At 38.8% G+C, this 60,948-nt stretch overlaps 2 protein-coding genes across 4 annotated transcripts; one reads left to right on the top strand and one right to left on the bottom strand.

Moving 5' to 3' along the window:
- Nucleotides 1-497: 497 nt before the first annotated feature.
- pdm2 (POU domain protein 2) lies at nt 498-44,550 on the bottom strand. 3 transcript variants are annotated; one of them, XM_064681281.1, is made up of 4 exons: nt 43,746-44,550; nt 20,783-21,874; nt 8,662-8,718; nt 498-2,490 (listed from the first exon to the last, which is right to left on the bottom strand). In XM_064681281.1, exons 1-4 carry the CDS (start codon nt 44,350-44,352, stop codon nt 1,067-1,069), a joined length of 3,180 nt encoding a protein of 1,059 aa, XP_064537351.1. In that variant the 5' UTR covers nt 44,353-44,550; the 3' UTR covers nt 498-1,066. The 3 variants fall into 3 exon arrangements, with proteins under 3 accessions (XP_064537351.1, XP_064537352.1, XP_064537353.1); XM_064681282.1 differs by lacking the exon at nt 20,783-21,874; XM_064681283.1 differs by lacking the exons at nt 20,783-21,874; nt 43,746-44,550 and adding an exon at nt 13,152-13,437.
- Nepl7 (Neprilysin-like 7) lies at nt 28,971-31,022 on the top strand. The gene has a single exon (XM_064681231.1). The coding sequence runs from the start codon at nt 28,971-28,973 to the stop codon at nt 31,020-31,022; it is 2,052 nt and encodes a 683-aa protein (XP_064537301.1).
- Nucleotides 44,551-60,948: the final 16,398 nt, after the last annotated feature.

Raw genomic sequence — 60,948 nt, 5'->3', positions numbered from 1 at the left:
ACATACATACATACATACATACATACATACATACATACATACATACATACATACATACATACATACATACATACATACATACATACATACATACATACATACATACATACATACATACATACATACATACATACATACATACATACATACATACATACATACATACATACATACATACATACATACATACATACATACATACATACATACATACATACATACATACATACATACATACATACATACATACATACATACATACATACATACATACACACATACATACATTAGTGTAAACATAAATGTGCTGGGCGATTTAAATAATCATCTTCAATTTATTTATTATTTTAATTATGATTTCATTTTTTTTTAATTAAATGAAATTCAATGAATTAAGATTTTACTTAACTGTTTTTCGAATACCCCCAATAAAAACAACAACAATTTTCCAATCAATTGAGTTTTTAAATAATTTTTATTGAATTTTTTGTTTGTGTTTCTGTGTGTTAAGATCTAAGAGTTCAGATCAATTTACAATTGGACATTGTACAACAATATCATTATATTTATAGTAGTATATAGATAGTATTTTACATAGGTGTCTAAGTTTAATATTAAATATATTTATATTTATGTATATATATGTGTGTGTGATGTATAAATACTTGATAGATCGGCATGCTGAACACGTACATATACACATATACAGAGACAACAAACAGTTTGGGATAGAAGGGTAGAAATTCGTATAGCTAGGAACTAGGAGGAACTCTCTACATAGATCCAATATAATGCCTACATGGGCTGTATATATATATATGTATATATATGTTTCTGTACTCGTAAATTCGTTATGGAATGCTGCTGATACGACTTGACTATCACCTAGGGGGCTGGAACAGGGGCGGGGCCAGGGGCAGGGGATTGGGATTCTGGGTTAATACGATATGCAGTTTTGGAATGTTTGTGGAAGATTTGGAGTACTCGCTCGCGCTCTCTCTCTCTCTCGCTCCCTCGCTCTCTCTTTCTATATACAAGCTGACCAGAGTTGGCAGCCGGCAGCAGATCATTCACCGGAGCTAATGGAGCTGCCGCAGTGGGAGCCGCCGGCCTCGAGCAGCACATGACCACCGTTGGACATGTTGAGGGCTTGCGGTGGATAGCCAAAGGCGTGACTGCTCAACGGGGTGCCGGTGGGACTGTCCAGGTCGAGCGAGGGATTGATGCGCTTCTCCTTCTGCCGGCGATTGCAGAACCAGACGCGCACCACCTCCTTGTCCATGTGCAGGCGCTCCGACAGCTGGTTGATCTCCTCCGAGGTGGGCTTGCAGTTCAGCATGAAAGCCTGCTCCAAGGCGCCGCGTATGGTCGTTTCAATGGAGGTGCGCTTCTTGCGCCGCCTGCCCAATATGCTCTCCGGCGTGCTGGACAGATTGGTGGTCATCGTATTGATATTGAAGACACCGCCCGCCGATTTGGCCACACTCGAGTCCGCGTCCTCCAGCCACTTTTGCAGCAGCGGCTTCAGCTTGCACATGTTCTTGAAGCTGAGATTTAGGGCCTCGAAGCGCGAGATGGTCGTCTGGGAGAAGTCGTTGCCATAGAGCTTGCCCATGGCCAGGCCGACATCGCCCTGGGTGAAGCCCAGCTTGATGCGACGCTGCTTGAACGTCTTGGCGAACTGCTCCAGCTCCTCCAGATCGGTGGTCTCCTCCGGCGACTGCTCCAGCTTGGTTGCCATCACAGCGGCCACGGTGGCGCCGCTAGCCAACGGCTTGGGCGTGCTCGAGGCAGTCGTCGTCGTCGTCTGCAGATGCTGCTGCTGCTGCATGCTGGGCGTATTGGGCGTCAGGACGGCGCTGCTCAGGCCCAGACTCGCCGCCAGCGAATTGGGCGGCGTGCGCTGCGCCTGCTGCTGCTGCGGCTCCATGGAGCGGGCCACGGGACTCAGGGAGGGACTGCGCAGCGGCGACTTGCTCAGCGGCGTGGAATAGTGTCGCGTGGGCAGCGGCTCGCTGGGCGGCGGCAGCTGCTGTTCCCTCTGCTGCTTGAGCTGCTGCAGCGCCTGGAACTGGGCCAGCGCCTGCAGCGAGTTCTGCAGCAGAAACTGTGTCGCCAGATTGGGATTGGGAAAGGCATCGGGCGCCAGTTGACGCACCATCTCGATGTAGCTGTGCAGCTGCAGCTGCAGCGCCTGCTGCATATCCTCTGGCCCAAAGCCCAGCGGCGCTGCGGGCGGCGCCGCCGTCAGCGGCATGCCCAGCCCGGTGGGGGGCGTGGCTGCGGCGGACTGTGCCGCGAGCGCAGCTTCGGCTGTGTGCTCCAGGGCCAAGCGCTTGGCCGCTGGCGAAACGCTGCGCGCCAAGTTGAGCACCTCGTTCTCCATGTCTGCATCCAATTGGCGTGCGCTGCGTTTACTGCTCAAATTCTGCGCCACATCCTCCTCTAGCTCGTCCTCCTCCTCCTCTTCCTCGTAGCTTTTGCCGCAGTCTGTAAAAAGAGAGAGGAAATTTTGTCGTTATTTGTGAATCAACTTTATATGAATAATAATTAATCAGATAAGGGTGAATGATTGGCTGATTGACTAATGACTAAATGACTGGCTCTTTCGCTGATTACTGATTGATGCCGTGCTTAAATGATTGACTGATTGATAGAGTGAATGACTGACTGATAGATTATTGATTGTTCACTTATTGATTGCTCAGTCAATCAGCCATTTAACTATCGGCTGATTGACTGACTGCTGCACTAACTGATTGATTGACTAACTGACTGTTTCACTGATTGATTTACTTACTGATTGATTCACGGGTTGCATCACTGACTGACTGATTGACTAGTTGATTGATTGCTTGAGAGATTAATTGACTTGGTTGTGAGCTGATTGACTGACTGATTGGCTAATCTGTTGACTGATTGATTGACTACTTCTCCAGTTGATTGACTGACTGACTGGCTAACTGACTGATTCATTGACTGATTTACTAACTGGTTGACTGTGTGATTGAGTGAACGACTGAATGACAGCTTGACTGATCGATTGATTGGTGGACTGACTGATTGAAAGACTGATTATTTAATCTACTGACTGAATAGCTGACAAATTCCAACTCGGTTTCAGGCTGATTTATAAAGCACTACGTAAAACGACATTTGATAGCTTGAACCGAAGGAGTTACACTTTGACCGGGCAATGCCGGTTAATGCTCGCTAGCTTTTTATATAAATTCTATGTATATTCTGTATCAAAATATATATTTTTTCAATTTTCCAACTCAATGAAGTTGCAAGTAGCCAGGACATAGCAGGACAACACGCGTCGCATAATTCAATTCCCCAACTCAACAGCCCCCCCTCCCTCTTCACGACTGGCCAGCGCCCCCTTCCCCCTCGGGGCAAGTTTTCAATATTTCTGCTATTTTAAGGCAAATTTTATTCAATCTTCCAATTGAATGCGCCTTCTGCTTAGTCCTTGCCCCGTTGTTGTCCTGCGGTTAGCTGCTGCATTGCCGATAGACGCTCAAGCGGAAGGGTTTGCTTTGTGGCACGCCCAGCCGCCCGAACGCCCCCTCCCTTGGCCCATAGACTAGATCAAAATTCAATCATGCATAATAATTGAAAAATCGCCGGCACAGGACGCAGGACACAGGACACAGGCCATAAAAAGCTTTTCACAACTTTTTGTTTTGGTTTTTCTTTCAATATTTTTTTTTCCCCTTTCGAGATCTGCCCAGCTCAAATTTCATAATGTGTCATGAGCATTTATTGAGCATCTATTGCCTTTAGAATTGAGAATATCAAAGCATATTCAAGAACTTCCTGTAAGATAATCCCCACGAACTTCAGTCAAAGATCATCAAAGCGCAGCGAACAGTCTTTGAGTTAAAAAATATTTATTGTGCCTGGCTTACAATATGAAAATTCATTTAAGATTTAATATTTGATGAGGAGATGCATTTTCAATTGAGAAATGTTTTTCTTACACATCGTAAAGTATTTGATTTACAAAATATCGAAACACAATTTTTTAAAATTTTTGCATATTAATAAAATAGCTTTTTTGTTTATAAATAAACGAAGTTTTTTTTTTTTTATTTCGAAATATATATGAACCAAATCGTATCAAAATTGTAGATTAATTTTGAAGCGAATTAGTTCAAATATTTTTCCAAATAAGAATAAATTGTAAACAAATTTTCAAAAATCCGAAAAATATTTGAAAATTCAAAAAAAAACTTTTGTTGTTAAATATGCTTCAGGCTTAGAGTTGGCCATTTTTTGACCTACTAATTCGGTTCTCAATACGATTTATTTTCAAATATATAAAAAAAATCAAGTTGCTGGCTCGAATTTGAAAAGTTAAAAACAATTTGTTAAATTTTTTTGAGTAATACTTCAACCCCTTCAACCATAACTTCAACCTGTTTAAAACGATTTCGTTATTGGGTTCGGTTTGTTTCAAGCGGCTTTACAGCTAGTCAGTTCTGGTAAAGGGATTAGAACTTTGATTTTCGATGCGGGTGTTCGTTTCTGGGAGAAGGGGGTGGGGGGTCGAAGTTTTGAACTTTTAAATGCGCCCAGCTATGTGGGCAGCTGTTTTTATGACTTGTGTTGTTAGCGCAAAGAATCGGCTAATATAATTAGCAGAAAATGCAGTCAGCTTTAAAAAAAATCACATAACTACATAAGGGTTTAAACCCTACAAAAATGTGATGTACCCTCCGCCCCTGGCACTGCAACCCCCTGTTGTTGGCATTTTTAAACAATTCGTTACAATTGCGCACAATTTGCAATGCACGAGCCGAGGATTTCCATTTTATGATTATTTTTTAACGGGGTTAAACCCGACTGCAACTTTTGATTGGCGAAAAAGGGGTTTATGTTAAGAGGGAATAAAAAGAGAGAAAAGGGGGTTCTGCCGCGTTGCATTGTTGCACACGTGGAAAGTCAAGAAGCTGCAGGCTACAAACTATTGTGGCTCTAGCAGCGGGCAGAGCCCTGCAGCGACAGGCCACCAAGTTCCTAGTTCGAATCCCCAACTCGCAGATCGAACCGGGAACCAGGTGATGCTGCGTTTTGTCTTTGCCTCAGCAGATGTCCTGCCCCGGTCCCTGTTGTTGCTGCTGGTCGAATACAATGGCAAAATGTGTGAATGTTTCCACTGACAAATGAAGTGTTGCTGCCCCTTGTTGTTGCACTCTCCACGTTCGCTTGTCTCTCTCTTCTCTTTTTGTTGGTTGCATTTAGGGGTTGCTCGCTCGTGGGGTGTCGCCTTTTTTCCCTTTTTCCCTTCTTTCGGGAATGCAACGGCGCAAAGTGCGTTGCGATTTATGGGAAAGATAAAACGCAACGCAAATGTGAACATATATTTGTGTGCTGTGTGCTCAAACTATCCAATTAAACGCTACATTTTACAGGGTATCTAAATTAAAAAACTAGCATACGAAACAACTTGTGCATATGGGAAAAATTGAGAGTTTTATCTAATATTTAAAGCATATAGGGCAAAAGAAAATATCTCTTTAATTATGAGAATAGTTACGAGCAAACTTTAAATAAGCACACAAGGAAGTACTTGAATTAGTGCCTGACTAGCAAATACCCTAAAATACCCGCCCAGCTACCGAGTAATCAAACTTCTCTTCTTCTTTCCTTTATACCCTATACCAAAGACAATATAAACACTAAGATGAGCAACGCCCATACATTTGAATGCGATGCAAAATTTGTAGCCTGGCTTTTCATCTGGCTTTTCACAAGACACGCCAACCGACTGGCTCTTCGCTCTTCAAAAGCCAGACGACCAGTGTTTATATTGTCTTTGCCTATACCCTATGTCCGGACAATGCGTTCTTCATTAATTTCGCTGTTTACAGTCCGTTCTTTATGAAGTTTTCAGGGCTTGAATGTGACATAAAAAAGTGCGTGTATACCAAAGCCCAAGGATCTACCTTTAAAAATGAGTTATTTACCGTTTTGGGAGAGGTTCGTTGTAGTTATGCAACATATGATTTATTGCTTATCAGCATAGGTTATACAGAAAGTGCATACAAAGTTTGGTCTAAATGAGTTATATAGTTTTCGAGTTAAGCGTATATACATTTATCCAAGTTTAAAGAATGGGCTAAAGATTGCAAGCCGATCTACTTCTTTCTATATAAAATAGTATAAAAAAGTCTAGAATCCGAAAAGAAGAATCCATATACGCCTTGAATCAAGTACATATTGTAATTGCATTCCATTATTCCACGCTTCCCATACAATATATCTCTTTTATATTCCTAAATTCCTTCATCATATTCCCACTAGCAACCACTTCAACTCTTTTTAAATTAAACTTCCATGAAACCACAAATTTAAACCCAAGCGGAACGCCCCCGTAACGCCCCGCTTAAGAAACGCGCACCCAATCAATAAAAAAAAGAGCAAAAAAACACTAAACAGGAACCGCTGATTATAATATCATATCGTCGAGAGGCTTGCCGTACAAATTACCCTATCAAAGGCCGACAATTAGCTTCACGCAACCTAATCCTTTCGGGCCCAACCCCGGCGGAAGAGGCGTGCAATTTGAATAAGAGTCAGTCAACAAGTGGCACTTAAAAAGCCGCGTAACCCTGCCGCGAGGTTAGGGTTACGCTTGCCGAGGGGCTGTCTGTGTGAAGGGCCAAAACAATTTGCCGCACGCTTTACACCTCGTTGCTATTCAAATGATATGTTAAACAGGCGCAGGCAGCAACAGTTGATTGGCTACCCTAACCTCACACTTCAGCCCAACCGCCAATAAGCAGCAACCCTTTTTTTTATGAAGGGTTCACTTTTTGTTTGTTGTCGTTTGCTGTTGTGACATAATTTAAATAAACGCGCGACCCGTTAATTTGCGTAAACCAATGAGAATGCAAGTTTAATTGCCAGTCGCTGATGTGTGTGGCAACCCTGTTCAGTGTATATTTAAATGAGGGTTGCCATTCAAATTTAGTACTCATCGAGGGTCGGGCAAAACAAGCGCTATGCATGTTTTTGCATAGATTAGCTGCGCTTTGTTATGCTCGGAGAGCGGGAGGGAGGGAGTGTAGGGAAGAGGGTGAGCGAGGGGAAGGGGGGGAGGGGAGTAGTTAAAGGTCATCAGTTAGGGTCGCCTCTCTTACATAATTGCTGGCACAATCAAATTTAAATGCGCAGTTGTTGCCAAAAGACGATACGAAATTTACATTTTGACAAATTGTTATTTTTATTTTGTTTGTTAGGGTTTGCCCCGTGAGGGTGAGGGGTAGGAACAACTCAGGCGGGGGTTCGACGGGGTCAAAAGTGTGTGCATTGTGTGCGTATCTGTGTGTATATAACCTTTTGCATACGCTTTGGGGGTTGTTAGCATACTTGAATAGTTTCTGAACTTCCCGCAAATTTGCCAGGGTTGCAACTGCGCTTTGTTCTGAGATGTGGGTGTGCGACATTACGCAGCATGTGTGTGTGTGTGTGGAGGGGGGAAGGGTTCCGCTTCACAAAACCAAAATTTGCAACATTGTTGATTTTAAACTGGGAAATATATAAATGTTCTCTTTCCTCAGTTTCGAGTTGTTATAGCAAAGTTATATTTTGTGTTTTGCAAGAAATGTATAAAAATTAATCTGATTTAAGATACCCCCAGGTCTAATTGTAGTATTGTAATACTAAAAAAGTATTTTTCAAGACTAAATTTATTTTATATGCATGAAAGTTCAATTTTTCAACACTGGAGTTCTCTCTGGCCCATTTCTATAACATTTTTTAAGCATGTTTGTGGCTTTTTACCATTATCATTAATTTTTAAAAGTTTAATTAAGAAAATTAAACATATCAGGCTTTTTCAACCCTAAAACTCTTTTAAGTGCGTGCAAATTCCATTTTTCAACACAGAAATTTTCTTAACATATGAGGCGTTTTAACACTGAAATTACATAACTTTTTAAGCACAAGAAATTTTTTTAAACATTTCTGAAGATTTCTTTGCCCAGTACTCGATAAATGCGTATTTAACAACACTGAAAGTTGTTTAGTGCGCTTTTCAATTTCATTTTCCCAAAAATTGCGTAGAAAATTGATTGGATTTTTTTTAAAGCGTCCTGACGATAGTTTTTTAAGCATTTTTTAACACTGAAATTCCTTATTTAATTCGCCAAGTACTTTACTGTGCTGCATAGGTGCTTGCCAAGGATCCTAAATCATTTAAGGGTTTTAGAGTCGCACTTTAGTCACGTGCATGGCTCGTTGGCAGCAGCAGCTACCTAAGCCCGATCCCCGATTCCCGAGCGCCTAACCCAGAGACACTCAACTGAACTGGCACGCTCTGAGCTCGGGCTGAGCCTCAGGCTCATCCTCAGACTCGAGCTGCAACTGGCTTTGGGGTTGTCTTTGTCGCTGTTGTTGTTGCATATCCTTTTTGGAAAACTATAAAATTTGCCCATAACTCGCTCCCTTTCCAGCCCCGAGCCGACTGTACAGAGAGACACATCAATAAATTGGCAACGTAGCTCGTGTGAGTAATCAATTTTGCCACAAAGTAGCCACGTTCCACGCGACCAAAAGGCAAATCGAACCCTTAGACCTTATGGCTAAACATATTTTCATTTCTATTTTGGTGCATGTCTGCTGAATGTTGGCAAAGGATTACGAGCATACCTGATAGAGATCGCAGGGGAGATGGCGGTGTCGGTGAGTTTGACATGTGTCGCATAACTGCAAAGAAATGAAAGACAAAAAAAACCAAATGTAAATGATAAATGCTTGCGATTCTTGCGGCTGTTTGCCAAGAGGAATTCCACGAAATGTGAGAATTTAAAAAGAAATTACAACTAATTTGGGTATTTTCAAAGTAATTAAATAAAAATATGGAAAAAAAAAAATTGTCAAGCAGGTCTATCGAGAGAATATGCCAGTGCAGATCTATCGATAGAATATCTATCGATAAGGCATTAAGCTGCCATCGATAAAGCAAAAAATTGCCTATCGGTTAGCGATTGCTTAAACATTGCCTTTCGAATGCATATTATATGATAAAACATATACAAATGCCGATCGATAGCTCAATAAGTTGACTATCGATTAAGCATAGAGTTACGCTTTACCTATCGATAAATCATGAGCTGCTTAATGAAGGCCCTAGAATTCATTATCGATAGCTTAGCAACATTTTTATCGATTGAGCAAGATACCTAGGAGCTGGCTATCGATTAGGAATTTATTTCCCTGAAGCATCACGTTTAGTATTGAATTAAGAGATTTTGTCTATTGAATGACTATTGAGTAGCCCATCGATAGAGCATTAGCTTGCCTACCGATTAGCCACTGAGGTTCCCCTTGCTTGTCGATAGCTCATTAAAATCGAGATCAAAAGAGAATTACAAGTCGATTGATATAAAAAAAAACAGTTGCTTGTTAATCGAGAACTAGCTTGCCTATCGATGTAGCATTCAGCTGCCTATCGATAAGGCAACAAATTGGAACAACCTTGAGCTGCTTATTGGTAGATCATAAATTGCCTTTTGATCGGTCATAGAATTTATTATCAATAGAGTTATAGAGAGTTAAATTTCCTAGTGATAAACCATTAATCTGCCTATCGATAGAACATTCTGTAGTCTATCGATTCAACATGGAAATGCATATCGATATTTGTAACACTAATTTGTCGATCTTCAAGTTGCTTATTGACATATCATTGAGTCTTGCCTATCGTTTGCCTTTCTTGTCTATCGATTGCACCTTGTAATGCTTATCGATAGAGCATTGCGTTATCTATCGATTGCACCTTGCAGTGTTTATCGATTATTGAATTCTCCCCCAAACGTGCTGCACGTTCCTGCATCCTGTTTGCAGGCACGGCTTTCAATTTATGGCACACCACAGTTGTGTTTGGTGGTTGCAGTTGGAGTCTTCGTCTGGGTGTTGTCTGTTTTTGGCGAGTGTCTCTGACACACACACACACACCCATACACACACACACACACTCGGTCACACACATTTTGGTCATCGTTTGTCCATTTGGTCTGCTTGGCTGCCCTCCGTCCACTTGGCTCGTAAAATGTCCATTAGTATTTACGGTTCTTCGTTTCAGCGTAACATGCAAAAATTTCCTTGTCTAGTGATGTCCTTTGAGTGGTGTCCTTCGAGTGTGGCGAGCGCTGTAAACTTTTTAAGAGCTCCTCACGCTCGCTTTGCGCCTGCCAAACGCCAGTCGACAGCTCAGCGATGAAATCAGCATGAAGTCAAATTAAACTTGAATGCCTGAAGTCTTTAAATCGTAAAGTTTGCCCAGGAAATTGCATTTGTAATTCGTTTTCTGGCGTTAAAATATATCGATTGCTTTTGAGTTTAGGTTTTTGGTTATTTAAATAATGCACACCATGAGTTGGATTCGATTTTAGAGAGCATCTCTTTCTTGTTTTAAATCACGAAATGTACAAGAACTAAACTTACTTGATGAATTTTAGGTAAATATTATCGATATATCTTGCTCTTTTCAGAGTATCGATAAATATCGATTTGGAGACATGCTTTTTTGAGCATAACTCGAGAACTATAAGAGCTAGATGCACAGAATTTGGTAGGCGGGTTCTCGTATATCATATACAGCTTTAGAGTATTTCACATTTGACATATGTCTGCCCTTTGCTCATTTTTAAAGGTACGTCTACGCCCTTAAGGATATATACACTTATTTATGAAGTATTGAAGCCCTGAGAGTTTCATCAAGATCGGACCATAAAGACCCAAGTTACTTAAGGAGGCCTATCGTATAGTGTGTGCATTTGCATGAAAGGATGCTAAAATGCTTCTAACGGCAACTGCACACTAGTTTTTAGGGTATCTCCTAGTCGTATACTCCCAATTAGAGACCTCTTACCTTCTCCTGTTAGTTTTTCTTTGCTTATCTTTATTCAGAATAGCTTATTGGGGCATTATCATATCTAACCAGCTCGGGGAACTGTTTGTCCGACTATCTATGCAAAATCCTGTTACACACACACACTCGCACACACTCGCACACACACACACACACACACGCAGTTTACTTTGAATACACACATATGCGCGGAGCTGAGGCTCTGCTGACGCGTTGTCGCTTCGTGTCCACCCTGTGGCCGAGTTTTTTGTTGGGTTTTTTGTTTTGCAAAGTAGATATTAAATTTATAGCTCCCCCGGGGCGTAAACAATGTGTAGCATCCTTGACTAAGCGGGCTGGACAAACACACACACACACACACACACACACTCACGCAAACACACTCGGATTGGGTAAAAAAAAGCGACATATTTTTACGACAATATATGGCAGACGAAATGCCTTGGAATCCTTGTGCATAATGTCTCAGCCTGACATTATAAATATACAGATTACCCCATTGGACACCGCCGGACGCGCTCGTAATGGGTTTTGTGGTGGCGGGAGGCTGCTGGTTCGAATCCTCACAGAGTGTCCGGAGTCCTTTTTTTCCAGGGGCTGACATTAAAGCCTTGGCGCTGATCTGCATGTTACACACATTTTGTGTGTTTTGCTATTTTGCTTTCATGCAATTAAAAAGGACACGCATATCCTTGCACCTAAGGCTTAAATGTAATTACACAAAATTTGGCTTTTGTGGTGTTCTTTCACTCTCTTTTTATGACCAGGAAAATTAAGGGAAAATTGCACGCCTCACAGTGAAAAAAAGACGCAGCTTAGTTTTTTTCTTACCATTTTTTAAAGGACATATGCCTGATGTGCCTTGCCTTTTGTGTGTGTGTGTGTGTGTGTGTGTGTGTGTGTGAATGCAAATACCTGAGACGCACAGGTAAAAAAAAGGACAACGGCCACAGGACTCTGTGCGGGATGCAAATGCTAACAAAATAATGATCACACGCACAGTGGGGTGCGGCATCTGCAGCAGCAGCAGCAGGAGATGCAGCTCATGATGCCGAATCAAAACTATAGCAAATGCCATGAAATTGTAGATCTCGATATGGAAATGGAAATGGAAATGGAAATTCTATGGCTCACAATTCAATAGGTGCGGGCGTGCGTCTTTTGTAATCAGCTGTGGCGGCATTTGGTTGCCAGTTGAGTTTTTCCTTCACAGTTTTACCGAAAGTGAAAGCCACAGGTGGAGGTAGAAGGTTGTCTCAAAGTTGGTCAAAGACTTGACAACGAGTTATTATAGGCATAAACTGTTTCTTATATAATATATATAAGAGCCTAAACTAAGGTTTTAGCATGGACAAGTTTTTCTCTGAGTTTTCATGAGAATAAGTCAAGCTTTAAAAAGGCGTCGAAAACTTTGAGTACTTAAAAGCTCTTGGTTTCAGTTCTAAATTCGATATAAATTTATATAAATATATTAAAGCTTTATATTATAACCCAAAAGAAGTAAAATGCAAAAAGCTCATTAATGTGCTTTAACATTTTTCAATTCAGTAAATATCAAATCGTAAGAAAAATTATTAATTTTATAGTCTCCATTATGTTAATACATGAAACTAATCTAAGTTTTATGGGAACTGCAAAAGTTATAAAGCTTTTATTGCGCCTGAAAGCTTTTTTTTCTTTATTTCTTCTTTCATTTTTCTTCCTTTCTATTATTGTTCATATATTGTTAAGTAAACTTTCGAATGCCCAAAAGTTAAATCAGTTTTATCAATCTTCAGTAAATGTAAACCTTGAAGTATTAAAAATTACTAAAATATTTTTAAACAAAAACTTAAATCAAACCTTTAAGCTAAAAGCCTTAAATATTTTTGCATAAACAAAATTAAGCAAAATAGTTCAAAATTAATTCATTATTAATGTCATTTCTAATATAAAAAATATGAATAACTCAAAAAGGACTTAAGTAAATTTTCAAAAAAATCCATAACAATTCTAATTACAGCTTAGAAAGACACAAGATTAAGCTTGAAAGCTATTGAGGAGCTTTTAACTAAACCTAATTAACTAAAAAATCACAACAAAACATTTGAACACACAACAAGTATTCAATAAAGCGTAAAGCAGAGCTCAGTCAAGAGTCAAGCTAAGCTTCAAAGCTGCAGCTGGCAACGCCGCGATAAGCTAGCGTTAAGTTCGCTCACGTGGCAACCCTGGCAGCCCAATAATATCTATGCTAATTAATTGAAAATTGTGTGTTTTTGCCTACATGAGTTTTCATGATCCTTGCGCTGCTTGATGAGACGCACGCTTCGCTCTGCGGCCACATTATCCAATTCCAATTTGTTGCTGGCCTCTGCCGCGGCCTCTGCTTGCGTTGTTGTTGCTGCTGCGGCGGCGGCGGCGGCGGCTGCGGCTGCTGTTGCGTTTGTTGTTGTTTTGGAGGCATCCCACAAGCGGCGCTGCTGTTGCTGCTGTAGCACCATCATTTTTAGTTTTTCTTGTTTTTCCTTTTTTGTTTTTATGAATATATGATTTTCTGCATTTACAAAATTTCACACAATTTCACTTTGGCACTGGTTCGTTTTTTTTTTTTTTTATGTAAATGTGAGAGCTGTCAAATGTGCTACGTAATTTGCAAGTCACAGCGAGCGCGCGCAGTGTTGCCAGCTAGTTTTTCAATTTAAATAATTAATAACAATAATGACAACAATTGGCGGCTGCGACTGCCTTCGAATGTGAATGTGCCGAACCGACTTCGTTCGCTTGCCGAATGCAACTGAAACGACGAAACGAGCCAGCGACAAACGGTACAAAATGCTGCTGCCGCTGCAGTTACGTTCGCTGCCGGCTGAGATAGCACTGTGTACGTGTGTGTGTGTGTGTGTGTGAGTGCATGCTTTATGATTTGCAGCAGCAGTCGTAGTTGTTCTTGTTGCTTTACTGTTTTTTTTTTTCTCCTTTTGCCTAGTTTTCTTTGTTGCCTTTTACACTCACTCTCTGGCACACATTTGTTTACAGCTTTGCGCTCAAACTCAAACTCAAACTCGAAACTCGAGCGCATCAACCCTGCACCGTTAGAGCTGTTGAGTGAGTGTGGAACGTATTCGGCTGTCGTGTTGTTTGTGTTGCCTGCATTCTGATTAGACTTTTGTTGTCATTGTTTGCCGCCTGCTCTGCACCTTCTGCTTCCCCTGCACATTTTTGTGCATTAGCATAGAGTTTGAGTGAAATGGGTGTGGCCAGTGCTCACTCGCTCGCTCTCTCTCTCTCTCTCTCTCTCTCTCTCTCTCTCTTTTATATGCATGCACTCATACATATGCATATATGCAGGCAGCGCTGCGACGTTGCGCAGTTGCCGTTAACTGTTTCTTTTGCATATTCCCTGCATTCTCTTATTGCACTCAAGTACATAGATCATAATTAAGATGTTGTGTGTGTGTGTGTGTGTGTGTGAGCGTGTAAAGGTGTTTGAGCTTATTGGGCTTTACATGGAGCATATATGCATGAGTGTCTGTGTGTGTGCATTAGTATATAAATGGGAGGAATTGAGCAGAATGCAGATGTGTGCAATTCTATTTACATATGTATGTATATGTACACATGCATGTGTGTGTATGGTACGTCTATGCTTTTATGGGAGATTTCTTAAGGAGGTTGGGGATATTTTATTTTTTTGCATTTTAGGATTATTCTTTCACTATTATTTGTACTATAATTTTAGTTATTTATTTTATTCAATAATTTTATTATTAATTATAATGTTATTTTTTTCATAACTATTTCTGTTAATTTTTTAAATAAACCCCAGGGGTATTAAATAGTTATAGGAATCGAAAGTTATAACTTCTAAAACTTAAATTTTGTATAATATTTTGTTGTCTTCTATTTTTAAATAGTTCTGGGCAGAGAAATTATGAAAAACTCTATGAAATAGTACGACAGAATTCATTAAATGTTAATTATGCTCTTTAAATATATGAAATTTGTTTATATGTTAAATTTGATTGCAAATAATTGAAATTATTCTAGAACTGTATAATATTTTTTTTAATTTGTCTAATATATGGTTTCAATTAGTCCAATGAATTCTATGCGATTATATTCAAATTATAATCTTTAATTTTTAAATTTTAATTCTTTTTATTTTTAGATAAATACAACGACAAGGTTTTTCCTCCAAATAAACGTAAACTGCAAACGTAATTCCTGCACAGCGAGCACTTTATTCAAAGTAAGTCTTCCTATTCATATACATATATATACATATATACAATTATGGGCTGTCATTGTACCTAAAATCAGTACTGAGAATCGCTCAAGATGGAGCATTTTGTTGGAATATTATATAAACACAAAACCCATTCATATAAACATCAGCGCAGTTGTTGAGGGCCGAGAGTTGGGGAATAATTACAAAAAGTGTTGTTCTTCTTCTTGCTATTTTTTGTTGTTTTCTATATAAGGAAGCAATGTCCTGTGTGTGCGTGTGTGTGAGTGTGTGTGTGTGTTGGGGCTGGGGTTGGGTTTGTGGGGGGGGGAAACGTTTTTGCAGCACTGCAAAAGGAGAAACTCGAGAGCATTTGCCACTTGCAAGCGACGTGCGATATGTGCACAAGAAACAGCTACGGGAAGGGCGGAAGTGGGTGGTGGTACGGGGTAGGGGGTTGGAGGCGACTAGGGGCTAGGGGTGTGGAGGGGGGGGGGGGGCGCTGCCTCGGTGACAGCGCATACATTTTATGATTATGAGTGGGCAGAAAGGACTGCAACTTGGATTGCAGCGCCGGCTGTGGCTTTTGTTTGAAAACAGTTCACAGAAAATGAGCCTGCGCGACTATAAGTTACCCTGTAACTAGCTGCAGAGCTGTTATCAGAAGAAAGCTAACTTTATTCTATGCACACGAGTCCCTCAAACTCACATTGTCAAATGTTTATCCTTTAATAAGTTCGGACTGTAAAGTCCGATCTTTATGACATTTAAAGAATCTTAAAGATGACATATGTACATGTACTTATGTGTCATATACCAAAAATCAGGCTATATATAAGTGAGATGTAACATATATAACATTTCAATTATACTTGCGAGGGGCAAAGCGTACAAAGAGTAAAAGTTGCTAGAACTCTTATATAGAATATGATGCTTACAACCTTTGTAATGTCTGAGATATGCGCCGATATGTCGGGACTATAAATCGATATTTATCAATTTCGGACAAATGAAAGATGTTATCGCAGAAATAAAGATACTTGAGTTGAGCATGATAAACGAGATTTCACATACTTAAGTCAGAAGAAGCTAGCCCTTATATTCCTCGAGATCGCACGAAAGGGAAAACATGGCCATAACAACTCGACTTTTGCTGCTCATCTGAAATATATACGCTTTAGCAGCTAACTAGCTTTACCCAATTGCAATATACCCTGTGTTATTGTCGTTCACTTTCCATGCGTACAGGGTATAGGCAAAAGAAGAAATTAGAAAAGTCTAGGAAAATATGCGCCGGGCTGCTTGTGTGTCTCGAAATGTTTTAATTAAAACTGCAAAATTAATGTTGGACTCGAGCAGGATATGACTGACCGCAGGACGAACCCACCGCCTCGTCCGCTCTCCCCTTGTCTCGCGTTCTGCCTGGCAGCATTAAAGTGCCAAAATGATTTAAGTGGAAAAAGCAGAGAAAAACGAGTCGGAAAATCAATAGAGAATCTGCGTATAAAGCGCCCCCTTTTTGCGTTTTTGCGGGAAAAACCGAACAACCGAGCCAACTGGCTGGCAACTAATTTCAATAGTTATCCTTTTGGCTGCGTGTCCTGTGTCCTGCGAAAGCGCTGCGTCCTGTCCTCTGCACGTAGCCTGATTAAACTTGTCACGGGCTGAAACAAAAGATAAACAATCTGCAGTGACCAGTGTCTGGGCAATTTGATTATTTGCCAAAAACAGACAGTCCGCAGTCTCTCGACAGAGTCGGGCAGAGAAAAGGGCGAGAGAGGGCGAGAGAGGGAGAGTAAGAGAGAGAGAGAGGGAGACACACACACACAGGGAGACGAACGCATGTAAATATGCCACAAAAAGGGGGCAGCAACAAAGTTTTGCCCCAAAAACATTGAAATTAATCAAGAAAATAAACGCTTGGCAGCATCGCAAAAGGGACGCACTTTGCATGAAAAAGGCACAGCCAGGGGAAGCGAACAATTCAGTGGGTTGCGTTGCCTTCGAGTTGTTGCATTAAAATGACAACCCAATTTGCGTTGAGCAAATAAGATGAGACTAGTTCGAGTCTCTATTTGCAGCTGCTTCTTCTTCTCTTTAAGGGTTGCAACTGTCTGCAAAGATTTCTTTAATTTGGGTTTGCTTTAAGTTTTAAAGGCTTCCGGCTCGTCAGTTTTCACATTCTAGAACTAAATGCCAAAGGCTTAACAAATTCTCTCGCACATGTCTTTGCTCAACTGCTGAAAAAAAAGCGCGCCAAATGTTGGATAAAAATCAGGCACATTCGATAGGAAATCAAAGGCAAACCTCAAGAATAAAGAACAACAAAAATTGTCCCTTTACTTCCGCATTTTAGCGCCGTCTTCGCTCTGCCTCTTTCCACTTAAACCAATTCCCAAATTGTGTTGAATTCTCTTCCATTCTCCTCTGTTATTTATTAATGTTTATTGAATTCGACTTGCCACAAAAAATGTTGCTGTCAAATGCAACCCTTCGCCCCAAAACAAAAATGGGAAGAGAAAAAAACAAAAATCTGCGCTGCATTTTCCTTGATTTTATTGTAAAATCTGTGAAGAAAATTGCGCGCCGAAAACAGGCCGAAAAAAACGGAAAAAAAATTTGTAAAGAAACTCAAGGGTAAAAATTGAGGATCATTGTCAAGGATTACCAAAGATCCTGCACAGCTTAGCCACTTGTGCGGGGCGCTCTCTGCCTCTCCCTCTCACTCCCTCTCTCTCTCTCTCCCTCTCTCGCTCTCTCGCTCTCTCCCTCTCTAGGGTAGCAATCCCTGAGCAACCCCTAAACTCCGAATGCGCGTCAATAATGCGCAATTTTTTAATGTAAAAAATTGAGAAATTCATAAAAATGGGCAAAATTGAAATTTTCTTGGTTTACTTTTTTTTTTTCGACCTGAACAATGCAATTTTTTTGGGTGATTTCTTTTTTCTTGCTTATTTTTTGGGTGATTTTTTTTTCTTGCCTATTTTTTGGGTGATTTTTTGTTGTTTGTTTGTGATTTTTTCGGTAGGGTGCGAGGGTAAGAAAAAAGAGGCCGCTTGATTAACTACGGTTTTGTCCCTTGCCAATCTAACGGAATTTTCGCCAAATTTTCTCACAATTTTGAGAAGTTTTCTTACCGTTATAGCTAGTTTTTTTTTTTGTTTGTTGTTAGCAACCCTTTGTGAATACACAAAATATTTCAAAATTTTTATATTGAGATTATTTCAAATTTTTCTCAAAGTTTTTCGGGCTGATATTTTCTGCTACCAACCCTTTATGCAAATCTAACCCTTATGAAGGCGACGCCATTCAAAAAACAAGAATGAGAAAATATAAAAATATATTGACATTCATATAATAAAATGTATAAAAAATACATATTAAAAAGAAATTATAAAAAAAATATTTTATATGAAAAGTATTATACAATTAGGTTATTTAATTTTATAGCTAAACCATATTGAATTAATATTTTTTATTATATTATTATTTATTTGTTTTAATTTTTTTTTATTTTATTTGTTTATTTTATTAATACTATTTTATTTTATTTATTTTATGCATTTTATATACAATATATTAATTTTATTTATTTATTTAACTATTTCAGTCATTTAATTGAATTTATTTTATATATTTATTATTAATATATTTTTATTTAATATATAAAAAGTCATATTTATTTTAAAATCATAAAAAGTACTACGTACTTATTAAAAAAATTTTCATAGTAGTAGATAAACAAAGAGAAGCTTAAAAAAATACGCCTTAATTCTTTTCTAAAATTTCAAATCATTTTCTGCCTGCCATTTTTGTTTATTACCAACCCTTTATGCAAATCTTACCCTTAAAAAAGCCGCCATTACAAAAACCATCTTTAAAAATATACATAAAAAAGTACATTTAAAAATGTAACTCACTTTTTTGTTTTTGTTGTAAGGCAAATGGGATTTATGATCTTTGCTTTACAGCTTGTAAAGCGATTTTATTGGATTTGCCAGCAGGGTGTCAAGGAGGGCGGGGCGGGGGCGGGGGCGGGGGTGCGCTCAATTGGCCATAAGCAGCTCAGGACCTGCACGGGCACAGTTGGTATTGACACCAGCGTGAGCTTTTCTTTTTTTCCGGATTTTCTTTTTAGAATTTTCTAAGGGTGCGTTTCGCTTTATTTGCCGTGCCATGTCAAAGGTTACCTCATGCAATTGTGGTTCGAATTCGTTTTTTTTTTTGCCGTGCGCCCCGAGGCAGCCGCAACCACCCGCTGCCACCCGCTGCCGAATGGGCGCCACCCACTGAAAAGTGGTTTTAAATTCCATTAAATAAAGTTGTTCTCGAGGTTTTTTTTTAGTTGCTCGCACTTGAGAATTTTCACGCATATTTTGTTCGCACTTTTGTGCAATTTATTAATATTTTAGTGATTTTAAATGGAGTTTGTGTGTTGCTTGGGGTTACACGCACACACGCACACACACACACCTCAGCACACACACACACGCACATCTGCCGGGGGTGTGTGTTGATGTGGTGCGAATGTCCGGCAAGGTGTATCGCATGGGGCTAGCTGAACATGCCTCGACATGGATTCTATTAAGTGAAGCGCTTGTAATTGAGTTGAAAGTTTTGCTGTGCGGGTAGGTTTAGGACAGGGGGGGGGGGGGGGGGGTTGCTTCTTGGGGGTAGTTGGGGTCGGCTAAATTCAAGGTTCTTGGATGGAAATGTTATGCATTGCTTCAATTTGATTTGCTGGACTCTAAAATGCTTTCAACTGGGCTGAGGAAAGTGCAGAGAAATCAGTCGAAGGACAACAGCTTCTTTGAAAATGACTGACTGATTGAATGACTGATGAGCAACTCAGTCAATCAAATTCAATGTACCCAAACTAAAGTAAAGCCCATACTAAACGTGTAAAGCTATATGCTAGTTGAGTACTGAGAAGTATAAAGTTGTTTTGGCTGACTGAGTCATTGATTGATTGATTGAGTGACTGATGATCAACTCCTTCAATCGAATTTGATGTAGTCAAATTAATGTTAGGCGGAATTCTGGGCCTATACATTCAAATAAAGCTATATAAAAGCTACCTAGTTTTATATATAGAGATGTTTTGGTTGACTGATTGATTGACTGCCTGACTGATTGACTGATGATCAGCTCAAGCAATTAAATTGAATCTTTAGTTCATACATTAATTTAAAGCTATATAGAAGCTACATATTTATGTATATCAAGTTATTTTGGCTTAATGATTGGTTGACTGACTGATTGATTGATTGAAGATTTACTCAAACAATCAAATATTATGTTCTCATACTGAATTTACGGGAAATCTTAAGTCCATACATATAACAGACGTTAAATATAAACTTCCTATATATTGTAACTGATTGATTGATTGACTGACTGACGATCAACGCACAGCCCAAACTCTAAGAGCTAAGAAGCTGAATTTTTTACTGTTGTGTCGAAAATACGCCTTAAATTGATTTAATTGATTTACAAAGATTTATTCAAATTATATTCAACTAATCATGAAAGAGGAGTATGTGAAATAAAAGAAAAGCTTTGTCCGAGCAAAGCCGGCTAATAGTTGCTCGTAATAATATATTATTATATATTATTTGTACATGCAATATAAATAGCTAAATCTGAGACCCGAGACGAAATCAATTAGCAAGCGAAAGCCGTAAACTTACCTTTGTTCATTGTTGTTGTTGTTGTAGATGTTGTTGCTGCTTTTGCTGCTGCGGCTGCTGCTGTGGGGCTGGCAGGGTTGCCATCGCAACAAAGTTGACCATTTGAGTGCTCGTAAATGCGGAACTGCTTGTGCGAAGCAGCAGCAGCAACAACCTCTGGTTGGGGCAGTGTCAAGGCGAAGGCTGTTGCAGCTGTTGCCGGGTTGTTGTTGTTGCTCTTGTTGTTGTTGTTGTTGTGGCTGTTGTTGTTGCTGCTGTGCTTGGGAGTTGCTGTCATGGCATTGCCATTGCCATCATAGACGACACCATGCCAATGATTGTTATGGCCCGTCGGCTTCAGCTCCACCTGCTGTTGCTGCTGTTGTTGCTGTTGTTGCTGCTGTTGTTGTTGTTGTTGTTGCTGCTGTTCGTCCTTGTCGTCGTCGTCGGTTAAATCACGCAGTCGCTGCTGCTGCAGTTGATGCTCGCGTATGAGTCGATCCCGTTCGTGAAAATGACGCACGAACTGCTGTTCGCCATTCTGACGCGGTCGTTGGGGCATGCCACATGGGGCAGGTGGCTGCTGCTGCTGTTGCTGCTGCTGCTGTTGCTGCTGCTGTTGCTGTGGGGTTAACGACTTTGTAGCATACAAACTGGCGCTGGCAAATGTCTCTGTTTTGGCATACGTTAGCCCAGGCAGACTATTAATTAATGTGCCCATTGTGCTTCCTGTTGCCGCTGTCGTTGCCACGGGCTGCCGTTGTTGCTGCTGCTGCTGTTGTTGCTGCTGCTGCTGATAATGATGTTGAAACATGATTTCGTGCAGCGGTATCAAGAACTCCGGCAGCAGTTTGTGCGCCTTGGCCGTGACGGCTGCTGTGGACGGCATTTCGAGGCCAAAATATGGCAGACATGTCTGCGGCTCCAGGCCCAGACCGAGACCGACACCCAGCCCCAGTCCGATATCGAGGCCAAAGGGTGGCAACGCTGACTGGCCGGTTGCCACATAGTTCAACAATTCGGCGTCCTTATTGTTGTTATCATAATTATGATATCCAATGGGCCGCATATACCAGGGACTTGGCATTGTTTTCGTGCGACAGCTTGGCATGGCTATAAATCAAAGAGAAGGGGTATATCACGCACATATTAAGGTGGCATCGAAAGGGTTGCAGCAGTCGAGAGTGCCCGACTAGCGAATACCCTGCTAAAAGCGCCAAAATGAACTGGAAGCACTCATCTATATTATCAATACCCTGTTGTTAGAGCCAAGCCGAACTGCAAGCTCTCATCTGTAAATATTAACAAAAATTCTGTCTTTTTCTGGAGCTTGAACCCTAAATTTCCCCTTACCAGGGTATTGGGATAATACTGGGAAATATTGTAAAAATACTAGAATATATATTCATGTTTTTATTTCGTAGAATAAATATTTATAATTTTAAATAGACAGTTTTTTAATATCTTTTAAACATATTATCGAAAATTCTGTCTTCTCAGGAGTTTGAACCCTAAATTTTGTGCATCTTATTCATATGCATATTGTTATACCGGGAAATATTGCAAAATACTAGGATATTTATTCAAATTTTTATTGAATAGAATAAGTAGTTATAATATAAAGAAGACAGCTCTCTAATAGACTTCTTCTTCTACACATATTATCGAAAATTCTGTCTACTCGAGAGTTTGAACCCTAAATTGCATGCCCCTTACCACGATATTACGCTAATACTGGGAAATATTGTAAAAATACTACAATACTATTCAAGATTGAATAGAATAAATATTTATAATTTAAAGCATAGATCTCTGTTATAAACTCCGAGACTCACGGGCGAACCTCTGAATAGACTCAGCTTGTCGGAGACACACTCTCCCGCCTGTTCCATAAATCTTTTCGCAATCATGACACCCTTTGTTCCCCCCTTAATGCTTACAGGGCATCGACAAATGATTGCATTTTTATAGACACAAAAATGAAGTGAGAATTTGCTATTTTTTACCCAAAAAAAGAGGCGAGCATTAACTAGGCGTAAAGGGTTGCACATCATCATTATCCGCACTTGGCGCCGCGTAACTACCCCTATTAAACAGGGCCAACCCCCTGCAGCACCCCTCCCCCCCCCAAGCACCCTTTAGCCAGATTTACCTAAACCAGATGGCATATTGCTCGGCTAGTTGCGTTTATGTCACTATCAATTACTCATCATTATTGGGCCCGGCTACGCCTTTTAGGCTCAATGCAACGCGAAACTAGTGAAAAACGCACTGCCCAATTCAGTACGTGTCGTCAGGGGGTTGCACGCCATTTTCTTCTTCTCTCTCTAAAAAAAAAGAACATGCCTAATGCTTAATCAGTTTTGATCGCCTTTCGATTCGTTTATGACTTTGATTGATTATCAATCTGTTGTAAAATTTGTATTTGAAAAAAATTAAAAAAAAAACAGAAAGAGGAAAATCTGAACATTTGCGTGGGCGTTGCATGGCGATAAGCGTGCCGGGACACGCCCATTGTATCTCTATTAAGGGGCTATAGGGGGTGTTGAATAGTATTTATATTTAGGATATTTTGATGATTATTTAAGGCAAGAAAAATGGAGGATTATATACTATATAGTATGTGCTTGGGCTTTCCTACGTTCCATATTTAAGTTGATGTATTATATGTTAATTTATATTTATTTATTATTTATATAAGAGTTTGTCCCAAGGCTAAGCCTCGGCACATTGACAAAGAAGATTGAGGATCGAACCCCCTTGAAAATTAGAGACCATATTTGTATTGCATATTGAAAAAGGCTCGTCTGAAGTTCTGAAGTTGAGGGTTTGAAACTTGACGCTTTAAAGGGGTATTGGATAAAGGGGCCCTGAAATTTATTATTACTCCTGATAACAAATGTGATTTTTCACACATTCTATATTTAAGTTTACCGTGAAAATGCAAGACCATATTTGTTATGGTTTGAAGTTCAAATCTTTAACTGCGTCTTAAGGGGTTTTTTTTTTAAATCTCTCTATTACATTTTCAGTTCAAGTTCAAGATGAACTTAAATTTTGACACAATTTTCAGTTTTCTTAGCTTTAAAATATATCGATTGAGTGATAATTTTTGGTATTTTTTGGCTGTGTTTAAATATTATTTAATAAATTTATATATATATATTTAAATCAATTTCGATATAAAGAATACATATAGAATTATAGTTTACGCTGTGTGTGGTCTCATTAAAAATATTTTTAAAAGTGTTTTCAAAGCGAAAAAATGAAAAACTGTAAACCGTTAAGATCCTATAAAAGAGAGAGATATAGAGAGAGGAAGGTAGACATATAGAAAGAGAGAGAGAGAGAAAGGGAGACATTCTGTAAAAATAGTTGTAATATTGGGGAATTGAATTGAAAATCGTTAAAGGATCTTTAGATGCTGCAATGCTGTCACTTTTAGCTTCGCACCCCTCCCCCGCACGCACATCCTTCTTCTTCTTTTTGCTTCGGCTCGGTTGCAACTCTAATGTGTTTGCCAGCCGGTGCATGCAACAATGGCACAAAGGATAAAGGATATTGCCGCAATAGAAATCAAAGCGCATATAAGAAAGCAATAAAGGCAGCCAGCTAAAAATAGGAACTCGACGACCAGGGGCTGAGGCTGAGGCTGGCTCCAGGTAGCTCTGGATGCCGGTAAAGGATGTGCCGGCGGTTGCGTGTTAATCGCCGTGTTGCAGGTAAAGTAATCGCAATGTAACAATGCCAAAAAAAAAAATAATAAAGAAAGGAAAATGGAAGGATATAAACCGCCAAAAAACCTGGAATAAGCGGGGGTCGTCCTTTGTTGGAGCGCTCGATTTAGTTGGCGCAGCTTGCCTTAAGCTGCAGGCCAGGACCAGGCCAGGACCGGGCCAGGCCCCGGCCAGGAGCTGCAGCCAGGAGCTGCAACAAATTGAGCCTGAAAAAAGGATTTAATTTTCAGTTTTTTAACTGTGGCCGCGTGGCCGCAGCTGCCACGCAGGATGTGCTGCAATTGCAATTGGCAACTGTTTTTTATAATACACTCAGCGAAAAGACGTAGTTTATAATATCCCTTTATTTTCCTTGAGTACCCAATTTTGTCTTCTATCCATATGTTTAGTTAGATAGGTATTTAATTTCCATCATTTTGCACTTTAAAATTGACGTGCAATTTCGAATTCAATATTCTTAAATTAAGTACAAAAATGCTTGGACTTAGCATAAGCTACTTGTTGAAGTAAATTCTGGAAAATTTGAGAAATAAATTCTCGAATTCTTCTTATAATGCTTGTTGGGAGACTTTAAGAAAATATAATATTAAATTAATTTTCTTAGTATTTAATTAAAGAAAAAAAGCTTCTATTAATACAAAATTATTGTCATTGCTTTTAAAATTTCTTTGATTAAGAAAAAATACCTTTAAAGGTGTTTTTATTTTATTTAAAGAAAGGCAGAACATGATTTTATTTTAAAAGAATTTACATTTATTCTGCAGAAAAGGCTGGCATTAAGACAAAAACATGCATAATATAAAAAAAGAAAGAAAGAAAGTCTTTGATTAAGTAAAAAAATATTGATCATATGAATTTGCATTTAATTAAAACGTTGCTTGGATTTTCATCTAGTTAAAATGTTTCTTAGATTAGGTAACATATTAAAGTACTTATTTAAAGCGTATTTGTTTCAGTCAACTTAACTCAATTGAAGAACAAATATTTCTTCGCTTAACTATCATGTCAAGTAGTTCCCCTAGTAAAAATGTCCTGCTTGGCTGTTATTAGTAATAAATTTCGCTGAGTGTATGCGCATGTATAGCCTGTCAAATACGTTTTGGCACAATGCACAACTTTCACCTTTCGATCTTTATTTCAGCAATTGAAATGTGTGTGTGTTTTTTTTTCTGCTGACAGGAGCTCACCTTGACTGGCAGAGGCATTGAGCTGCCTTGACAGGCATTCGGCAGGCGTAATTAAAAGTCAGCACAGCCACGCCCCACTTTTCGTTTTTTCTATGTGTATATATATGTTTTTTTTTTGAAGGAAAACAAAATCACTTTCCCCCCGGCGCTCGCTTCTGGCACGCATTTCCATTTCATAAGCCGTAGCACACTTTCCCCGCAGCTGCCCGGCAAATATCCTGTCAACCCTCGCAACCCTTTGCGTAACCCTTTTTTTTGCATCTTTAAGATGCGCGTGTCGGGCACACGACACGCCTCCCCTTCGTGTCGGGTTAAATGTTAACTAATATTTTCCTTATTATGCCAAAAATTTGTTGTTGTCGCGTGTCGCCGTTTGTCGTCGTGACTTCCTGGTTTCATATGCGATTTACCAGCTCCAGACCGCATTTTTCAGCTTTGTTCTAGCTAGCTCATAAATCAACGAAATACCATAAGACAACTCTATTATTATAACTATATATAGATGTGGATTTGGCTGCCGATCTACTCTAATTATTCAAAGGTTTTTTTTTTTAACAATAATCGTTTGTTGCTTTAATGAGTATTTTGTGGTCAGCGCAACTGGAATTGGTATTTTCCATGCATCATTAGTCCCTCTAGACGTGGCATTTTTCGTTCATTCATGAAATTACGATTAGAGAGCTTCAAATGCATTAGGTTAACACACAAATGAAATGATCTCACACGGCTTAGCCAGGGCAAACAGTAGCTGATGACTTGGCACTGGAATACAATGGGCATGAGAAGCGCAAAGAGAGGCGCATTAAATGATAATTGAGAGCGGGCAGCGGTTAATAAAAGACATAGAGTAATGTAAACAAAAGGGATGCTTACGCTTACAATGGGCTTATGGAAATAGTTGACGTTTAGACAAATATTTATTTGAATATCCTTTATGAAGTTTAGCAGCCAGTGAAACGTTCCGGGTAGAACTTTTGGGTCAAAATATTATACAATTTTTGTAAACAGAATTATTTTATTTTTTAAAGGTCTTGCAATATAAAACTAGTCTTTTTTTTAACTTTTAAAATATAGAAAAGTCTTTTTACAAACTATAGCAGCCAGTGAAACGTTCCGGGTAGAGACCAGCGACTAGGTGACAATTTAAAAAGGTCTTTAATTATAGAACTTAAGGCTTGTTTTTAAATTTTTTAAATATAGAAAAGTCTTTTTACATGTTTGCGTTCGCCAAGCTGCGCTGCCAGTAAAACGTTATGGATGCCGTACAAAAGAGAAATGCAAAAGCAATATGTCTCAAAAGAAATCAAAAAAGTCAGAAATTTAATTATATTTAAAAAAAATCCCATTCAATCCCAAAAAAATATATTCAAAATTTTACTCTAAGCTTAGAGTTCCACGAAGAAGTTTTAGCTTATTTAATTGCATAATAATAAACATAATAATGACAATTTCCGAATTTAAATGTATCAATTTTCACAAAAGTTTTTTTTTTAGAGATAAATATTACAGAAAAATTGAAATCAAAAGCCAAAAGCAAAGTTGAAATTCATTTAGAAATGTTTTGCATTATAATTGCGGCTATTATTTCGAATGGGGTCATTAACATGTGACATTCGACCAAACAAAATACAAACAAAACAAATCTCTGATCTATAATTAGCGATAAAATAGGTTAAAAACTTCCAAAAAAAAAAAAAGAAAAACAACAACAGACCTCACCTCACCGAACGATAAGTGAAGAGTGATAAGAGAACCGGGTAAAGTGCTTAAAAAAATAAATAAATTAATTGGAGAATGTGCCGAGAGTTCGAGTTCGAGTTCGAAGAGAGCGCAGATTTCGCTCAAGATATTCGCTTAAATCTGATTTAGAATAACAATAAATTTTTCCAGCAGCTAATTGTGGTTTCTGTGGTGAGTTTGAAGAATGAGTTTGATTTCGGTAAAAAAAAAAACAGAAAAAACATTTCGAAAAATACAACCAAATCAACGTGCCAAACTGAGCGTGGCGTAATGAGTGCGGCAGACACAAGGCACGACCAGCTAATACCCTGTAGTTGGGATTGAAGAAGATTTTAATGTATTCAGACTCTTTTGAATATATGTAACCCTTTATATATATATAAAGAGACAGAGATACTGAAAACACGGGTAAAGCCTGACTAGCAGATACCCTGTAGACGTGCCTGCAGTAGACTTAAATCTATTCAGATATATGTTCTTTCACATAAACGTAACCCTTTTATAGATATGCAGTGACATAGAGATAGAAATCACGTAAATAAACCTGACTAGTAGATACCCTGTAGCTGTGCCTTAGCTTAAACACGCATTCGTACTCTTTTAAATGTACATGTATATATAAAATATATATATAATTCTTGATTAATGTTGAATTCTCTGCTTCTCTCTCTCACTCCCTCTCTCGCTTGCCCTTCTATTATATACAGGGTATATGGCTTCTTTAAGAACTCCTCCATTTAATCTTAGATTATTGTATTATTGTAGAGGCCAATATATTGACTCGCTTTTATAATAAGTATATCCGACTATTCGAAACTTAGATCTACCAGGCATAATATCGTACACAAAAATTGCTTTCATATAGACAGAAAAATGTATAAAAATACGTTTTTAATAATTTTCACTTCTCGATTTCTTCGTTAGTTGGCGAAAAGTTGGCAAAAGCGAAGTAAATTTACATTACATATGATTTCAGAAGCTCTGATATTAAATTTGCTAAAAATAACTCACATAGTTCCCGAGCTCAAAGGGTATATCAGGCAGATAAATAGATAGAATAGATGGGAGCTGGCTTTATTGATTAAACTTTTGCAGCTGAAGGAGCATAAATATGAAATATATCTAAATATATGTAAATATATGTAAATATATGTAAATATATGTAAATGTATGTATATATATATATTATGAATATATTTCTGATTTTGACCCTCTGAACTTGGGTTATATTCGGCTTGGTAAGATTCTAGAACTGGGATGAGACCCTTTCGCCAAAGGGGTCGTTCATCTGGGAAGTGTAAAGAAATGTGGCTTGGGCAGTTTCGTTAAAAGCTGCCTGTTACATACTTTATCAAAATTCTGGCACACCCCATTTGCCACCTTGTGCAGGGTATCAAAAAGTGCCCAAAGTTAGTTGTTGCTGCTGTCGCTGTCGCTGCCCCGCTTCAACCTGTTGCACGTGGCGTATAAATTGGCATCGCGAGCAGCTAACCAAGTTTAGAACATTTGCGGCAGTTGCCGAGCGCGTTGTTCAAAATTCAAATCATGGCCAAAACGCTGTTGGCCACGTTAACAATAGGCGCAGCTCTCGCTGTCGCCGCCGCCGCTGAACTCCTCGTGAACAATACGAGCAGCGACTTCTTTGCCACGCCCCGCCGCGTCGAGCATCGCGAGGAGCTGCTGGAGCAATACGGCAGCTTTATGCTGTCGATCATGAACCGCAGCGTGGATCCTTGTGAGAATTTCTACGAGTACGCCTGCGGCAGCTGGAAGCAGTCGCCGCTGCTGCAGCCGCAACAGCGCAACTCCAGCCTGCTCTCGGCCATACAAAAGGACATCGATGAGCAGGTGCTGCAGCATCTGGAGAATGCCACGGAGCCGGCCAGGAATCAGTCCAGGGACGGCGCCGATTGGAAGGCCAAGCAATTCTTCGCCAGCTGCGTGCAGCAGAAGTCAAATTTGTCGCTGGGCTACGCGAGATTCATGTCCGGCCAGCTGGAGGATCGCTATGCCCAGCCGAACCAGACGCATCATCAGAACGCCAGCCGCGAGAATTGGATTTATGTGAACTTCATGTCGCCCTACGAGCTGTATCCCCTGCTGCCGCTCAAGGTGCACTACAGCACGGCGCTGAGAAAATTTGTCGTCCTGCTGCAGCCGCCCAGCAAAATGTTGGCCAACTTCAAGCCCGAGCAGCTGCAGAATATGACGAGAGACTTTCACCTAACCGACGAGCAGCAGCGTCTGGAATTTCTCGAGCGTTTTGAGAATCTCACGCGCTTCGAACGGAATCTCACGCAGCTGGTGAAGACGCGCAACGAAACCGAGCAACTGACCCTTGCGGAGTTTCTGTCGCGGCACAAGGAGGAGCGTCTGAACTGGACACGTTACTTCGACTTGGCCTTCAATGGCACGCAGCAATCACATTGGCTCGTGCACAATCAGCTGCAGTCTGTCGGAGATTTGGTGCACTTTCTGGAACAGCAGCCGCTGCCGCTGCTGCGCTCCTATGTCCAGCATCGCGTCCTGCTCAAGTTCTATGCCACCTGGCAGACGCAGAGTCCGCGCAATGCCAGCAGCCAGTCGAATGCCTGTCGCATTGTCACGGAGACCTATTACAACTACGCGCTGCTGCCCTGGTTTATAGGGCGTCTCTTCGATGCGGAACGGCGCGCCGATGTGCTGCAGCTGGCGCGGCACATCCGGGACACGTTCTATGAGCTGTTGGAGCAGTACAGCTGGCTGGACGAGGAGACACGATCGCAGGCTAGAACCAAGCTGGCGTCCATGGACTTTCTGGTCGGGTACAGCGACGAGCTGCAGCATCCGGAGCTCATCGATGCCGCCTATGCGGATCTGCAAATGTCGGACGATTGGTTCGAGAATCTGGCCACATTGGAACGGAATCGGGCGCGCATTCGCCTGCGTTCCGTGGATAAGGCGCTGATACCGCAGCTGATGGCCACGCGGACGGTGAACGCCTACTATGCGGACTTTCTCAATCAAGCGTTCGTCACGATCGGCATGTCCCAGTGGCCTCTCTACCATGTCCAGTTGCCCGCGGTGCTCAAGTTCGCCGGCATTGGGAATATTGTCGGACACGAGATGGCCCATGGCTTCGATTCGTATTGCTATCAGTTCAACTACGATGGCAAAAAGATGAACTGGTGGTCCGCGGGCTCTTTGCGCAACTTTAAGGCACGCTATCGCTGCCTCGAATCGCAGTACAATAAATATATTCTGTTGGGCGTCGCTACCAATGGCACTTTGACCTCCGGCGATAATATCGCCGATAATGTTGGCGCTCGCATGGCCTATTACGCCTACAAGCGACATACTCAGAACAAGGCGTGGCTGGAGAAGCCGCTGCTCGGCGTGGACTTTAACAATCGGCAGTTGTTCTTTCTGAAATTCGCCCAGACCTGGTGCACCGGCCGTGACACGGCCTCCAAGCTGAGCAAACTGAAGACGGACGTGCATGCGTACGAGGAGTTCCGGGTTGTGGGCACCCTCAGCAATATGCCCGAGTTCAGTGAGGCCTTCAACTGTAAGCTGGGCACCGACATGAATCCCCTCAAGAAATGTGTCGTTTGGTAAATAAACAAAAGCCTGCGCTTTTAAATGGGCACCAAGTGCTCCTCAATTCAACTGATCTGCAGGTTGATCTGTGAGGAGTTTCTTCCAGACGGAACTTGGAAGAATATATATATTACATTCCTTTTGAGTCGTGTGATCTTTGAGATCATTAAAATCTGGTATTCAAGATTAACTCATTAATATGTGTGTAATCTTGATGTTCCATCTCATTACTAAATCTTCAAGTTGATTTATTAATGCAGTTCCACGTGATCTTCAGTGAATCTGTTCTGTGCAGGGTTTCTTTGAGGTTGAGATAGAACTTTGAAGAATATATTATATTGCTTTCTAAAGATGTAATCTTTAAGAATTTTGGATTGATCTTCAAGTTAATCCCAACGATGCAGATCCAAGTGATCTTCAGGAAACTAATCTTCAAGTTTCTCTTGAAGATTCAAATGGAGCTTGGAGGAATTTCTTGTATTGTTTTTAAGTGCTGTGATCTTGGAGCTTGTTACGATCTGCTTTTCGAGATTTATCTGATTAATTTAGTATATGTTTGATCTGGTCTTGAACTTCGATCTGATCGCTAGATCTTCGAGCTGATCTGATTAATGAATAGCAACGAAAAAAATTAAATCAACTGTTAGAGTTTTATAGAAAAGATTAATGCAAAGATTCTTCGCGAATCAAAAGAGACATTTGGAGGTTTTTTCGAGAGATTTTAATTTATATTTTGAAATTTCTGATGTTTAGTTAAGGTTCTTCAAGATTTCAAAGAATGTATTTAATCTAACAAGCAGAACTTTCATTTTCATGTTTGCTGCTAGCGAACTTTTCTTTAATATTTGATTTATTTGCTTAAAATTCTGAAGAAACCTTATTTAATATCAGCACAAACCTTTTCTATGATTCAGCAAAGTAAATAATATTTGCAACAGATAAAAAATCTAAGAAATAAACAGAAGCATTTTTACGCTTGATACATATTGGGGCCTACTTCATTTAGCAGATCTTTTGGATAAGCTTAACTTGAAGAATGACTTGATTGGCGACTGTAGATAGGCTTTAGTGCTCTTAATTAATTCCAAATGCCTAAATTCTGGTTTATTTAGGTCAGTTGAACTTGATGATGATTTGTTTAGAGAACGCCACGAAGATTTCTGTGAAAGATCAGTTGAAAGACTTTCCAGTTTGAAGTAGAAGAATCTTTCTTTTTTGGCACTCGTGATGCCCCATTTAAAAGCCAGGCAGATATTATATTGCGATTAATATACAAAGTTTTAAACTAAGTTTTGAAGTTTTCTTAAGAACTGATAAAGATATAAAGATAATCTTTTCTGTTAAGAAATGCCTTCTGCTCAACGAAGAACGAGTTTGAACTTCTTGCTCATCATTCTATCAGCTCAATTTCTTCGATCTACATATTCTTTTCTCGCTCCAATACCATTTCTCTGTCTATAAAGAGAACAATTGGAAGAACGCAGCATATTGAGCCATAAATTTGCAGCCATTTCTCGTTTTGCTGCCTTCTTCAGATCCCCCTCAAGACAATTGAAAAGAAATGAAACAAAAGGCGGATCGCAACATATATTTGTTCAGCATTTAGTACAGCTGAAGATAGTTCGTGTATATGTTGAATGCGAACTAATTGATTTTAAGCAGAACCTGCAGCCGTTTGGCCATGCTGGCCATGTTGGCCATGTGGAGGCGTTTCTGGTAATATTTGTCTAACTGACTTTGCGCCGGTTGACACCTTTCTCATTACGAATTAATGGCATCTGGGACAAAGCAGCAAGACGATGACAAAGGACAAAGGTGTACGAAAAGTGCGCGCTCAGGTGAACAAAAAAAAAAGGAAAAATGGAAGACTTGGTAAAGAAAAACAGTTTCTACTATCATTAGTCCTGCTCAAAGGAGATCATACTGGGAAATGGCAAAAGTCAGCAAGTCGCAAAGGAAGCGAGCTACGAGCTACGATCTACTAGCTCTGCCTTGCATACGAAATGAGCGCTCGTCCTTATTTGTTTAAGGACCTTCGTGTTCGGTTGGTTTATCTCTGCGCGTCTTTCTAACGGATTTTCGTGCATTTGTTATGGATTTGCGGCGCCAGCTCCGCTTGCAGGTAATTTCTGATCCTTCGGTCCAGGAGCACTCAGCAGGCGCAGCCGCCGAGTGCGTGACTTTTTGCTTTTTCTCTCGTTTTTCATTTCTCTTTTCTTTTTTTTTCGACTTGGCCATAATCTGCAGGTCGTAAAATCAGCGCATGGCCATAGATCATTAGTTTTTACAGTTTTCGGTTGGTTTTTCCTTTTGTTTTTATCTTGACTTTTTCGAATGCAAAGTGCTGCCAACTACACTCAGCAAAAAAGGTTGTTCGATTCTATTTAGCTGTAATTTTACTCGCTCGTTAACAATTTTAATCTTTGATCTTTACACTTGGAAAAATTAGGTACAAGTTCATTAAAAAGATCTCCTTGTTTTAGTCAAATTTGTTGCAAGCAACTGATTTTATTTATGCTCAATATATGTTCAATTCTTGGTCGGTCTAAAAAGAATATATTATTTGCGAAATATTATTTGCATAACTTATAAGGATATAAATTGACTTTGGGGGAGGCCAAATATTATTTAATATTTGAAAAGAAATGGATATAGCTTAATAAGTAAATATTGAATAAAGTATTTAGCTGCTTTAATTAAGTAAAATATTTCTGCGTATATTATATGAATTTTCCCGACTCAAGAAATCTTGTACTTATTTCAAGTAAAAATATATTCCCTAACATTTAGCTACCAAAATCAATTTGAGTTTTTTGCTGAACGTTAATGTAGTAAAAATTAGAATTAAATTAGGCAATCTATTTCTCTAAGTGTACCTACAGCAGTGTCTCAAATTCACATGCAGGTGGTCTATCTCCTGCTCTCTCCTACTCTCTCTCTCTCTTTTGCTCTCCCTGTCTCGCAAATCTTGCAATTATATATGCTGAGGGGAAAATTGTAGCGCACTTTCCCACTTTATCTCATAATTGCATAGGCCGCACAAATTACAGCCACAATGGACAGTCAAATTAGCCAAAGACGAGAGCAACCATTTGTAATCTTCTAGCTCCAGAGTCGAGAGTCGGAGTCGAGAGTCGCGAGTCGCGAGTCAGATCCCAAGTCTCAAGTCAACCTGAGCGTGCCTGGGTCTCAGGTTCATGTTGGGCGCATTAATTTCATTTATGTAAACCACTCGAAACAGGGCTTGTCTTTTAATATGAAAGGCGTAGACCGCGTAATAAAAAATCAACTTGTGCTCGGCTCAATGTAAGCCTCGGCTCTGCTGCTGCTGCTGCCTCTGAGTGGGAGCTGTTGCTCTGCAGCAATCTGCACTCGGCGCGAAACAGGGTTGTCAGGTGGATTAAAATAAATAATTATAGTCATAAGATATGCTATATACTATATATAGATATAGATATAGAGATAGATATGGAGATATTGAGATATAGATAGGGAAAGAGATGGATATAGAGATAGAGATATAGAGAGATCGATATAGACATTGATATAGATATAGAGATATTGAGATATAGATATAGATATTGAGATATAGAGCTAAAGATAGAGATTGATATAGATATAGAGATAGATATAGAGATAGATGTGGATATAGAGATAAAGAAGTAATTGCGAATATAGAGGTATAGAAATATATGTGGATATAGAGATAAATAGATACAGGTATATAGATATGGAAGTAGATGTGGATATAGATACCATTTGTGGCTTTCTTTTAGTCATATATATAGATACAGGTACATATATAGAAATGGATGTGAATATAGATATATAGATATAGAACTTTTTTGGATATAGATATATAGATATATAATTAGATGTGGATATAGATACCATTTGTGGCTTTCTTTTAGTCATATATACAAAAAAACACGCCCAATACGATATGCATTCTTTAGTAACTTGGGTTTCTGTAGTCCGATCTTTCTGAAATTTTCAGGGCTTAAAAATGGCATACAAAAATGTAAACATACCACGGCGCAAGGTTCAACCTTTAAAAATAAATATTTTTTTCAATTTTGTGTTAAATATTGGAAGGTATTCCAAAAGTGAAAATGTATTCCAAATGTAAAGCAGCTAGCTCTGATAATCCTCGCGTTATCTTAAAAATTGTTAAAATTCCCTGTTGCAATCTTCTTCTTAAAGCCCATTTAAATGCAAAAGTCGACAACTCTGTTTTGGGGCGAGTATTGTAAAAAGAACTTTGCCAAAAGCATGTTACCATAATTACATGCAGAAAGTCTTCTGCCGCACTTCCTGACACCCCCACACGCCGGATGGCTCCGAAATTGAACAGATGGGCGTCACGAGGAGAGGCAGGTGGAAGCAGGTGGCGGCAGGTGAAGGCAGGTGCGGGGGCAACTACCTAAAACAGTTGCAGAGCCACCGACCAACCACCGCGATGGTGTTCTGTTCATGGTGAATTATGAAAATCGTTGCGAAATTAAGTTAAGAACTTTTTTGCGGCAGCAGCAGCCGAGGCGGCAGCCACGACCAACTGCAGCGGAGATGAGGATGAGGCCTTCGCCTTTATTAAATGGAGATGATCAATTTAAATATTTTGTTGCTGTTGTTGTTGTTGTGCGTGTGCGCCTGACCCAGGCCTCAGATTGAGGTTGACTCTGTGGCTGCGGCTGCGGCTGCGACTGCAATTCTTGCATCTTGATGCAGCCGGCTGCTGCTACTCTTTCTTTGGCTACTCTTCCACCTGTGCAACTGCCCTCCGCCTCCTCCTTCTCCTTCTGCTCCTCCTCCCTGCCCGTGCACTGGCTGTACTGCCGCCTCCTACTCCGATTTGTATAAAAAATGTGCTTCATTTTATTTGGCTGCTCCGACGTCCGCCTTCGTTCGGGTAAACGCCCCACGAAAAAAATGAAATATAAAAAACAAGTGAAAAGTTCGCGGGTGCAGAAAAGCGCACGACTGCCACATACTCTAGGGGCAGTGTTGGATAACAGCGCAGAAAAACGGTTGGCTAGAGTTCTGCTCGATTAAAAGAGTCCAAGCATGGGCTTAGCAAAATATTGTATGCATTAGTAAGGGAAAGTTCAGTTTGAAGGCAACAACTTTTAAGTTAAAACATATAATTTATTTACTTTTTCAGTGTTGCATAACAGCTTATTTAAAAGTGGCTAGAATTCAGCTAGAAGAGCCGAAGAACGGGCTTGACAATTATACTTCTGAACAAAATTTAGGTTAATTTAAGGACTTTAGATATGTAATAATTAGGGATATTTTGTGTATTTTGATAGTGTTGTATAACAACTGATTAAAATTTTGATAGGATTCTATTGAATAAAGAAAGCTTAATAATGGGATTAACATAAACGTTTATAATTAAAATTTAAAAAAGCTTTATATATCCTTTGTCAGTGTTGCATAACAACTCATAAAAAGATTGCTAGGATTCCGCTAGAACAGCCGAATGGGCTTTACAAAAACATACTGATTAAAGAAAATTTGAGTAAATTTAGGGACTTTAACTTTTATATAATAAGGCATACTATCGTGTTAGCGTTGTCAGTGTTGTGTAACAGTTTATTAAGAGATGGATAAGATTCTACTGTATAAAGGAAGTCTGAGAATTGGCTTAACTAAAATATTTCTGTTTAAAATTAAAGTAAATTTAAATTTCAGGACTACAAACTCTTAAATAGTAAGAGGTATTATATATTATTTGTCAGTGTTGTATAACAACTCAGATTAAGTACAATATTGCGTTTCTTATGGTAAATCTGGGATGATATCTAAAAACACATGTAGTTAGGCTTTGTACAATCAGTAAAGACAGTCAAACCGATACACCCTCTCGCCCATCTGCTACAGGGTATTAGAAAACGCAATGCCCGCCGAAAATGCGGCAAACAAATCGCATATCGAACGGCTGCTGGCTGCACTTCTGCGCCTGTTCCGCAACAATCTCATGGACTTGGCTTCTGCTGCTGCTGCCGAAGCGAACTTCTGCTTGGTTTTAGATATATATTTTTGCTGCTTTTCTTTGAGCTTACTTTGTTATTCGTTATTTTTTTTTATTTTTTTTTGCAAACGATTATCTAAATTGCATACGAAATTATTTTAATTAAAAATCTAATTTCGTTCGAGTTCGTTTAGGTTCGTTCTCCGCCCCAGCTTCTAGAACTTGTTACTTAACATATTGGCTTCTTGTGGCTATGGGAAATATTTCCTTGTGCATTGAACCCTTAATTTGAACACGATTAAAATGATATTAGCGTGGTCTCTTACATGGTCACATATGCTGCCGAAAGGTTTTCCTTACGGCGAGGTGTGAAGATGCACCGCGTCAGCTGTGCTCCCCTTGAATATACATATATTTATATATATATACGTGAACATTTCTACGCCATTTATTGATTAATGATCCATTATTTTGGGCTATATAGCAGTACGCTCATGGATACTTGATATAATTAACGCCTTTCCGGTTTGTCTACCTTTCAAAGGGATGAAGACGAGAGTTTGTTTGTGAAGAAAAACCAAGTATTCCTTTTAGAATGGCTTTTTGATTGCTGGGAATTTGTATGTTAGTCGCTTTTGTTGTTGCGTATCCTTTGATCAACTTATAATTGTGAACTTTTAATATATTATGCTTCTTTGTGTAGTTTTGATATGCACCTAACTTAAAAACTATTTGTCGTAGGTCGTCTATGTGATCTCTCAGACTACAAGAGCTGGACTCTTAAAATTTCATATGTAGATACTTGAATACCTTTTAATTATCCAGCTTAAAATATATGTTTGATCTCTCTCTCTCTCTCTTTCTCTGTCTCTCTGTTTTACTCTCTCTGTGTTTGTCTCTCTTGGAAACTACAGAAGCTAGAGAAATGTACATATAATCTCATAAAATATACGCAGCAGAAGTTAATCTTTATTTTCTCAATATCTCCAACTAATTGCATAATATCGATAAAAATCGATTATCAGATATGGTTGTTTATTTACACTAAACTTGTTATGTATTTTTTCTTGTAGTATAAACAACTTAAAAAACGATAAAAACGATTTTCAGACTTGGTTATTTAAGCATAGCTCGAAAACTATAAGAGCTAGTTACACTAAACTTTGTATATAGGTTCTCGTATAGTATAAATAGCTTACAACTTTATCTATTTGAATGCCTCCCAAATTCCCGCCATAATCGAAAAAATACAACATTCTTAAAGCTACAGCCTTGGCCTTTGGTATGTACACACAATTTCGTCCCATATACGTATATGCCCTGAAAATTTCACAAAGATCGGACTACAAATACCGAAGTTACTTGAGAACACATTTCGTATAGGCAAAGGGAAGCACAGTATGTATGGATAGAAGAAAGCTAATTTGCTTGCAACGGCAACTTAGCGCTATGCTTAGGGTATCTTCCCGTCGAGCACTCCCCACTTGCTTTTCTCTATTGTTGCTATTCGATTCGAGTGCAGTTCATCTTCAGATATAATCTCAGATCTCATTCAAATCGAAGCGAATAATTGAAATGCGCCGCAATCAACCACCAACCGGTGCATAAAATTTAAATAAATGTTTGATTTGAATTTAATTGCGAGCAGAACGAGTCTCTCTGTGGCCTGCAATGGAATGATTGAATATACATGCATATACATATATATATATATAAATCAAAGCTGCCAGCAGCAGAGGCTCGGCACATCATCAGCCCATCGGGCGATCAAAGGGACGCGCTAATCACACGCTGCGCCAAATAGGATCTAATTTCCACACGAAACTCATTTTTTATCCACAATGCATTTATAGAGAGATCAGTGGGTAAAAAAAAAAATGTTATGAAAAGAAAAGAAAACGAAAAAGAAGCCCAGTTGCAGTTGCAGCCAGTTTTTTTTTTTTCAGTTTTGTATCTGACGGATGTCGGAGCTGCATTCAAATTTTGCGCATCGCTCGAAGATAAATGATGATCAAACAGGTAGGGAAAAAGGAAAAACGCAGTCTGAAGGGGGTTACGGATTGCGGGTTTTTTGGTCGGGCACAGGTACAATTTGAATTTCGACAATAATTAAGCGCAACAATGGATTTATTGAGTTTTCTATCCCACAAAACGAAACTTCTTCAGTTTCTGCCAGCGTTGTGGTTAAACGACGAACCTCTGAGCCTACAATTAGTTGACCCCCCCCTTCATTCTCCTTCAGTTGCCATTGCAATTATCATAATTATTTTCATTCATGCGGCGATCAGTCGAGATACGCATTCGGGTTCGGGTTCGAGTATCTTTTGGGGCATATTTTCCCTACACGCTGCCAGATGCGTTTTGTGGTCTTGTCTCTGATCTTTGAATGAAATGTTGTTGGTTTTTCTGACGTTTCTGTCGAGTTTAGCGCCGTTTCCTTTGTCGTTCCGCATTTTCATTCCACAATGCACATCCCGCGGCATTCAAATTTCTCGGGATTTTCTCCATCTTCTACTTCTTCTTCTTCTTGTTTCCGGCAGCACTTGTTTTATGCGCTCTTCAAATTGAGGTTTGCTAATCGCTTAAGTAAATTGTCAGTTAGTTGGATAAGGCTCGAGCTCGCCTTGCTAAGCTGTCTGCGCATTGAACTAGCAAGCGAGAGGACGCTGGTTCAAATTTAGCAGCGGCTTTTGGTAAATAGTTTTGGTTTCAGTTCAATTGCTGATCGCCTTGCTTAGCTGTCTGCGCGTTGAACTAGCGTGGGAGAGGACGCTGGTTCAAATTTAGCAGCGATTTTTATGCTTTCATGTGAGAGTGCATTTTAATTCGTTTGCACTTTCAGTCGCCTTTTAATCGCCTTGCTTAGCTGTCTGCGCGTTGAAATAGCAAGCGAGAGGACGCTGGTTCAAATTGTGATGTTATGCTCTCATTTGAGGGTTGAGCTGAGGCGCCTTTTGGTAATTGTTTTCTGTTGCAGTTCAATTGCATCTGTTGCTGTGTCTTCAAGTATAAGCACATCTTTAGCTGCATTTGTATCTGTGTCTTTATATCTCTCTTCGGTGCGCTTGTCAATTGCATCTTGGCGCCGTCGTTGCTTTCCCATGGTTAAGTGGACTGCAAAGACATTCCCAACTGCCAGCTGGGCAGCTGGGAGACTGTCGATTCGGTTTCTCATAAGCAGCATTGACGTGCTGGACGTCATATAGTGCCATTTGTACATGTAACTGGCTGCACATTTAAGGTAAATTATTAATGACAGTATGGACGGGGGGTGGAGGAATGTGAAGAGGGGGTGGGGAGGGCGGGCAGGTGGGGCGGCAAGCTGTGTAATGGCCAAGTTAGTAGCTGCACACAGTGCGCCATTGAAGCGTATGAACTACCAAAACATCCAATAAACAAGTGCGAGTGCTCTGGTCGTGAGTGCCCGACTATCAGATGCCCTGTAGCCAATGAGAAGCTGGCAGAACAAGCACACGATATTTTTCGATTAATGATTGATATTTATAGATATATGGAAATTATGGGAGACAACGAGCTACCATTAATAGAATATGAAGTTTATTCTAAGATCTATATTTATCGATTTAAGATCGATATATATCGATATATTGAAAATAATGGGAGATATCGAATAACTGAAAATAAAAATTGGTAATCTTTGTTAACCACACGTATACCAAATTTGTTGTCTCAGGCTTCTATAATGTAATGCGTGACAAATTCTCAAAAATGCTATTGCAAAATCGATATTTATCCATATTTTAAAATTGAGGGAAGACATCGGACTTGGTCATCTGTGTGGTCTACACAGGAACCTTTTTAAATATTCCAAATTTCGTTGTATCTGGCTTCTGTGATGTAATGTGTATGATATTCTCATAAACACCTTTTTCGGGATCGATAGTTATCGACATTTGAAAATGGGGAAACAATTAAAGTAAATGATAAATGATCTGTGTCGACTACACAGGGACCCACACACATATATATAGCTGTCTCCGGCTTCTATAATGTTATGTGCGAGAAATGTTCCAAAGTGCTCGTTCAAAATCGATATTTATCGATATTAACAGAACGGTTGGTGATATTGCACAGAAATCGATACATTTATTAATATATATGAGGTTAAATATATCGAATGACAAGTCTTTAACACTTACAGCATTTAATTCACATTGCAGTCCCCTCCAAAACCAGACAGACCGAGATCAATGAATAACTATATAAAGTCTTTCTACCTACTATACTCTCTCTTCAACAATCGACGAATATATATAAATATATATGCACATAATATTATATTTATTACCATTATACCCTTTGTTTCAATGCGAACGGGGTATAAAAGTGTTTCGGTCAAATTTTATTTGGTTAAATTGCTCGCCATTTCCGGTCGCGTGTGGCTCTAGCTTTGTCTGCTTCTTCGTATTATGATTTGATATTGTATTTTTCTCTCTCTTTTGGAGTATTTTTCAACATTGTTTTACATTAAATGTACTATTTTTTTTTTTTTTTTTTTTTTGATAATTGCGGCACTTAAAGACGTTTCATTTGTGCGTTTTGCATGTTAGGAACGCATTTCCGCCAAAAAGAGTTGAATAGGAAATGGATTTGAATATGAAGATGAATGTGGAGCTCGAGAGCCGAAGCTAATGAGACTTATTTAAATAGTAAGACAGAAGGGGAGGGGGCTGGGCGGAGCAGGGAGCGAGGTCTGGTTTTTAAATACAATTGAGGTCACGAGTGCGTAAAAGAGTTTAGAGAGCTCTTCAAAGGTGGCTCGGAGAGAGAGGGGAGAGGGGGGAGACCTATCATAAAACGGGCATTGCCGGCAATTTCAATAATCGAAAGAAAACAAGATGTTTCCCAAACGGCAGCTCCTCGAGCAACAGGACAATTCGATGCACCCTTTTTTTTCGCCAGCAGCCCCTTTTTATTTTGGGTTCATTTTTTTTCTTCTGCTTTGGGTCGCGGTTAAGATGGATGAAGTGTTTGACAACCCTTTCAATCTTCATAAATGTTTGGCACTCGTTTGGCCGGGCGTCGATTGTGTCTGTCTGTCTGTCCCAGCGAGTCCCTGCGAGTCCTTGCGAGTCCTGCGACTCCTTTTGCAATATTAGCCAGCTTGTCGGGCTTGTCCCTTGTGTCACATCTTTTGGCTCTATCAAGATGATGACATCGACCTTTTGCCTTTTCTTCGTCTCGCACAAGGGGTCGCGCAATAAAAAATGAAATCTGTTTAAACGCATAAAATATTGAGAAATCTCATAAGCATGCGTTTGGCACGAGCCGGGCTCGGGCCGGGGGTCGTCAAGGGGTTAAGGCCATGAAAAATGGCAATGTTGTTGTTAACACATTGTAAATACCTCGTTTTTCACTTAACGGCCTTTTAACTACATATATGTTTGTCATTTGATTGTGCTCCGTCGAGGGAGGGGTGCGGGGAGGTGGGGGGGGGGGGGGGGGGGGGGCAGAACAAAAACTACAAGCAAGAACTTTTATGTAGAGTTAGGCGAGGAAGGAAAACTATTGGAAAATTCGCGGAAGTTTGTTAAAATTATAAAAATGAGGTAGTTAATTAATAAAGTTTTAAATTATTTGAAATGTTTTGGATTTCAAATTCAAAATAAATTCAACATTAATTTTTATATAATATATATTTGATAATAAAACAAAATTGTTTTAGGCATTTTTTGAATAGTTTAAAGAAAACTTTTCTCATCTTTCAGCTATGAAATATTTATAAAAAAAATTTTGAAAATGGTACCTTGAAATATCCTATATTGACATTAGTCGAAATTTCTCATGCCCACAACTCGGTCAAATCTCATCCGATTCTTACGAGATTTGGCTTTTTCTTCATGGTTTTCCCTCTAGATTAATCTGGCATTCAAATCTGAACAAGTATTTTTTAGTCGAACTTCATGTCCAAATCTTACCCCAAGATTCGTATATAGACATGGGTCGAAATTTCCCATCCCCACAACTCGGTCAAATCTCATCCGATTTTTATGAGGTTTGGCTTTTTATTCATGGTTTTTCCTCTAGATTAATCTGGCATTCAAATCTGAACAAGTATTTTTTAGTCGAACTTCATGTCCAAGTCTGACCCCAAGATTCTTATATAGACATGGGTCAAAATTTCCCATCCCCACAACTCGGTCAAATCTCATCCGATTTTTACGAGGTTTGGCTTTTTATTCATGGTTTTCCCTCTAGATTAATCTGGCATTCAAATCTGAACACATATTTTTCAGTCGAAATTCATGTCCAAATCTTACCCCAAGATTCGTATATAGACATCGGTCAAAATTTCCCATCCCTATAACTTGGTCAAATGTCATCCGATTTCATAATGTTTGGCTTTTTGTTCATGGTTGGGTCTCTAGATCAATTTGGCATCTAAATCTGACAACATCATTCCGGGTCAAAATGCATGTGGAAATGGTAGAAACGTAAATACACTATATAATCTATGTTATATAAAACCTATTTACTTAAACTTTGTCATTTTGATAAGGCATCACTTTTATATATACCCTACCTGTCAGGTTAGGGTTAGGTTTTTGTTGCTCTTAAATGGAATTTCCCAGAATTGTAAATTGTGGAGAAAAAGATAGCAAGCTCGAAGTTTGAACCTTTTCAGCTCTAATTTTCAAGCAAATGCTGCTGCTGCAGCAGAATAAATATATTATACGTTTATATAGTATACTCAATCTTGGGTTTATATATAAGCTTGGTATTAAAAAAATACTAAACAGACTTACCTGCATGCTTGTTGCTGGCATTGCTGCAATTTAAGCTGCGTTGCTCCATTGGCTCCATGAACTCCTGCTTGACTTGAATGTGCGGCTGTCTTTCGAGCAGGCTCTCAAATGGGGGTGGACTGTGGTTGTTGTTGTTGTTATTGTTGGTGTTGGTGTTGTGCTTTGGGTTAAAGCCATTCAAATGGGCTACGTAAGCGGCATAATTAACCGAAGCGGCCACAGTTGCGACTGGCGGCAGTTGATCGTTGACTGAAGACTCGCAGCGAGCAACGCCTTTGGCAGTAATTTGAACATTAACACCTGTTGTTGTTGTTGGTGTTGCAGGTGTTGTTGTTGCTGGCAATGAAGCTGTTGCAAGTGCTGCAGCAGCAATGATTGGCGTGCTTGTTGCTGCTGCTGCTGCTGCTGATGTAGTTGTTGCTGCTGTCGTTGTCTTTGCTGCTGCTGTTTCCAGCAACAACATAGCTGCTGCTGCTGCTGCCGCCGCCGTTGGCTCCAAGTGTTGACGATGGGAATTATTGTGTTGCTGCTGCTGCTGCTGTTGTTGCTGTTGCTGTGGCTGTGCCTGCAGCTGTTGCTGCCCAAGTGTTGCCAGCAGTAAAGGCATTGCAGTTGTTGTTGCTGTTGCTGTTGTTGCCGTTTCGCGCAGTTCGTCAGCAGCAAATTGCGTCGCTTTGATTTATGACGCCCGTTGCTGCCCCTTGCCGCCTGCCACGACTTGTTGCTGCCTCAGATTATGATATTGACCCATGCACCAGCGGCAATTTTTTTCCCCGGCAATTGTTGCTGTTGTTGCTGTTGCTGTTGTTGCCTGTAAATGGTTGATAATTAAAAATGTCTTCTTTTTGCTGCTGCTGCTGTTGCTTTTGCCGTTGCTGCTGGCGTTGTCAGTTGCCTGCTGAAAGCTTAATTTGCTGTTAAGTGCTTTTTAAAATGTTGTTATTAAAAACAGTTGCAACCCTCCTGTTAACAACTGCTACACTTGCAGAAAATTTACAAATTCCGCAAGGATTTTATAGAGTTCTTGAAGATTTCACAGAGTTCTTTAAGATTTTGGGCATATTTTGTGCTCATCTTCAACGTAAGTATAACAAAAATAAATAAACTACTTTTTACAAGCATTTGCCCAATTGCAAAATGCATGAAACCTGTTCAATTTAAGTTAAAATTCTTACTTTCAAGTTCTTAGACCATTGGCATTTCCTAGAAATTACCAGCTCAAAGAAAGAGTTGTTCAGATAAGAATTTTGTGCTTAACTTAAGTAATTTCACACTTGATTTCATTTTCAAAATAAAATGCTTTGTCTTTTTTCTCCTCTCTCCCCCCTCCCAACCTTACGCTATCTCTCTCCCAATTAAAAAAGAAATTCTCATATCAAGACTTTCTTGCTTAATTTAAGAAACTGCAAACTTGTCTTCAGCTCGAAAAGAAAATCCGTTGAGTTCTCTGAGACTAGGCAACGCCTCGCCTCTCACGCCTCTTACGTCATCTCTTTTGCAATTAAAAAATCAATTCTTAAATTAAGATTTTCGTGCTTAATTTAAGACATTTCAAACTTTTCCTCATTTCGCTACCAAAATGCCTTGCATTTTCTCTGAATGTGGGCAGCTTCTTCCTCCTCCCACACCATTTCGCTCGCCATTCAAAAAACAAATTCTTAAATTAATAATATTTTGCTTAATTTAAGACATTTTTCAACTTGGTTTCTTTTGCTCTATATTTTCTCTGAGAGTGTGCAGCTCCTTCTTCCGCTCCTTCCCTCTAATCATGGAAATTCTCTCACAATTCAAATAGAAATACTTAAATTAAGGATTTTGTGCATATTTTAAAAAAAATTTCGACTATATTCTGACGTTTGTTTTTGACTTATGCCCACAAGTCTTGGCGCTTTCTCCGCGTGCAGCTAGTCTCCTCTCTATACCTGCGCTATCTTGACTTCATCACACAAGTCTTTGTCTTTTTCGCTAAGTGTAGCTAGTCTCCTCTCTCTATCTTCCGACTTTTCTCTTTCTCCACTTTTTTTCAGCACTTCTGAAGTGTCTACTCTATCATTTCTGGCTGGCGATTTTAGTGGGGCGATAAGAAAAGTAATTGATTTGCTGTCGGAGCACTTGTCGCCCCATTGCACGGCTCCGCGTGTAACTGACCAGCCGAAACCCCGATGGGTTTGTCTTCCCATATTCACGTGACCCAACGTGAATAACTGTGAATAACTGTGAGTTACTCACGAATGCTTGCGGCTCACATGGCACTCGCTTTTCTGAATGATTTCCATTATTGCGTTTACTGCGAAATTTCAAAGCGGAAGTTTGCATTGAGCTTAATCCCAATGACGTTCAATAATATCGTCAATATTATCAGCAGGAACAGGTTGAAATTAGTCACTTAATTACTTAATTGAGGGGAATTATTACTTGTCCGAAAATTTAAATAGATTGTTGCTAAATGTCTTGATATACGTATATGCATTCCCTTCTCTGAGACATTATAGAGATGAGATACAGATATTTTTTGGAATATTTGTTTAACATGTAACAAGAATTTGTCAGCTTAAAGTAAGCTTTAACATTCTTAAAAAAACGATACGAGACGTTCTGAGCTCTCTCTCTGTCTTTATTTCTCTCTATCTTTCTTTCTCTCTCTCTCTCTCTCTCTCTCTCTCTCTGTCTTTCTCTCTTTCTTTCTTTCTCTCTCTCTCTCTCTCTCTTACAACCTTTTAGGCTGTTTCTGAGCTTTACAACAATTTACTTGCTTTAGGGAAAACAATTTTTATTCTGCAATAAATTTGCTTAAATTAATACTTTATTGTTCTCAAAAGTTTTAAGCACACGTTCCTCTTGACTATGTCTTAATAATATATAAAATAGTAGAATAGAATTAAAAGATTGGCTTAAATGAAAAATTATTATTTGAAGAATTTGCAAGCTTTAAATAGGCCTAAAAAGTGGGTAAAATACTTGATTCCACAATCATGCAGCAAAAATTATAATAAAAAATTAACAAAAATAACTTAATTTTAGAATTTTCATATTTAAAACAAGACGTTCCAAATAGAAGCACAAAATGATTATATCAAGAGCTCGTTTAAGTAAGTTTAGTCGTTCTTGAGCTTAGAAATTGTGTGCTGCATTAAAATGAAGACAAAAATGCTTAAAATAAGAATTAAGCTTTAGGTCTTAGACAAAATCAAACTTAACTGAAGTTTTACCACATTTCGTTATTAATTGCCATAAAAGAGACCATTAATAATCAAATGCGCAACAATGTTGAAAACAGTTCAATAAATTGTTAAAGTTCGCCGCGTATCATAAAAAATAGAAAAAAGAAGAGGAAGAAAATGAATAAGGAAAAAAAGTTCTAATAACATGGTATATTATGCAAACAAAGTGAGGTGACAAATCATATTTACAAATACTTAAAACGTTATTGTTGTAAATTGAAAACAAATTGAAGTCGACCCGATAAGAGCCCAAGAGATATACATACATATGTATATGTATGTGTGTATGTATGTATGTGTGTATGTATGTGTGTATAGAGGGGCGTCTCTTCTCCGCAAAGTTTATGGCAGAGCGTTCAAATCAAAGGAAAATCGGAAAATTCAACAACAGCAACAATTTGGTGTCTGCGACTTTGACGCAGCGCCTAACACCCGACCCGAAGAGCCCAACTAGACGCTAGCTGGGAGATACACTGTAAAAAATTATGATTTCAATTGAGCTCGGGTAGAGTTTTCAATTGAAAATAATATGGATTTTAGCCTGAAGTTGGGGTTAAAATCATTTTCATTCCTTTGTAGAGGATCAGGAAATGTGCAACGCATAGAAGGAGACTTCTCCGAACCCATAAAGTATATATATATATTCCAGATATGCATCAACAGCCGACAAGTTATAGCCCTGTCTGATTGTCTGTCCGTCTGTCCATCAGTCTACTTCTATGGAACTAGCTTCTAAGTCTTAAAGCTATTGTCTTGCCACTTTGTCTAAGTCCCTCATTTTTGCTGGCAGTATATATCCCGGAGCAGGTCGGATCGGACCACTATATCATATAGCTGCTTGTTTAAACCAATTTTTTTATTTATCAAGATATATTATCCAAACTCAGCATTTGTAAATTTCATTATACACCTTACATACATGTATAAGCAAATCTTACCAACATCGGACAACTATATTTCATATATTTGCCATATGAACGATCGTTTGAAAGGTTGATTCCTGTACGAAAAACTTCGTTGAAAGATCAAGATCAAAGACCTTCTTGAGAGATCAAGATATCTTGATCAAATCTCGAACCGGCATTTATGAGCTAAACTATCTGCATAGACATGAACCAAATCTCTATCAAGATCGCACTATATTATTATATAGTTCTATAGAAAGATTCGGTCGAAGAATGAGTTTTTGTATGGCAAAGTATTCTGTTTCACAAGATATTTTCATCGATCTCAGCATTTGCGAGCTTCATTTTCCTCACAATCTGCAAATTTATAAGGCAAATTTCTGGAAGGGTATTAAATATTCGGCTTGCCTAAGATATCCTGGCCTTCTCGTATAGTTACCAATTAAAAGGCTTCTCTTCGTTGAAATGCGCACTCACTTTACTTAATCGAGAGGAAACTTGCATATCTTTATTTTTACTGTTGAATTTGAACCAGCGAGCTGCCACGTTCTTAGATTATATGCATATCTAAAAGTGTCTTCAAATTCAAGTCAACCATATTTTTTTTTTACAGTGTAGTCAAACACAGTCTGATTAGATAAGGAAAAGTGCAGCGCTATTGATCGAGCTGTCTATGGAAATGCTGTTCATAGGCGGCGCAGACGGAGACGGCGGCATTTACATACACCTGTTGCAAGCAGCGAGAGGTGTCGAGCATGGGACGAGGGGGGGTCTTTATTTAAGGGGGGAAGGGGCGGGGCGGGGGATCGTAACATTAATGGCACTTGTAAACAAATCAATCGACAGCGCAAATTGCGCTCTTTGGCAAAGTGCCCGTTCGGGTCCATCATAACTTTGATTGTTATCAATCAAGTGCGTTGTAGACCAGGGGGGGGGGGCGGATATTGAAAGGAAGGGGGGGGGGGAGAGAGGGGGCTTAACAACATTATGTACTTTGCATGTCAGCAAGCAATTGTCGAGTCTCGCACTCGATATTAAAGAAGCCGCCCTGCACTTCAAAAGGCCACCGACTTGTTGCAGTCCCCCTCTCTCCCCCTCTCTCTCTCTCTGCCCGCTCTCTCCCCTTGCTTTCTCTCTTTTTCTCTGCACTTCGCTCTCTTTCGCTCTTGCTGCTGCTGCTTTACGATTCGTGTTGCCAGCTATTTTTAATAATTGTTCATAAAAATTGATTATTTCGCATTGCCTTTTGCCTTTGTTTATGTTAAATTTTTGCCATTTGCCATTTGTTGCTTTTCCCCTCTCCCGCTTTCCCCCCTTTCGCGTCCATTTTCACTTGGCCAATTCATCTAGTTTGTCAGTTGATAAGTGCCGTTATTTTTAGTTTGTACGATATTTGTTTTATCTTGTTTTAAAATTAGGCACAATTTGTTGTTGTTGTCACACGACACACACACACACACACACGCACAGAGAGACACTCGCATAACAGTTAATTTCTAAGCACTGTTTTCATAATTTTTCAACACTTGCGCGTTGTAAAGATAACGGTTCTTTAATTTTCTTTCTATCATGATTAAATGCTTGTTGGAGGATTTTCTAAATAGATATATATTTAGATAATTGATAAGAAAGTGATTTGTTTACTCAGTAAATAACGATAAAACGATAACAAGAACGATAAACGATAAATTCAGAAGATTAGCTAAGATACAAACTCTCTTATTTGGGCCTAGGCAAAGAGGTTTCTGTATAAGACTTTACTTGAAAGAACTTTCTTAGAAATATATCGGGGCATAATAAATGGTAGGCATTTGAATTTGAACCCTCACCCGGCAGTCGCATTACGAAATCGTCACGAGCTTCGCATGGTCTGCTCGATAAGCCTTTCGTGGAAAAATATTATCATCAGATAGTTGCATTTACAGTTTTACACAGTCTGAAAGGGGCTACCAATTTCTGAATGAAACACTTATATTCAAGTACAGTGAAGGCTCTGCTAACGAACCGCACTTTTGGGCAAACATCAAAGCATCACTAAACAAATTCCTTTTTCACGAGACGCGAGTCCTTTTAATAGTGAAAACTTTCTCCTTTTCTATAACAACATTTTCTGAAGATGGCAAACAACTTTTCTAATGTTTAATCATAGAAGAATATTGAACTTTTAATTAAAGTTGCTGGAAAAAATATATTAAAAACAATTTTCTAGATAACTTAATTTAAAGGCTATCTTTTTCCCGGTCTCACGTTTATGTTTTTAATATCAGCAAGGATTTAGGAAGGATCTTAAGTATGTTTTGAATGTTTACTTAATAGAGTTTTAATTGGATTCAAGTTTTACTTCAAGCTTCAAAAGGATTTTTAAAGGAATCATGAAATGATTTAAATCTCCTTTTATTTTTAATATTAACTTGGTCTTAGACATAGACAATTTTTATTTCATTATAAGATTGATTGATATTTTTAATATATATTTTAATTGACTTATTATATATACATATATTATTTATATATTTTTTTTTACTTTGTTGTTTTTTTTTTTATTATTTATTTAGTATTAATTTATTATTATTTTTTTATTAATTTATTTATTGGTTATTTATTTATTAATAATTTATTATTTACTTATTTATTTTATTAATTACTATTTCATTATTTTTATTTAATTATTGTGTATTATATATTTATTTGTTATTTATTTATTGTTTAGTTAGTGTTAGTATTTTATTTAATTTATTATTTATTATAAATTATTATATATTATTTATTGTTATTATTTAATGTAATTTTACCTTAACCAAAATTTAATTTGAAATATTTGAACTCGAATCGAGATTTGGGAATTCTGTATTGATGTCAAAAATAAAGAGGATTAAGTTAGCTAAAAGCACTTGTCACTTAAACAGCCTTTGTACACACACACGATCACACCTTAAAACACGCACGCACACCTTGACACACACACACACAAATCAAAGCGAGCTCATTAACAGTTAAAATGAGTGTAACAAGCTGAGAAAATGTCAACAAGCGCGCAATCGATTGCAAGATCTATCGATAGATCGTTTGATCTGCAGCTGAAGGCGAAGGCGTAACACGCACACACACACACACACACACACAAGCACACTCACACACACACACACACACACACAAGGACAGTCACTTACACGCGCTGACAGATCGTTTAGCCGCACCTTTCGACTTCGAATTCGGATTCAATTTAATTGTTTGTTTTCGGGCTAAATTTAATTGCAATGGCGACGTCGCTGCGGCTGCTGCTGCTGCTGCTGCTGCAGTTGTTGTTGTCGTTGTTGTTGTTGTTTTTGCTGCTGCTTTTCACGCCCAGCTGCAACGGCAACTGTGGAGCTTGTGTGAGCGAGACACGCTTTTTGATTGACTTCCGACAAACGACTGACTTAAAAAACGCCACAAGATATGAGCAAAAAAAAAACAGTTAAAAAAGCAAAAAAAAAAAAAGAAAAGGAACAACAACGTCGACGTCGAAATGTCAAGCGCGCGCAAAAAAACGCACACACACACACACACACATGCTGGAAGATGTTGCGGGCAGCGCAGCAGCTGCACATGTGTGTGAGTGTGAGAGCTTTCGGCTGTGCATGCGTGTGACTGTGTGAGTGTGTGTTTGTGTATTGTATTCATCCGACGCGCACGGCCAGCAGGTGGCTCTGTGGGGAGGGCGCAACGCTGACAGCGACGGCGACGGCGACTGCGACGCTGGCGTTGCCGACTTGGACTTGGACTTGGAGATTCGCTGGCGTTTTGGGAGTTGCTGCTGCTTCTTTCTTTCTTCTTTTTTTTGCTTGCACGTTCCTTGGCACGAGGTTTTAAAATCAAAAGCGTGTATTGTGTGGGTGGCCTGTGTGTACGTGTGTGTGTGTGTGTGTGTGTGTGTGTGGGTGGTTCTTATCGGATTTGTATGTGTGCATGTATTGAGCGCTTTTTGTTGGGCTTCGGGAGAGGGCAAGGGACGCGGCCCGCCTAAGTTGATTTGTAGTTTTCTTTGAGCTCAAAACACAAATTACAAGTTTTCATATTGAGCACATTTTTGAAATGAATTAAAATAAAAGAATAAAAGTAGAAAATTGCATTTTTATAAGTCCCATAAAATGTTTCTAGATCTCAAAACAAAGTTTGATAACTGCTTGTTCTTTTATTTAAAGTTAACATTTTGTAAAAGTTTTCAAAAGGTGCTTAAAAAGGGTCACAAATGGGCTTTTACAGAGGTTCTATCATATTTTGCTGAACTTAATGATTTCGTAAGAAATACATGAAAATGGTTTTTGGGTAATCAAAAGTTTATTAAATAGAAAAGAAGGGAAAACAAGATTTTTTAGATACCTTAATTACAGATTCTAGGTATCTAATATAAGTAGATAAATTCTAAATATTTATAAATTTTACCGATTTGAACATAATATTAAGTTTGTTATAATTATTTACTGTTGTTTAATGTGATAAATGAGATTTTAAACACCATAAAAACTCTAAGGTCGCTAAATTAAAATTAGATAGAACTAAAAAACATTCAAAATCTTAAAATGATGTATTTAAGCTTAAGATTGTAATAAAGTCGGTAAAACATCAAAATATTGCTAATTAATCTATCGGAAAACACAAGAGCATACATTTTAAATAAGCACAGGGCGTTCTTCTATGTATTTTTTTAAAAAAAAATAAAAAGAAAATAATGTAAAACAAATAGGACATTTTAATGATTTTCCCCAGATTTTTGCCGACGGCATAAAAATGTTGCTCATTGAATGCAGTTGCCAAATATTGCGTATACGCCCCATTTTCCATAGAATAGATATATATTTAATGCATGTGTATTGCACATATGCAGGTATGCATGAAAGTCTATATATGTGTGCGTGTGTGTGACAATAAAAAAAATTGTCACTTGGCATCACAATAAGAAAAGCAGCAAAAAATCAAACTTCAACTGCAGACGACGGCAAAGGCAGAGAATTGACAGGGCGAATTGGCGATGCAGAACCGAGAATTATTCGCTGCCTGTCAAAATGTGAATGTCAAGAAAAACAACAGAAAAACGCGCAAACAAAGCAGAAGCAGCAGCGACGACGGCGGCAACAGAAGCCAATGGCAGCCGCAGCGGCGAGCGTAAAAAGCAATAAACGCATAAATTAAAATAATTACAGCGCAGTCGACGCGCAGTGGCAGCAGATTTCAATGCTGCTCGCTGTTGTCGTCGTTGTTGTTGTTGTTGTTGTTGCTGCTGCAGTTGTCATGCAGTTGTCACAGACACACACACACGCACGCACACGCACTGAGAGTAACAAAAAGCGCGCGTCGCGGCGACTTTGCGTATTGCTGCTGCTGCGTTGCAACTGAGAAATGCAGCAAAAGCGGCCAAAAGCAGCCAACTATTGCCTGCGCTGCACTTGCGTTCCACACTCACACACACACACACGCACACACAGAGACTGCAACAAAGCCGCTGATTTTATTCAAAATGGTTTGTTTATGCTTGAACAGCAACAGCAGCAGCAGCGACGACCGCAGCGGCGAGCAGGCAGCAGCATCAGCTGGGGAAATGCGCGCTCTCGCACACACACACACACGCACGCAACACGCCAAAGCTGGCCAATAGCAGTGGGGCTTGTCGCTCACAGCGCGCATGTGCTTGGCGCTCTCTTCGCCGCCAAACAGCAGGCAGGCAGCAATTCGCCGCGCCCTCGCAGCATCTTCGCAGTTTTTGGCTTTACCTTTTGCTTTGCTAATTTCCGTTCATTAAAGTTGTCTTGACAGCAGCGGCGGCGACGACGGCAGCGGCAGTGGCAGCGGCGGCGGCGGCGTCTCGTGCAACTATTTTACTTAACCATTTAACATTGTCGCTCTTCGCCGCTAACACCCCGCCCTCCCCCCAGGCACATTGCTTAAAGCTCGCTTTGATTATTTTTGCTGTAATTTCTTTTGGGCTTTAATTTCATTGATTAGCAAAAATCGTCGTGCTTCTTCTTCGGCTTCTTGTTGCTGCTGCTGTTGTGTAGTTGGCTGTATTTTGTTTTTGTTTTTCTTCAGTCATTGTCCTGCGTCTGTGGCTGGCTGGCTGTGTGTGTGTGTTGCGTTTTATTTTTAGTTTTGCTGCCAAAAATGTAACTGTTTTTGTAACTGTTCTGCTTTGGCTTTCGCTCAGCATTAAACACTTGAGCATTTAAGTCTAGCTCTCTCCGTCTCCCTCTCTCTCTCTCTCTTCTGCCTCTCTCTGCTACATCTTAAATTAACTAATCGATTGGAATTTTAGTTCGTCTATTCGATATTTAAAGGAAGTCCTCCAAGTCGAAAAAGTGTGCACAACTTGTGGGTTAAGTTGTATTTAAGATGAATTTAGATTTTAAAAACTTTTACCTGAAAGTAGAGCTGAAAAGCTTACGACAGTAAAATGTAAACTGACTTTTGCTTCTGAAATATATGTTAAGAATAAGGTTAAGTTAAGCTCAAGTTAAGCTTTAAGATAGGATAACTTTACTCTTAGTTTATTATATTAATATGGCAAAGACCTTAAGGGGTCTTTACTCTCGGAAGTTTGTAGAATTTTTTTTAAATATGTTGAAAGTACGATTAAGTGACGCTTAACGTTAGGATAACTATATTCTTAATTTATACATAATAATATGAGTTAATATCTCTCAATAATGCTCGTTAGTCTTAGAAATTTGTAAAATTTTAATTTGATTCATTTAGATGTTTTAATATTTTGAAAATAAGATTAAGTTAAGCTCTTAATTACTTAATTACTGGGCAAATATTTTATAATATATATCTTTTGGTGTTGTAAACATTGAATATTAAGGAAAACTTTCGAAGTCAACAGCCACAACATCTAGTGTTGTAAAGCAATATATATATATATAAGTATTTTAATCATGAAGAATTTGGGCACTCTAAAAAAAGAAGAAGAAGGGGAGCGTGTGCGGTGGCGCCGTGTTATGAAATAAACCATATGGAGAAATTAAAATAAAGAAGATTACGTTGTCTTTATCTTAGAAATTTGTAGCATTTGTTTGTTTTATTTTGTTTATAGATATGCTAAAAGCAAGGTTAAGTTAGGCATAAAGTTGGTTAAGATTAATTTATCATTATATTTCCTATTACAAATGTGTAGAATAGTTTGCATTTGATTTTTTAAATACACATATATAGTTTCTGACCGTTTTGCTTTCCTTCTACTTTGCTATATATAGAATATGAAAAAAAGAAAGATTTATTTATTTTCCCGAAATGTATTCCATTTTCGCAGTGCAATTCCTCCGATTTGACAGATAAGCGAAGCTATCTCAATACGTGAAAATAAAATCATTCAAGTCTATTTTCTCTGTAAGGAGAAACTTTTTTTTCAGATTTTTATCATGACGGACATTTGCTTTGATTTTGGAAATGTTAATTATAGATTTTTGTATTGAGCTTATGCATATAGAATAAAAATAAATTTCATTCTTTTGAAAACGTGAATTTAAGAACAATTTCACGTAAACATTTTATATTTGGAATTATATAAACAAGTTAAGTTTAATAAGGCTTTGGATTTTTAAGTATCTTTCTTTGTTTATGCAAATACTTGTATTTTATTTAATACTAAATTTAATGGACGCTTTTTATGAACATTTATAGATTTGCTTTGCTTATCGCTTGCTTTTGTTTAAATAAATTTTTATCTCTTTCAATCTCTTCAATACGCCTCCCCCCCTCCCCCTGCACCACACCCACTTTAAAAGTGCCTAACATAAAAAACCGCCCCCAAAAATATACTTTATAGCTCCCCAAACAGATTTTGACACAATAAAAAGAAAACGGCAACCCATGGGCCAGAGCGAGACAGCAGCTGTATGGAAAAGCTTTTGAAATAAAAGTAATGCGAGCCTTTTGAATAGCCGCTCGGCATTTGACTATATGCAGAGCGCCGATGCGCTGTCTCGCTCTAACGCACAGCCTTACGGCAGCACTTTCTATGTGTGTGTGTGTGAGAGGGGGGGGGGAGGCGGGGAGGTAGGGGGTTGGCTGTGCACCTAAGCTAAGTTATGAGTGCTCGCAAGCAAACTTTTAGAATTTTTGCAATTTTTTGCCTTGTTTTTATATATACATATATGTTTTTTATACATATTGCAAACATTTCCTGTCTCTTTTTATTTACATTAGCGACATAAAAAGACGCAGCTGTGTGTGTGTGTGTGTGTGTGTTTGGGGGTGTGTGTGTGAATACAATGGAGGGAAATGTCATATATAAGGCTTCCCGGCGCCGTGTGCTAGTTGTGGGTGGGCCTCGCCAACTTTTCTTTCTTTTCCATTTTTCCACTTTTCTTGTGACTTTTCATTTTTCATATGTTGACTGCCTCGCACACGCACACATTGATGCTGCCCCTCTGCCATTTCCCTCGCACAAGCTTCGGCTCTTCTCTCTCTCTCCTTGCCAGCATTTCCTTTTTCCTCGCTTTTCCTCTGTCGAGTAAATGGCTTTTGCATTGTAAAATGTTGCATACATTTTCCTCTATTTTGCCTTTTGTATGCGTCGAGTGTGTGTGCGAGTGTGTGTGGGTATATATATGCTGCCCAAATCTGTATACTTCAGCTTATATACGTATATATATATATATGGGTATATAATGCGAGTGCGAGCGAGACGGCAGACGGAGGCGAACTCCTTGGCCTCGCCTGGCACTGGGCATGCTGTGGCTGGGGCCGTACTTCGTACGGTATATTTTAAAATTTATGAAAAATCATATTTTCCATCTCCACACACATATATATGTACACACGGGAGTGTGGCCCGCAAGGCGCACAATCAGAATACAATGGCTGCCTAAGGCCTGGGTGCGGGGGCGTGTAGCAGGTGGAGATGAGAGGGGCTGGGGGGAGAGGGGGGTGTAGCACCCACATTGACTTCGTCTTAAGCGCATTTACGTACACACAGCTCACAAGCAGCAAGAGCAATGCAAGCCAGAGTTGCTGCTCGAGACAGGGTTGTCGACCAGCCGAAATGTGGGAGAGAAGAACATGATGAGACCTCAAGCGGAAGGCGCTTAAACGGCTTGAGAATTATAAGCGATAAAACGTACTTTATAATAAGTGAGAAAGAATTAAGAATTTCCGAATCAATTTTGCATAAACTGTAAAGATTGTAATAATAATTATAATATATAAGATTGTAATAATAATTATAATAATAATAATAATTATAATAATTGTAATAAGTGTTATGAATAAGCGAGTCATATTGATGTTCGAATTATAATTATATATTATTGTTTGACCTATTAATTCCTTATATCTGATAATATTTTATAAATATTGTACTTATTGTGGTTTTTTGCTCACTTTCGCTTATAATTCGCAAGCTGTTTAAGCGTATATCGTTTAAGGCCTCAGCTTTTTCTGCGCTTCTTCTTTCTTGACAACTCTGTCTTGAGATGAAGCCCTATTATATATACATAGAATATATCTTGTTATTCAGGGATAGCATCAACAAATACATGTTATACTTTGAGACTTTGGCAATATCTTTGACTTACTTCGGAAGCTCTCAGATCCAACAACCTTAAAACCTTCCACATTATTTCAAACTCAAGCTTGAAACACCAAAACTGTCAACATTGAATGCATTTAGGAATAAGATTCAATATTCTAGGGTAATGCTTGGTTCAAATTTATCGCATTTTATTATACAATAAATATCTGCATAACATATATGTTAAAAATTACTATATAGTTATAGAATATGCTTAGGATATTTTTATATTTTTATTTATTTCTAGAATATTCATATATTTCATTTAAATAGAGAATATTTATATATTTTTATTTATATATAGAATATTTATATATTTATATATAGAATATTTAATTATTTTAGATATGTATTTATTTAAGCATAACCATATTTTATGTCAATCTTTTTGCGCTGCAGCGACAACTCTGGCACTCAAGTCAAAAGCGTTTCCATTATGATAATGTAAGTGCACAATTTCCCAACTTGAATGCGCCACACACGCACACACAAGCACACTCACACACACACACACACACACACACACAAGCACACACACATATATAGGAAGTATACAAGGGGCGGAGAGAGAAATGCGCTTTGGAAAATTTTCATATCCTGCACATGCACATGAGAACATGAAAAACTGCACAAATGGCAGAAAATGTTGCAAAACGACGTCGGCTGTGCACACACACACTCTCTCTCCATGTGTGTGTGGCACGAACGGGACAAGGACATGGCCCAGGACACGAATAGACGGCAGGACACGGGGCAAACGGACGACGAGCACATAAAATACGATAACTGTGCAGCAAAGTGCTACATATGAAAGGTATTTCTTCCCTGCCAGGGCCGCACCCCCCGCCCGCCCCCTCTACATATACATATGCAGCATTTGCAATGCAATGTGTGCGCTTTTTAGAATAAGTAGAGGCAACCAGCACCCCCCACCCCCCCCCAGCCCAGCTACCTCGCCTTGGCCCCTTGGGGTGGCATGTAATTACAGCTGCCTGCTCTTGCACTTGCTCGGGCTGCCTTCTGTTTGCACCTTGGAGAAGCTCACCCACACACTCACACACACACACACACACACACGCGATCTAAAATATGATGGCATCTTATGTAAGCTAATGCCCTCTCGCTCGCACACAGCCAGCTATTGCGCTCTCTGTCGCACGGATATATAAAACTTTGGCATTTATGCCATAAAATTAAGTATGAAATTGAAAAATGACTCGCGGCTCAAGAAGCGACCCCTGCAAAAAAAAAAAAGAAGGAAAATGGTGAACAGCATATTGTGAAATTAATTTTTAAATATTTATGAGCGACTTTGAGCGACTATTTGCTTATGTGGGGCGGTTCGGTTCGTTGGGGCGCGGGGGAGGGGCGCAAGCTGATTTTCAATTTGCCCAATTTTTATTGAATTTTCAAGAGAGGTGTGCGTGTGTGTGTGTGTGTGTGTGCTCGACTATGTTTTAGTTTCTTTTTTTTTTTACATGAAATATGAGCATTTTGGTGCTCAGCACACGGCCAACGGGTCGTATGAGTAATGTCTTTTATTGTGTATGCTTCGAGAGCCAAAATAAATTCGATTTGTGTGTGCACCTATTCGAGGGTGTGCCTGTGTGCCTGTGTGTGTGTGTGTGTGTGTGTGCCCAACGGAGCTGCACACAACAAACAAAGATATTGGCAATAAAACACTTGAGTTTCCAGGACTAAGATCCTTAACTATGTCCAGCTCGGAACTATAAAAGTTGCGGCTACAAAATTTGGTATAATGTGACTTTTTGTTGTTTCTGAGCGGAAATTAGTTAGTAGAAAATTAGTAGAAAATTAGTTGAGCTGAGTTTAAGCTAAAAACGAAGTCTCTGTCTTCGTTTGTGTGTAGATAATAATAATAATAATAATAATAATAATAATACTTATAATAATAATAATAGTTATAATATTTATAAAAATAGTAGATAAATAAAATAAAAGGTTCCACTCATCTGTTAATTATCTAAAGGGTATTTAGTTTTCGGTATGCCGAAGATAGTTGCTTTACAAGTATTTTCAGCTTTGGCTTAATTTAGGGCCCGAAAAAACCTGAAGGTTGAGTTATTTTACAATTTTGCTTACTTTATTAATTATATTTATTTAATTATTTATTATATTACACATATATATTATCATATATTTTATATATTTTTCCAGTAATATCATAAGGACAAATTTTTGTCCTGATTTATTTAGCTCTATTTTCTATTTAGTTTTAGAAATATCTGGATTATATTATATATGCAAAGTTTTTTTATGTTTTATTTATTTTTTTTTCTATTTATTTTCAGAAATATCTGCACAATATAATAATGTCAAAGATTTGTTCTTTTGTTAGAGTTATAAAATTTGGTATGTAGAAAATACTTAATTATTATACTCTTTTATTATTATAAAAAGTTATATATTTATGCTATTATGCAGTATAATAACTTTCCTTTTAATATATACTCGGACGTTAGGATTGTTTAGGATTAATTAGCCGCGCAAAGCCTGGTAACACGCGCTATAATACGCTTGCAGCTGATTAATTTAATTTGTTTAACTATTTTGCGCTTCAGATCTTCATTTTCCGTAAATTTCCAACTACTGCAAGGTTTCTTCCTCCTCCCCTTCTCCCCTTCGCCCCTTCTCCCCTTCTCTAACCCTGTTTAATCTCAGCTGTGATCTTGATGTCCTTTGCGTGCCTTACGCATGATAAGCCTGCGATAATGATAATGATATGCCGCCTGCCTTTCACAGTTTAGTCTCGCGTTTCGTTTTGCGCTCTTCTGATTATGATAATAATGCGTGGCTGAAATTGCCAACTTGGACCGCAGCGCGCTTATTTGCCTAATAAGCTCAGTCAAGGCGAAAAAGTACAGAAAAGAACGGCACGCCGAAGATTGAATGCCCTCTTAAATATGTGGTTGAATAGTTCTCCCTACAATATCTTATCATTCGCTGAATTCTTTCTATTAAGTTATATGATTTAGCAGCAAGATGTTCATAAGATTGCGCTCATATGTGTGCAGCATGGCAGAGCACGTATACAACCAGTTTGATGAAGATATCTTAAAGAATACAAGTTTTTGCCTATAAGAACTCTGCCGTTTTTTGTCCGATTCTTATAAAAATTTCAGGGAATCAACGTGACAGCCAAATATGTATAAATACCAAAGTCCAAGTATATACTTACAAAAAATGAGTTTCTTATGTCAGTTTAAGAGAGAACGGGAGAGTTATTCAAAAAGTAAAATATTTTGTATCTGTGTATACTCTAAGATATTCCTCTTGCCAAATTTTAAGAATCTGGCTCTTAAATTCCTCGAGTTATGCTCAAAAAACAAGATTTTTGTTGATACCTGTGCGAGTTATTATTGATTTGAAAAAAACTCAATTTTCTTGTGCACTTGGAGTAAATACATCCCAAATTGTAAGTCTCTGGCTATAATAGTTCCCGAGTTCGACGTGCTTAAACAAAAGCACAGACGAACCTGGCTATAACGACTCGTCTGTTGATATTGATC

This window comes from Drosophila montana, unplaced genomic scaffold, assembly GCF_035044405.1.
Source record: "Drosophila montana isolate Dmon_TW-CO22-7 unplaced genomic scaffold, ASM3504440v1 contig_2192_1, whole genome shotgun sequence".
Taxonomy (NCBI): domain Eukaryota; kingdom Metazoa; phylum Arthropoda; class Insecta; order Diptera; family Drosophilidae; genus Drosophila; species Drosophila montana.
The sequence above is the reverse complement of the archived record's forward strand: the minus strand, read 5'-3'. Positions and strand labels throughout refer to the sequence as shown.

Bases quoted from the DNA above. Each gene is read 5' to 3' on its own strand.
- pdm2 (XM_064681281.1), bottom strand. From the start codon at position 44,352: ATGCCTTTACTGCTGGCAACACTTGGGCAGCAACAGCTGCAGGCACAG. The intron at 21,875-43,745 runs GTAAGTCTGTTT...TTTGATTTATAG, and splicing joins TGCCAGCAACAAGCATGCAG to CCATGCCAAGCTGTCGCACG. The intron at 2,491-8,661 runs GTATGCTCGTAA...CTCTTTTTACAG, and splicing joins TCCCCTGCGATCTCTATCAG to ACTGCGGCAAAAGCTACGAG.
- Nepl7 (XM_064681231.1), top strand. From the start codon at position 28,971: ATGGCCAAAACGCTGTTGGCCACGTTAACAATAGGCGCAGCTCTCGCT.